At 48.6% G+C, this 70,211-nt stretch overlaps 3 protein-coding genes across 5 annotated transcripts; all 3 read right to left on the bottom strand.

Moving 5' to 3' along the window:
* Positions 1-29,056: 29,056 nt before the first annotated feature.
* On the bottom strand, positions 29,057-31,830 carry Cd7 (CD7 molecule). The gene is made up of 4 exons (XM_075942123.1): positions 31,681-31,830; positions 30,358-30,666; positions 30,013-30,146; positions 29,057-29,455 (listed from the first exon to the last, which is right to left on the bottom strand). Exons 1-4 carry the CDS (start codon positions 31,784-31,786, stop codon positions 29,351-29,353), a joined length of 654 nt encoding a protein of 217 aa, XP_075798238.1. The 5' UTR covers positions 31,787-31,830; the 3' UTR covers positions 29,057-29,350.
* A 5,749-nt stretch (positions 31,831-37,579) lies between these two features.
* LOC142859586 (secreted and transmembrane protein 1b-like) lies at positions 37,580-50,149 on the bottom strand. Its single transcript, XM_075989756.1, has 5 exons — positions 50,042-50,149; positions 42,448-42,603; positions 41,875-42,186; positions 41,011-41,282; positions 37,580-38,076 (listed from the first exon to the last, which is right to left on the bottom strand). Exons 2-5 carry the CDS (start codon positions 42,539-42,541, stop codon positions 37,996-37,998), a joined length of 759 nt encoding a protein of 252 aa, XP_075845871.1. The 5' UTR covers positions 42,542-42,603; positions 50,042-50,149; the 3' UTR covers positions 37,580-37,995.
* Positions 50,150-54,539: 4,390 nt separating this feature from the next.
* On the bottom strand, positions 54,540-68,824 carry LOC142831742 (secreted and transmembrane protein 1A-like). Of its 3 annotated transcripts, none has more exons than XM_075942119.1 (6): positions 68,747-68,824; positions 59,903-60,058; positions 58,971-59,267; positions 56,878-56,931; positions 56,460-56,633; positions 54,540-55,936 (listed from the first exon to the last, which is right to left on the bottom strand). In XM_075942119.1, the coding sequence occupies exons 2-5, from the start codon at positions 59,991-59,993 to the stop codon at positions 56,470-56,472; spliced, it is 606 nt and encodes a 201-aa protein (XP_075798234.1). In that variant the 5' UTR covers positions 59,994-60,058; positions 68,747-68,824; the 3' UTR covers positions 54,540-55,936; positions 56,460-56,469. The 3 variants fall into 3 exon arrangements, with proteins under 3 accessions (XP_075798234.1, XP_075798237.1, XP_075798236.1); XM_075942122.1 differs by having other exon boundaries at positions 58,971-59,156; XM_075942121.1 differs by lacking the exon at positions 56,878-56,931.
* Between the last annotated feature and the right edge of the window lie 1,387 nt (positions 68,825-70,211).

Raw genomic sequence — 70,211 nt, 5'->3', positions numbered from 1 at the left:
CGCCTGTCATCCTCGGAGGGACAACGTCAGCAGGCAGCGCTTGCCAACAGCACCTGAACCGTCCCTGCTAACTGACAAGACCTAACCAATCTTCTTTCATCTTTCATGACGTCTGTGCTTCCAAAATTACCGCACGCAAATGCCGAGGCATTTTCTATGTTCAAATTTTCATCCAAATCCCTAATAAACGTTTTCACCGTGCTTCTGTTTTTACTATTGTAAAATATCCATAGTCTTGTCTTAGAACAGAAAACAAAACAAAACGAAAACCTAACAATACAAAACAGGGCACTGTTAACTATCTCCTGGCTTACTGAATGAGGACAGCTCCCAGAAACCAGGGTGGAGCTGACATAGGTTTGTCTAGGTCTCTCCAGCTCCCTCTCCAGAAGCCCTTAACTGTTAGTGAGTAGAGACAGGGAAGATGGGAACAGCTTAGAAAGTAACCGAGGTCCTGCAGGGCCGGGCAGCTCAGTCTCACCCAGGCAAATTAGTGCTCAGTGGGACAAGGTCATCTACTAGGGAGCACATTCTTCAGCGCACAGACATTCCACTCGGTGCTAGGTTGTCCTTGCCTCCTCCTCCTTCCTTTGCTCTTTATTTTTGTTTTATCAGACAGAAGTCTCAGAGAATGCAGGCTGACCTTAAACTACTGGGTAGCTGAGGATGACCTTGCAATCCTTATCTTTCTGCTTCTACCTCCCAAGTGCTGGGGTTGTAGGCATGAAGCACCAAGGACAGATTCCATTAAACACTTATGATCCACTCTGGTGGACAGAGGCAGCAGGGAGCTGGAAAGCCCAGCGCTGCTGTGGGCAGCCCAAGGGGATCCCCTCTGACTGTGAGGCAGCAGGGATACTGCTGCGGTCAGCCGGAGGAGGTCCCCACTGGTGACCTCCACTTGGGTAAGACCAGATCCTTAACTACATCATAGGAAAGACTTTGGGACAAGCTATGAAGGAAAACCTAACAGACGGTAAATGTTTATATTTAAGGATGAACATTGGTGAGAAAGAACCTTGAAAGGACAGAACAACATCCCTACCAAGACGTAGGTGTTAGATGTCTTTAGAGAGAGTTATACTTAGGTGTCTTTGCAATGGACGAACACAATTTTGTGTCTTGTTTTTGTTGTTGTTGTTGTTTTGAGGCAGGATCTCACCATGTAGCCAGGCTATCTTGGAACTCACTCTGTATAGCCTAGACTCACCACAGACTTATCTGCCTGCCTCTGCCTTCCAAGTGCTAGACTTACAATTGTACTCTCATATTATCTAGTTGATTCTGTAGCTTTCTTAATTACATTGTTCGAAGGCTATAATCTCTATAGCACAGCACCTGAGACAGGATGGTTACATATCTATAGGACAGCACCTGTGACAATGGCTACATATCTATAGCACAGCACCTGAGACGGGATGACTGCATCTCTATAGCACGGCACCTGTGACAATGGCTACATATCTATAACACAGCACCTGTGACAATGGCTACATATCTATAACACAGCACCTGTGACAATGGCTACATATCTATAGCACAGCACCTGTGACAATGGCTACATCTCTATAGCACGGCACCTGTGACAATGGCTACATATCTATAGCACAGCACCTGTGACCATGGCTACATCTCTATAGCACGGCACCTGTGACAATGGCTACATATCTATAGCACAGCACCTGTGACAATGGCTACATATCTATAGCACAGCACCTGAGACGGGATGACTGCATCTCTATAGCACAGCACCTGTGACAATGGCTACATCTCTATAGCACAGCACCTGTGACAATGGCTACATCTCTATAACACAGCACCTGAGATGGGATGGCTACATCTCTATAGCACAGCCCCTGTGACAATGGCTACATCTGTATAGCACAGCACCTGTGACAATGGCTACATCTCTATAGCACAGCACCTGTGACAATGGCTGTATCTCTATAGCACAGCACCTGAGATGGGATGACTACGTCTCTATAGCACAGCACCTGTGACAATGGCTACATCTCTATAGCACAGCACCTGTGACAATGGCTACATCTCTATAGCACAGCACCTGAGACAGGATGGCTACATCTCTATAGCACAGCACCTGAGACAGGATGACTGCATCTCTATAGCACAGCACCTGAGACAATGGCTACATCTCTATAGCACGGCACCTATGACAATGGCTACATCTCTATAGCACGGCACCTGTGACAATGGCTACATCTCTATAGCACGGCACCTGTGACAATGGCTACATCTCTATAGCACAGCACCTGTGACAATGGCTACATTTCTATAGCACAGCACCTGAGACAGGATGGCTACATCTCTATAGCACGGCACCTGAGACGGGATGGTTACATCTCTATAGCACAGCACCTGTGACAATGGCTACATCTCTATAGCACAGCACCTGTGACAATGGCTACATCTCTATAGCACGGCACCTGTGACAATGGCTACATCTCTATAGCACAGCACCTGTGACAATGGCTACATTTCTATAGCACAGCACCTGAGACGGGATGGTTACATCTCTATAGCACGGCACCTGTGACAATGGCTACATCTCTATAGCACAGCACCTGTGACAATGGCTACATCTCTATAGCACAGCACCTGTGACAATGGCTACATCTCTATAGCACAGCACCTGTGACAATGGCTACATCTCTATAGCACGGCACCTGTGACAATGGCTACATATCTACAGCACAGCACCTGAGACAGGATGGCTACATCTCTATAGCACAGCACCTGTGACAATGGCTACATCTCTATAGCACAGCACCTGTGACAATGGCTACATCTCTATAGCACAGCACCTGAGACAGGATGACTACGTCTCTATAGCACGGCACCTGTGACAATGGCTACATCTCTATAGCACAGCACCTGAGACAATGGCTACATCTCTATAGCACAGCACCTGTGACAATGGCTACATCTCTATAGCACAGCACCTGAGACAGGATGGCTACATCTCTATAACACAGCACCTGTGACAATGGCTACATCTCTATAGCACAGCACCTGAGACAGGATGGCTACATCTCTATAGCACAGCACCTGTGACAATGGCTACATCTCTATAGCACAGCACCTGAGACGGGATGGTGCATCTCTATAGCACAGCACCTGTGACAATGGCTACATCTCTATAGCACAGCACCTGTGACAATGGCTACATCTCTATAGCACAGCACCTGAGACAGGATGGCTACATCTCTATAGCACAGCACCTGAGACAATGGCTACATCTCTATAGCACAGCACCTGTGACAATGGCTACATCTCTATAGCACAGCACCTGAGACGGGATGGTGCATCTCTATAGCACAGCACCTGTGACAATGGCTACATCTCTATAGCACAGCACCTGAGACGGGATGGTGCATCTCTATAGCACAGCACCTGGGACCTTTACAATCAGATTGAGTTCTGTTGACACACAGAATTCAGGGTATGAGCCTAAGGAGGAAGGATTTGTAACAGGCATAAGGATAGATGCTTTGGATGGAGGATATAAAGTACACGAGACTGCTTTCATAAGGATGGATTCTGTTCACTGAGAGACAAAGCTCAGGATGAGGGCCTAAACAATGCCCAGGATTTGGGGGGAGTCAGGTGAAGGCTGGCTCTATAGACTATCAAAAGATCACCAGGTCATAAAATACATCCATTCTAGCCTCCTGACTGAAAAGGCAACATTTTCTTTCCTTGAAGAAACTAGGCTGGCATGTTTAATACTTCTGGTTCCTCCAGTGCTTTCTCTAAGCTGTCTCCTACTTTCTGTCTCTTTAAAAAAGATTTATTTTATTCTTAAACTGTGTGTGTGTGTGTGTGTGTGTGTGTGTGTTCATGTTGTAATGCAGGTGTCCTCATTGGCCAGAAGAGGGAGGGAGCATCAGATCCCCTGGAACCAGAGTTATCCGAAGCTGGGGCTGCCCAATGCCAGTGATCCTCAGGGCTGAGTCACCTCTGTATTCCCACCCCCTAGCTTTTTTCCTGGTACAGAGTTAAACTGGTCTGTGCTGTGGTTAATAGCTCCTGATTTATGGTAACTGCCTCCTCTGTTCTCTTTGTCACGTGTATTATCAAACACCTGATCACACGGTGTAAAACTTGCAGCCAGCCCCCAAAACCTTACAAAAGTCTTCTCTCTCTTCAACATTTTTAAACTTTATTTTTATTTTATGTGTATGGTGTTTTGTCTGTGTGTATGTCTGTGTACCAGTGAACACAGTGCCCTTGGAGGCCAGAAGAGGGGGCGTTCTGAGACGGGAGTTACAGTTAGGAGCTGCTATGTGCATACTGGGAATTGTCCTCTGGAAGGGCAGCCGGTGTTCGTAGTCAGTGAACCACTCTTAGTGAATGTCCTCTCCAGGTCTTAGAGGAATGTCTCTTCTTTCCCCCAGGCCTCTGTTATCCTGGTTTTAGTATATTACTGTTTCTTCTAATGGTCTCTCACCTTAAGGCCCTATCATGGGTTCTTAATAAACCTCATTCATGACGAGGAATTCTGTGTAATCTCCTTTCATGAAGCATCAACCATGATCTTCCTCTTCTTATATTTAATACCTATATCCCCCAAACATCTCCTTTTTTAAATATATTGGCTTTATATTCTTTTTTTTTAAAGATTTATTTATATATTTATTATATATACAACATTCTGCCTCCATGTATGCCCGCACACCAGAAGAGGGCACCAGATCTCATTACAGATGGTTGTGAGCCACCATGTGGTTGCTGGAAATTGAACTCAGAACTTCCTTAAGATCAGTTAGTGCTCTTAACCACCGAGCCATCTCTCCAGCCCCATCTCCTATCTTTTAAAAAATAATTTATTTTTATTTTATGTGCATTGGTGTTTTGCCCTCATGTATGTGTGAGGGCATCAGATCCCCTGGAACTGGAATTGTGAGCTGCCATGCGGGTGCTGGAAATTGAACCTGGGTTCTCTGTAAGAGCAGCCAGGGCTCTTAATCACAGAACCATCTCTCTAGCCCCTTCCCTTTCTATCTTGTCTCAAGATTTCCTTACTTTTTAAAGCCAGGACAGCATCTGCCAGGAAGTCACAGGCAGGGAGCGATGGGAAAAGCTAAGGGAACGTGAACTTGGAAACACCGGCCAATGATAACACAAGACACTAAGGACTGGAACACAGTTCAGGGATGAAGTACTTGTCTAGTCTGTCTAGGCCTTGGGTTCACTGTCTCAGCACTGGGAAAAATCGCTGTGATTCTTTGAAGTACGCGTGATGCCTCAGGCATGTAATCTCAGGAAAGCAGATTAGAAAGCTCCATCTCCCCGTGGGGCAGAAGTGAATCTCCGTGGAAACACTGTTAAAGTTGATGATGACTCCTTACTGTAAGCACACCTTTCACTGCTAATTTAAAAAATAAACTAAGACACTGGGGGTGTGGTCTTCTGATTCCATGATTGACAGCTGTTACACCCAGAATGTTTTGAGACAAGGACGGTCAGACAAACAGGCAGCTAGAATGCCTTTGCTTTAAATAATCCCTGGACTGCTTGACAAAGATCATAGAGCTGCCTCAGGAACCTGTTCCTCTCCCCTCTGACTGCCTGTCCTCAGCCACCAGCCTTTTCTGCTGGCCACTACAGCCCAGAGCGGTCTCCATAATGCCCAGGCCTCACCCTACTTCCTCTGTGTTCCATGCTCACACGTGCATACTCCCATGGCCACAGATACAAGAGTTTCTCACTGTCCCTTCCAATCTCAGACCCGGACTCTGTGCACCTACAACACACGGAGGAGGCTTTCCCGCTGGGTGACCTGCCAGGTCCGCTGACCAGGACCAATCTTCTCTTGACTTCTGTGTCCCATAGTTTCTGCCCCAGCATCTTTTTTTTTAAAGATTTATTTATTTATTTATTATGTATACAGTGTTCTGTCTGCATGTATACCTGCAGGCTGGAAGAGGGTGCCAGGTCTTATTACAGATGGTTGTGAGCCACCATGTGGGTACTTGGAATTGAACTCAGGACTTCTGGAAGAGCAGCCAGTCCTCGTAATCGCTGAACCATTTCTCCAACCCCTCAGCATCTTCTTGGAGCTTTCCAGTGCTATCTCTCACTACTGCACACCCTCACCCCCTCCCCCTCTCGACACTGTGTTGCCAGCTCCGCCTGCACCTGCACTACCAACTGTGAAGATCACGTTTAGCAGAATACCCCTCAAAAGAAACACTGTATTGCAGCACCGGGTGCCTTCCAGTTCCCCCACAAGATCAGTAGAACCACCTGTTTAAACAGATAGACAGGCATCGTCACCACACACCACCCTGTAAATGAAAAACTGTTTACACCAGGCTCTCTGAGTAGAACGTGCTGCAGGGCTATTATCTAAAGTTCAAGGAAACTGGGGATGCCAAAAAGTCCTGCACAAGCTGTTTGAGGCAGTGTTTATCGACTGGAGTGGAACACGGTGACCAGGTCATGGTGGGGTATTTTAAGACTCATGAGAAATGAAACATTGGCTCAAGGACCGACTGAGTAGTCTTGCGGGCTGTTCCCTACGGTGTGGTGCTGGACCTGGAGGCACCAGGCAGTCAGGACACCAGGTGGTAACGGGCAGGAGCAGGTGGGGGCCTGTGGAAGAAGAGGAAGGGTCCATACGTGGCCCAGGAGCACAGAGGCTAAAGACGTCCCTGTCCTCCAGGTCAATCCCAGAGCTTATAAGCGTCCATCAGTGGTGGAGGGCACACACACACACACACACGATGTTCTATAGGCTTACTATAGATACTCAGGTAGCAGACAGGGGCAGATGGGACAAGAGAAGCCCACCTGGTTCCTCCCAGCCATGTTTTCCCTTCTGAAATAATGTTCCTCCCGGGCCTCTTAGAGACAATGCTGCCTGGAGACAAGCATAGATGAGTGTCCTTCCTTCGCGGGACATCTTTATCCATTTTTGCCTCAATGGACCCGGATGATGGCCAGTTCACTCTTGCTTGACACTTACTCAACCACTCAGACCCCTGCTCTTTTCCCCTAATGGGGCAAATCAGATGTGCAGAAGAGGACCACGGGGTCTGTGTTGGTGGGGGTGGGCAGGGCTCATCTCCCCTCTATAAACATGGAAACTTTCAGAGCACAGACAGCCCTGCTCCTCCGCAGATGCATCTGAACGTGCTCTCCCCAGTTCTGCCCTGTCTTGCCACCAGAGGGCAGTCAGCCCTTCTTAGTGCTGCAACAGGCCTGGGACTCTGCCTCTGTGCTTTAGTATCCTCTGCCCTGCCCCTGCCCGGATCCCAGTGTCAGGACCTACCCTGCCTTCAGGACTAAGTTTCTAGATGGTTTCTAGACAGTGCTATCCTGGTATTGAAACGAGATGGCCCCAGTGTCTCCAGGGTGATGGGACCGTTCAATGACCATGTTGGGAAACCATCCAAGAGCTTGTCCAAGGACAGCATGAGGCAGGGCTGACCCTGGATAAGGACAGGTGGTGGCCGATATGGAGGATTCCAGTTCTCTCTCTCTCTCTCTCTCTCTCTCTCTCTCTCTCTCTCTCTCTCTCTCTCTCTCTGTGTGTGTGTGTGTGTGTGTGTGTGTGTGTGAGAGAGAGAGAGAGAGAGAGAGAGAAAGAGAGAGACAGAGACAGAGAGACAGAGAGACAGAGAGACAGAGAGAAGCTGCAGGGATGCTGGAGGAGCCTGGAGCTCTGTGGAAGGAGGGTTCACGGGGAGTAGTGGACCACTCTGCCCTGTGAAGCACTTTTTCCCAATCTCCTAGAACTAGACTTAGCCTCAGACCCAGGCTGAGATGGGTAGCAGCTGGGTACTGAGCAGGGGTGGGATTTAGGCAGACTCCCTAGGGGAGGAAGAAAGCTTTACAATGTAGCTATCAGGAACAGCTGAAACAGACAAGCCCAGGGGACCCCTGATCTGGACCTGGAACGGATACTGGAAGAAACTCCTGGGAAGGTATCCATGTGAGCTGTCCCAGGATACACATGATGTCCTGGGGAGCGGAATGAAGGAGACGACCCAGTCCCCAAGTGCCCATCTTTTTCTGTTGTCTTGGGGGCATGACCTAACTGGGACCATGTCATAGACTTTCCACCCAGTCTCAGTGACCAGGAGGATAGTCGGTATATCCCTGGGGTTCCATGGCCGGTGGTGGCAGCTGCAGGATCACAGGCAGCTTTCAGGCACACTCCTGCTCTTGACGTCCTTTTCCCCAGCCTCCCAGCCCTACAAGTGATGGATTGCCTCTTGGCAGCAGATACAGAGCCAGGGAGTGGAAAGATGGCTGAGAGCCTACCCAGACTTAGCCTGGTCGCTCATGACGCCCTCACCCCAGGTGTGAAAGGCTGAGATGGTCTTTGAGCTTCTGTGCAGCAACCGCCTGAGGTCTGTGGTCTCTGCACAGAGAGAAGGGATGGAGCAAGGAGGTGCAGAGGGTTCTGCAGGCAAAGGTCATTTCAGGCGATGCTAGCTGTGGCCCCTTCTCACTGTTCCTCAGGCCTGGGTGAGAATGTGGGTTACCTAACGTCCTGTACTCTGGTATAGCTCTGTGTTCCCCTGGGGGCCCTCTCTCTGGATATGATGTATACCCCCTGCCAGAGGCAGAGCTGAGGGTGACCAGCCCGGGCCCAGAGTGAGAGAGAGAGAACAGGACTGAGCTTTCTCATGAGTCTTACAGGGCTGCAGTAGGACCTTGGAGGGGTCTTGCCAGGGCCTCTTCTCGGTGCCCCCAGACTCTCGGATCAAATTAACAGGGTTACCTGGGGGTCCCTTTTGTCCCCATCTCTCCCACAGTGGGCAGGGAGTTGCTATCATGTTTTCTGCTTGCTCTACCCGAGAGCTAACTACCTGGTATAGCGTGGGCACAGACATTAGGTTGACTCCACTCCCAGCTGTGGAGCCGACTGGCGTAGAGTGGACGGTGTGGCCTTCTGGCAGGTCTGGTGTATACACTGGTGGACAGAGGGTGAGATATCCTTGTCCTGGGTTTCTGGAATCTTCCTGTGGAATAATGGTGGATGCCTGGGCCTCGCTCTGCTCCCACATCTGACTCAAGCGGCTGGGCAAGGTGCTCAAGACTTGCAGGCACCCCCACCCCTTGAATTCTGTCTAGTTTAGGGCTTGAAGGGGCTGGCTTTCTCTTCATGGTTCAGGTTTAGAGACAAGGACCGTGGCCCTGGAAATGGGGATGGTAACCACCCAGCTCTTGGTGGATCGTTGGCCTGGTCCCTTGCTGTGAGCCTGTGATCTCTGACACACTGATAGGTCCTTGGGCTCAGGGCATTTGAGGCCTCCATGATGAGCCTGGGGGACCCTTGTATGGGGGTCAGCACTTGCCAGCTATGCCCTCCCTCACTAGTGATTTATGAGAGCCAACATGCAGCCCTTCCACCCAGTTTCATCTTGTGTTTTTCTCGGGGGTCTCTGGAGGACTTTGTGCTTTTTTTTTTTTTTTTGGTTTTTTTTTTTGGTTTTTCGAGACAGGGTTTCTCTGTGGTCTTGGAGCCTGTCCTGGAACTAGCTCTTGTAGACCAGGCTGGTATCGAACTCACAGAGATCCGCCTGCCTCTGTCTCCCGAGTGCTGGGATTAAAGGCGTGCGCCACCACCGCCCGGCGAGGACTTTGTGCTTTAACTTGGGAGCTATCACAGGCTCATAGAGGTGCAAAATGGACCTAGTTTCCGGGGTCCCTCATCCCTTTTAAGAGAGATGAAGTTGGTCACCGTGAGATGGCAGATCCATTTTATACCTGGGGGCATAAACAAAGGCTCTGCTAGGGGAATGTGGTACCTGTGGCAAGTGGAGTCCCAGGCCTTGTTGGGTCACGTGAGGTGTGGTCAGGCTGGCAGGAGGTGGCTAGACCAAATCCTCTGCAAAGTCTCACAGACCAGAGGAGGAAGGAAACAAGAGACCCAAGTCCCCTTGCACACGCCATTGCATTGCCTCCTTTCTCAGGGGATTCAGGAACTACTGTGTCCTTGTTTCAGCCTGGATCTTATCTTTTATTGTTGTGTGTTGCTATATCTTCCTCCTGTGGCCTTAGACTGACTTCCTTCTCCCCAAGCGAGTTTGGTGACCTCTGAGGAAGGGAGAAGATAAAGGGTGCCCACTTCCCACCAGGCAAATTTACCTCTGTGGACTTGAGTCCCTCAGTCCCCAGAGGAAACCCTGCCTTTAGGTCATTCCTGGGAGAGATCAGGGTGATCTCTGGGCCTGGAAGACGCAGGAAGGATGGCTGGGCCCAAAGTTCAGCAGAGAAGAAAGTCCCACCCCCATGATGGTGGTGGGGTTGTTAGGACAGGTGAGCAGATCGAGGGTCTTATGGTACTTAGTGTTCTGTAGGGAGTGGAGGGTATCCCAGATAGCCCAGGCTCCTGGTATAGACATCAGACCTGGAGGGGAGGTATAACAGCTTGGGCTGCAAGAGAGAGAGCACATACCCCCAAAAGAGGCAGGATGAAGTGAGGTGCACTTTCAAGAACCAGAAGCTCAGCCTCACAGTACAGGATCCTATACCTTGGACTTGGCCTTAGAGAGAAACTGAGGTTTTAGGTCTTGGTAGGTTTCTCATGAGTTTCCTTCCATAGGGCCATAACTAGCCTGGTACCCTAGCTTCTGGGAGCTGTTCCCCAAATGTCACAGCAGTCCACTCTCCTTATTGGGGTAGTGATCTGATGGACTTACTGCTTATAATGTGGCTACTGTGGTCCTATAGCTTGTGACAGGTCCTTCCTGGGCTCAAGACACCTGAGACCTGGGACATGGGGTCTGGGGGACTACTGTACTGAGCCAGCCTCTTAATACACACACACACACACACACACACACACACACACACACACACGACTGGAGAGATGGCTCAGAGGTTAAGAGCACTTACTGCTCTTCCAGAGGTTCTGAGTTCAATTCCCAGCAACCACATGGCGGCTCACAACCATCTGTAATGAGATCTGGTGCCTCATCTGGCCAGCAAGCATACAGACAGAATACTGCATACATAATAAATAAATAAATCTTTAAAAAATATATACACACACAGGTACTCATTAACCACCACGAGATATATAAACTTTAAATATATATTTTAACTCTACATAGTTTTATGTACATAATTATATATAAACTTTAAAAATTAGGTTTATTCATCTTATTTTTTGGGTGAATGTTTTGCCTGCATGTGTGCCTGTACATCACATGCCTGCCTGGAACCTGTGGAGGTCAGAAGGGGGCATCAGCTCCCAGAGAACTGGAGTCATGAATAGCTTAGGACCACCACACGGGTGCTGGGAGTTGAGCTGAGATCCTCTGCAAGAGCAGAAGTACCCTTAATCACTGAACCATCTCCGCAGCCCTGTGAGCATCCTCTTATCAGAGCAGCTACCTCTCACAAACAACCTTTGAGAGCCGCGATGTGGCTCTCCCCACTGGTGTTTCCCTCAGTCATCCGTGGAGGGCGTGAATCTTTTTTGTTTGTTTGTTTGTTTGTTTTTTGAGACAGGGTTTCTCCGTGTAACAGCCCTGGCTGTCCTGAAACTCTCTCTGTAGACCAGACTGGCCTCGAACTCACTGAGATCTGCCTACCTCTACTTCCCACGTGGTGGGATTAAAGGCCTGCACCACCACTGCCTGACTTGAGGGCCTTGCATCTTAACTGGAGAACTTCCCATGCAATCTGAAGGGCTGCAAACATAGAGAGGGTGCAGGCTACAGCTCCCAGGAGCTGCAAGGGGTTGGTATTGGGGTAGGGGTGGGCTATGGATCTGAGGCACACAGGCTTAGTGTAGGGACATTTGATGTATGCCCTGGTTGTTGGGGGAGGGGAACACCAAGGATCCCCTAGATCAGGAGTCACGGGTTCTTGTAAACGGACCCAAATGAATGTTGGGGATTCATTTTGGGAACAGTACATTCCCTTAACTGCTGAGCCAGCATCTATTCAGATGCAACAAGTCTGGCTTTGTTAGCAGAGAGGCAGCCTGTGGCCCTTTCGTGGAGGTAACTCTGTGGTTCTTCTGAGGAGTGAACGCTTTAAACAACTTGATGACGCTCAGGACTTGAGTCTGAGAGTATGATAGGGAGGAACCCGAGAAAACACGGATCCTCGGATTCAGGAGTGTCATAGGGTCTGTGGGACACCCGCCCACAGGCTGTGAATCTCAGGAGTCCCGGGATGCTGCCCATAAGACCCATGGTAGTGCAAGAGTGTGCAAGGGAACAGCTTCAACTTGTCCAACCGCCATTTGCTGTCTTTGAACCCTAAGAATGTGTGAAAAGACCCAGAAGAGCAGAGAACTGGGGATTGGATGAAGGTCTCGTGCTGTGAAGAGTGGGATGTGGGGTGGGGCTAACATGGTTGTCGTGGTGATCATGCCACACTCCATGCTGCCTTGGATGCTGCAGAGCTCTGGGCCCTTGTTTCTTGAGCACTGAAGACTTTGGGCTCACCTACTAGCCAATGGACCGGGGACAGGAGGGTTTCCGGCAATATGTACTTGCTGATTTCAGGGATACCAGGGTTCATCTTCTTTCCCCCCCCCCCGCCTTCTCTTTCAGCTTCCTCCCACCTCTCCTTTCCTCCCTCCAGTGTCCCTCCCATGCCCAGGTCACAATGCAATTGTCTTTACTGTTCTCTGGGGCATCACTCTACTGGGCTTGTCCTTGTAGATGAGACTGAGACCAGAGGTCACGGTATAAGTAAAGGACTGTGCCATGTTCCCCAGATTGGTCATGACTCCCCCTAGCAGGAAGAGCAGAGAGGGACCAGCAGCAGTGTGCATGGTTGATGGTCCCACTGGTAATGCTATTGGAGGGGTCAGGCACGGTCAGGGACTTGCCACACAGGGGTGCCCACTTGGTATAGAGCCCCTTGACCCTCAGGTTCATATGAGGGTTCTTTGCCAAAGTGGGTGCATTTTGTGGACCCACCCTTGACCTGGTATAGGGGTGTGAACTGTTCAGTGCCTAAGTTGAGGACCCTAGCTGGTGTTGAGCAGTGGGGGCTGGTGTTAAACAGCAGGAGCCCCGAGAACTTGTTGGGCTTCTGCAGACCCAGCAGGTTCTTCCTGCGTCAACCATAGTAAACCAAAGCCATAGCCACAGCTAGAGCCACAGCTCAGGCAGACAGGTGCCCACAGGCAGCTTGTCCTCTTTAGGTTGCTCTGCATTCTGGGGAAGGGCAGCAGGGGAGGGGCGCCAGCTAAGTCTTTCTGGGAGCAATGAGTGGTAGGGGGACTTCATCACAACCTTAACCCCTTGGCCAGTTGATGGGGCCATGTGGGGCTGGGAACTAGGTGCAGCATAATCAATTGCTAGGAAAAAGTCCAGGAGCTGAGTATATGGGGCAAAAATTACAAATCCTCACACCCACTAGGCTAAATTAGGAGGAACTCTAATGAGTTCAGGGTAAACGCAGGCAACATTGTAGCTTCTAGACCAGCTCAGGCTGCAGAGTGAGACTGTCTCCAAAACAGACTGCAAGAGGTTGGAGAGAGGGCTCAGCGGTAAAGAGCACTAGCTGCTCTTGCAGAGGACCCAAGCACCCAGGCAGTTCACAACTGTCTGTAGCTCCAGCCTCAGTCTGTAAGTGACAACCTCTTCTGGTTTTCATGGGCACCAGGTACACAAATGATGCAAAGGCACAAGCAGCAAAACACCCGCACATATAAAAAAATAAATGATTATAATCTTGGGCTTTATGATGTAGAAGCGGGAGACCCGAGAATTCAAGGCTGGCCTGAGCTATATGAATCCTAGTCTCAAAAACACAAGCAAAAATCAACAACAATAAAACCAGCCAAAAAGTAGCTGAGAGATGGCTCGTCAGTAAAGCGCTTGCTGGGGCATAAACGTGAAGGTCTGGGTATCTCTTTGCCAGAAAGACAGAGACAGGAGAATCCCTGGGGTTTGCTGGCCAGTTGGTCTAGCTGAATCTGTGAGTTCCTGGCTTAATAAGAGATCCTGTCTCAAAGAATAAAGTGGAGAGTGTCAGTCCTCTGATCTGTGCATACAGTAATATATACAAATAAATCAATAAATGAACAAAACCTAATTTTGTGAGCCATGGTTTTGGACTGAGTTCCTTCACTAGGTCCTAGAATCAGTCAGGACCCAGGCTGATCTCAGACTTACTACTCGCCTGAGATTGGCCTTGAACTCCTGACGCTCCTACCTCTACCTCCTAAGTGAGGAGATTACAGGTGTGTGCTACCTTGCCCACCTTTGTTAGGAAAAGCTTGCTTGCTTTCTTCCTTTCCTGACTTCCTTTCTTTCAGTTCTGGGGATTGAACGTGGGGCTTCATGTATGTAAAGCAAGCACTCTATCACTGACACTACTGAGTGACAGCCCACTTGTTTTTTCCTTGAAAAAGTTTTAATATAGATTCAAATACAAGTATGGAAAGAGAAGTGTGGGGAAGGTTTGGCCATATTCTAGTGTGAGCATAAAATTCTTAATGAAGAGTACAATTTGTTTTTTGTTTTTTTCAAGACAGGGTTTCTCTGTACCTTTGGAGCATGTCCTGGAACTAGCTCTTGTAGATCAGGCTGGCCCCAAGCTCACAAAGATTCGCCTGCCTCTGCCTCCCGGGTGCTGGTATTAAAGGTGTGTGCCAACACCACCTTGCTACCCTTAAACATTTTTATTGGTTATGTGGATGCTGAGAATTAAACCTGGATTCTCTGGGAGAGTAGCAGTCCTTTAATGAAGAACCATCTCTCTAGCACTGAAATGAAAACAAATAAATCTTTTTTTTTTTGAGCCATAGCCAGGTGGTGGTAGTGCACGCCTTTAATCCCAGCACTCAGGAGGCAGGGGCAGGTCGATCTCTGTGAGTTTGAGACCAGCAGTTTGGTCTACAAAGCAAGTTCCAGGACAGCTAGGGCTACACAGAGAAACCTTGTCTTGAAGAAATGAAAAAAGAAAAAAAAGAAAAGAAAAAAGGAAAGAAAGAAAAGAACCACATTTCACTGTTCTCACAATGGCTTTATGTATGAGTTTGAAGTTGCACTAGCCAAAGTGTTTACAATTAAGAACATTTCCACTGACTTTTATCTAAGAAAGTTCACCAAGTGAGATCTTCAGTGTGTGTGAGACGCATCTTACAGGTGATACTGGGAGATAAGATTGAAAACAGCTCGGGAAAGCACAAAGGGAAAAACCTTCAAGACTTCTTTTGATAGCAAACGTGTTCAAACTCTCACACGTGAGATTCTCAGAAAGGTACCAGTTGGTAGATGAGAAAGGAGTCTCTTAAACTCAGAGATCACAGACATTCCGACCTTTAGCACAAGTCATTGCCCTTTTAACGTTTTTCAAAAAACGGTTTATTTATTTTATGTGTATGAGTGGTTTGCCTGCCTGTATGTTCGTGTGCCACGTGAGTGCCTGGTACCTTCGGAGGTCAGAAGGGGGTGTCCGATCCCTGGAACTGGGGTTACAGACGGAGGGTCAGCGCCACCATATGGGTGCCAGGAACTGAACCCGAGGTCTGCGAGAGCAAATAGTTCTCTTAACCATCTAGTCATCTTCCTAGCCATTAATTTAACATTTTTATTTGAAACATCTTTCAAGAAAAGAGTACAGTCCCTGTGGGTAGTCATCACTGTGATTTTTGTTAGCTGTGTTAACATTTTTGACTCTTAGGCAGTGGCGGCACACGCCTTTGGTCCCCGCACTCGAGAGGCAGAGGCAGAGGCGGGCTGATCTACAGAGCGAGTTCCAGGACAGCCAGGGAAACCCTGTCTCGAAAAAACAAAACAAACAATTCTTGACTCTCAGTGCGTGGGACGCCTAACCCTGGTCAAGAGCTCCCTTCCTTTCTCCTTGTTCTCTGAGGTTTCTGTCACTCCAGCTCCACTGGGCTGGCTCAGGGTTGATGGGAGGCTGAGCTGAGGCTCACCAGTGTCCCTTGGAGGTAAATGAAGGTGACTAGAATGGTTGGCTGTGTGTAATCCACCAAAGTTGTAACAGTCTTGGGAAAGGCTTAGTATGCATCCACACCTTTTACACACACACACACACACACACACACACACACACACACACACACACACACGCTTTCACTTACCCATGATGCAGCTGCCTGTCAGATCTGTAACCACGTTGTTCTATTTTACTATTTTGAGAGACTCTCCGGAATCATTTTCCAGAATCCCTGTGTGTGTGTTGTGAACAACACCCACGTCTGGAAATCCCCAGTAGGTTGCTCTTATCTGGGTACCCTAGACACATCTCTGTCGAATCAGCATGTAGACTCCATAACTTTCCTCTAGAAAAGGACTCTGTGGAAATGTGGGTTACCTGAAGAGGCAGAGAGAAGGCTGTGACGTCATCCAGCAAACAATAGTTATGAGCAGTCAGGCGTGGTGATGCATGTCTCTAATCCTAGCACTCAAGAGGCAAAGTAGGCAGGAGAATCTCTGAGTTTAAGGCCACAGCTGATCTACATAGCAGGTTCTAGGACAATTAGAATTATATAGAGAAACCCTGTTTCAAAAAAGAAAAGTTATAAGTAGATACTTTGTTTTAGAGAATTGCTAGTTCCTGGATATTTTCCTCCTGGCAATTTTTTTTTAGAGTAATTATTTTTGCTGCTAGCTGAGGTTAAAGGATAGCTGGGCTATGGTGGTGCATGCTTTTAATCCCGGGACTGGTGAGTCAGAGGCAGGTGGATCTCTGTGAGTTCAAAGCCAGCCTGATCTATAGAGCGAGTCCTGGCATAGCCAGGGCCACACAAAGAAGCCCTGTCTCAAAAAACAAACAAATGAAAGGACTGCATTATGATTAATTTCCTACCATGTAAAAGTTTAAATTCCGTATCAAGAATATATGAAAATGGGGGCTGGAGAGATGGCTCAGCAGTTAAGAGCATTGCCTGCTCTTCCGAAGGTCCTGAGTTCAATTCCCAGCAACCACATGGTGGCTCACAACCATCTGTAATGAGGTCTGGTGCCCTCTCCTGGCCTGCAGGGATACAGACAGAACATTGTATACATAATAAATAAATAAATATTTAAAAAAAATAAAAAGAATATATGAAAATGAACTTGCTGTGAGTCCTTATCCAGTCTGAGTGGCGATACATACACCATCAACAACAGCTATGTTTCTCTTTACAGCCATAGCTTCACTAGGAGATGCGGATGTGCAGAGGTAACAAAATTATTTTTTTTCGTAGTCTAGGTTTTAGTTTTTAAAGTTTATAAATTAAAAATTATTCACACAAATTTAAAATTCTTCCTTGTTCTTTTCTCTAAAATTTCACAATTTATCTTTCCTTTAAATTATGAGAAATACACCTAAGGTCCTGAATTGCTTATATATTCTTTTTTTTTTTTTTTTGGTTTTTCGAGACAGGGTTTCTCTGTGGCTTTGGAGCCTGTCCTGGAACTAGCTCTGTAGACCAGGCTGGTCTCGAACTCGCAGAGATCCGCCTGCCTCTGCCTCCCGAGTGCTGGGATTAAAGGCGTGCGCCACCATCGCCCGGCTTATATATTCTTTAAAACATTAACCTTTTAGGACTTTTTTTGTATTGAAAAATTTAGAATGGGAAGATGGCCCAGTGGTTAAGATCAAATACGGCTCTTGCAAAGGACCCGAGTTTGATTTCCAGCACGCATGTCAGACAGCGCACAACCACCTATAACTCCAGATCTAGTTACGCTGGGGGCTTTAACGAGCATGGACATTCATGTGTCTTTCCCCACACACATATGTAATCCTAAAAACTAATAAACTTTTTCTAAAAAAACTGCGCTGGGATTGGGTCTGACATGCTGGCACATGCCCTCAATCCCTGTACTCAGGAGGTAGAGGCAGGAGGATCTCTGTGAGTTCAAGTCTATCTTGGTCTACACAGCAAGTTCCAGGACAGCTAGGCTACGCAGAGAGAGCCTCTCTCAAAACCAAAAAAACAACAACATAGGACTGGGGAGATAGTTCAGTCGGCAAAGTATTTGAATCGCAAGCATGAGGACTTGAGTTTTGTCCCCAGAACTCACATCAAAATCCAGGCATGGGGGCAGATGTCTAGAGTTCACTGGGCAGCTAGCCTAGCCTAACCAGCAAGACTCAGGCTACTGAGAGACCTTGCTTCAAAAACTAAGGGAGCCAGTGCCTAGGAGCAATACTTGGTGCTCACCTCTGATCTCCATATATACAGGCACACACATGACTCTGCGTACATACAAACATTCACACTAACATACACATTATAATTTCCTTTCCAATCTAAACAAGTAGCCCAGGCTAATCTTAAGCTCATGATATAGATGCCGATGACTTTGAACTCCCCGATTCCCCTGCCTCTACCTCACCGAGATGGCGCAGTTTTACATCTGTGGTTTGGTGTTTATTTTCTGGGTGTACCTTCTCTCAACCTCCATCAATTGAGTCACTCCAGATCCAGGAAGCCCTTTGGGTTGTTCTTGTTACCATTAGCCTGAAGGTGAGCCTCTCCAGAGCTGGCCAACCCAGCATGAGCCTGGTGTCTAGACCTTGGGCATTTGCTGAGTGGGAGACTAAATACGAGCATGGTAAGATGTGGTTATCTCTGGTTGTAGGATTAAGAATAATTTTCACCAGGTTTTGGTGGTGCGTGCTTGCAATCTCAACACTTGAGAGACAAACAAGAAGATTGATGTGAGTTCAAGGGCAGCCTGGACTACATCATGAGATCCTGGCTCAAAATACTTGCACGAACAAAATATTTTTATTCTCTCCTTTATATGTTACAATGAATGTGCAGCTAATATTACTCCCCAAAGCAAAAAACGCTTTTAAAAATGTTTTATATTTTATATATTTTAAGGATTTACTTTAGTGTACTTTAATGGGTCTGTGTATTGCCCCTCCCTCCTCCCCATACACCCCAGTCCAGAAGAGGCCATCAGATCCTCTGGAAATGGAGTTTCAGGCAGTTGTGCGCTGCCCAGCATGGGTCCTGGGAGCCAACTCAGGTTCTCTAGAAGAGCAGCCAGTGTTCTTAGCTGCTAGGCCTTCTCGCTCCCTTTTAATGACCTTGCATTTACTGAGTATACTTGCGAGTGTGTGTGTGTAGGCATGCTTATGTCACAGTGTATGTATGGAGGTTCAGAGGAGAGCTTATGAAGTCTGTTCCCTCCTTCCACCATTCAGGCTATCAGGCTTGGTGACAAGTGTTTTTACCCACTGAGCCAGCTCTCGCCAGCCCTACCCACATCCTCCATTGTCTGTCTTTCCTTCCTTCCTTCCTTCCTTCCTTCCTTCCTTCCTTCCTTCCTTCCTTCCTTCCCTCCCTCCCTCCCTCCCTCCCTCCCTCCCTCTCTCCCTTCCTCCCCGTCTCTCTCTTTCTTTCGTTGTACTATGGGTTGAGCCAAGGGCCTTGGGCACACATCCTAGGCAAGTTCTATCACTAAGCTACATTCTCAGCCCCCAGTCTCACAGAGTTGCCAGACTGGCCTGTAGGCCAAGTTAGTCTTGAACTTCTGATTCTCCTGCCTCAGCCTTCTGGATATCTGGAAGGACAGGTCTGGTTCACCCATTATGGCTTGCCCTCCTTTTTAAATGCCATGATGGTCTTCTCTCTGACTTTCTGGGGTTTCTGCACAGATCTCTGGGCCGTCCATAGCAGCTACCCCTTTAAGACCATGGACTGCTGGGAAAGCTGTGAAAGGAACAAGAGATGGGCTCACACAGAGAGGCACACTCTAGGGTCCTCTATCCTGAGCTGGGCACGAACCTGCAGCCCAGGTGGGAGAATGGGTGGTCAAGGGTTTGAGTCCTTTCCTGGGGAAAGGGGCAGATCTAGGTTTTGGCACAGGGTCCTCAGGTTGGGTCCAGACAGCGGCCAGGCTGAACTTCAAAGATAATGTACCGGCCTGGGGCCCCCTCAGATGTGAGGACCAGGGTTATCACCTACCTGCCTTATCGCAACCACTCTCCTGTTTTGTGGTATCTTGTTTTTTCCCTTGCAAGAAAACCAAGATACTCATTCTTGACTCTGAGTTGAAATACTCTTTCCTTTTGTCTGCTTACAGCAAAACACGCGCTGACATTTTCTGCAAGTTCATGAGCTGCATAGAGGGCCCTGGGCTCATAGACCTCATCCTGTTTCTCGCTGAGCAGGGCCTGTTGACACAAGCTAGAATTAAATATGGTTAGCCGGGCGGTGGTGGCGCACGCCTTTAATCCCAGCACTTGGGAGGCAGAGGCAGGATCTCTGTGAGTTTGAGACCAGCCTGGTCTACAAGAGCTAGTTCCAGGACAGGCTCCAAAAACCACAGAGAAACACTGTCTCGAAAAAAAAACCATATATATATGGTTTCACACACTCTGGTGGTAGCGTCTGAATGAGTGTGAAATCCCTGTTGACTGGGTCTGTGAACTGGATCTGCAGGGGGCTCAGAATCTCCCCCAAACACAAGCATGGTGGTATACACTTGTGGCCCTAACACTTGGGAGGCTGAGGTCAGGAGTTCAAGGTCATCCTTGGTTGTCTACTGAAGGAAGTCTGGGCTGTGAGGGACTCTCCCTGTCTTCTCCTCCTCACCCTACCCTGTGAAATCTCTGCTTAAACTATTGATTTATCTATTTACGTCTGTAGTTACAACATCCTCAGCTGCACAAATTTTATGTCTTCAGAACATATGTTTTCTTTTTTTTAATTGTTTTTATTGAGCTATGTATATTTTCTATGCTTCCCTCCCTTCCTCTCCCCTCCCCTCCTCTTCAACCCTCTCCCATGGTCCTCATGCTCCCAATTTACTCAGGAGATCTTGTCTTTTTCTACTTCCCATGTAGATTAGATCCATGTATGTCTCTCTTAGGGTCCTCTTTGTTGTCTAGGTTCTCTGGGATTGTGATTTGTAGGCTGGTTTTTCTTTGCTTTATATCTAAAAGCCACTTATGAGTGAGTAATATGATATTTGTCTTTCTGGGTCTGGGTTACCTCATTCAATGTGATGTTTTCTAGATCCATCCATTTGCCCACAAATTTCAAGATGTCATTAATTTTTTTCTGCTATGTAGTACTCCATTGTGTAAATGTACCACATTTTCCTTATCTATTCTTCGGTTGAGGGGCATTTAGGTTGTTTCCAGGTTCTGGCTATGACAAACAATGCTGCTTTGAACATAGTTGAGCACATGTCCTTGTGGTATGATTGAGCATTCTTTGGACATATACCTAAAAGTGGTATTGCTGGGTCTTGAGGAAAATTGTTTCCTAATTTTCTGAGAAAATTATCCAGTTATGTCAGCACCGTTTGTTAAATATGCTTTCTTTTTCCATTTTATATTTTTTCCTTCTTTGTCAAAAATCAGGTGTTTGTAGGTGTGTGTATTGGTATCCGGGTCTTTGATTCAGTTCCACTGGTCCTCCTGTCTGTTCTTATGCCAATACCAGGCTGTTTTTAGTACTGTAGCTCTGTAGTAGAGTTTGAAGTCAGGGATTGTGATGCCTCCAGAAGTTTCTTTATTGTAAAGGATTGTTTTGGCTATCTTGGGGTTTTTTTGGTTTTTTTTTGCTTTTCTATATGAAGTTGAGTACTGTTCTTTTGAGTTCTGTGAAGGATTTTGGTGGGATCTTGATGGGCATTGCATTGAATCTGTAGATTGCTTTGGGTAAGATTGCCATTTTTACCATGTTAATTCTATCTATCCAAATGCATGGGAGATCTTTCCACTTTCTGGTGTCTTCTTCAATTTCTTTCTTCAAGATTTACAGTTCTTGTCAAAGGTCTTCCACTTGTTTGGTTAGAGTTACTCTAAGATATTTTATGTTATTTGTGACTATTGTGAAAGGTGATGTTTCTCTGATTTCTTTCTCAGCCCGTTTATCATCTGTGTACAGGAGGGCTACTGATTTTATTGAGTTAATTTTGTATCCTGCTACATTACTGAAAGTGTTTTTTTTAAAGATTTATTTATTCATTAAGTTTTCAGGGGTCTGCCTGCATGTTTGCCTGCAGGCCAGAAGAGAGCACCAGATCTCATTACAGACGGTTGTGAGCCATCATGTGGTTGCTGGGATTGAACTCAGGAACTTTGGAAGAGCAGGCAGTGCTCTTAACCACTGAGCCATCTCTCCAGCCCATTACTGAAAGTGTGTATGAGTTGTAGAAGTTCCTTGGTAGAATTTTTAGGGTCGTTTATGTAAACTATCTTATCACCTGCAAATAGTGAGTTTGACTTCTGCTTTTCCAATTTGTATCCCTTTTGATCTCCTCTTGTTGTCTTATTGCTCTAGCTAGGACCTCAAGAATTATATTGAATAGATATGAAGAGAGTGGACAATCTGTCTTGTTCTTGATTTCAGTGTGATTGCTTTGAGTTTCTCTCCATTTAGTTTGATGTTGGCTTGCTGTATATTGCCTTTATGTTTAGGTATGTTCCTTGTACCCCTGCTCTCTCCAAAACTTTTGTCATGAAGGGATGCTGTGTTTTGTTGAAGGCGTTTTGAGCTTCCAATGAGATGATCATGTGCTTTTTAAAATTTTGTTTGTATGGTGGATTACATTGACATATGTTTGTATGTTAAACCATCCCTGCATCTCTGGAATGAAGCAGACTTGGTCATGGTGAATGATTTTTCTGATGTGTTCTTGGATTTGGTTTGCCAGTATTTTATTGAGTATTTTTGCATCAATGTTCATGAGGGAGATTGGACTGTAAATCTATTTTTTAGTAATGTTTTTGTGTAAATGTGGTTTGGATATCAGGGTAATTGTAGCTTCATAAAAAGAGTTTGACAATGTCCCTTCTGTTTCTATTGTGTGGAACAATTTGAGGAGTATTGGTTATTAGTTCTTCAATGAAAATCTTGTAGAATTCTGAGCTGAAACCATCTGGCCCTGGGCTCTGTTTTTGCTTAGGAGATTTTTGATGACTCGTTCTATTTCTTTAGCAGTTATAGGTCTATTTAATTTGCTTTTCTGGTCTTAATTTAATTTTGGGAAGTGAGATTTATCCAGAAAATTGTTTGTTTTCTTTAAGTTTTCCAATTTTATGGAGTACAGGTTTTTGAAATATGACCTAATGATTCTCTGGATTTCCTTCATGTCTGTTGTTATGGCTCCCCTTTTCATTTCTGTTTTTGTCAATTTGGATATTCTTTCTCTGCCTTTTGGTTAGTTTGGATAAATATTTATTTATTTTGTTGATTTTCTCAAAGAACCAACTCTCTGTCTCATTGATTCTTTGTATTGTATTCTTTGTTTCTATTTTGTTGAATTCGGATCTCAATTTGATTATTTCCTACCATTTAGTTCTCCTGAGTGAGTTTGCTTCTTTTTGTTCTAAAGTTTTTAAATATTCTGTTAACTCACTAGTGTGGGATTTTTCCAGCTTGTTTATGTAGGCATTTAATGCTATGAACTTTCCTCTTAATACTGCTTTCATCGTGTCCCATAAATTTGGGTATGCTGTGTGGTCATTTTCATTGAATTTTAGGAAGTCTTTAATTTCTTCCTTGACCCATTGATGATTCAGGTGAGCATTGTTTAATTTCCATGTGTTTGTGGGCTTTCTGAAATTAGTATTGCTGTTAAATTCTAATTTTAATCCATGATGATCCGATAAGATACATGGGGTTATTCCATTTTTTTTTTGTATCTGTTGAGGTTTGCTTTGTTATTGAGTATGTGGTCAGTTTTTGAGAAGATTCCATGAGGTGCTGAGAAAAAGGTATATTCTTTTATGTTTGGATGGAATAGTCTATAGATGTCTGTTAAGTCCATTTGATTCATAACGTCTGTTAGTTCCCTTTTTTCTCTGTTAATTTTCTGTCTGACAGACCTGTCCAGTGGTGAGAGGGGAGTGTTGAAGTCTCCCACTATTAGTGTGTGGGGTTTAATGCATGATTTAAGCTTTAGAAGTGTTTCTTTTTCATAGGAGGGTGCCCTTGTATTTGGGGCATAGACTTCAGTATTGAGATTTCCTCTTGATGGATTTTCTCTGTGACTAATATGAAATGTCCTTCTTTGTCTCTTTTGATTCATTTTAGTTTGAAGTCTATTTTGTTAGATATTAAGATAGCTATACCAGCTTGTTTCTTAGGTCCATTTGATTGGAATATTTTTTCCCAACCCTTTACACTGAGGTGATGTCTGTCTTTGATGTTGAGGGATGAATTCTGTTTTTGTATCCAATTTGTTAGCCTGTGTGTCTTTTTATAGATGAGTTGAGTCCATTTATATTAAGGGATATTAATGACAAGTGATTGCTAGTTCTTTATATTAGTTTTTGTTGTTGGTGATGTTATTGTGTGTGTTCTTCCTTTCTTTGGAATTTGCTGCTGTGAGATTATCGATTGTCTGTGTTTTTGTGAATGTAACTAACTTCCTTGGGTTGGAATTTTCCTTTCAATATTTTGTGTAGGGCTGGGTTTGTGGCAGGCTATTAGTTAAATCTGGTTCTATCATGGAATATCTTGTTTTGTCCGTGTATGGCAATTGAAAGTTTTGCTGGGTATAGTAGTCTGAGCTGGCATCTGTGGTCTCTTAGTATCTGCATAATTCTTGACCAGGACCTTCTGGCTTTCATTGTCTCCAATGAGAAGTCCCATGTAATTCTGATAGATCTGCCTTTATATGTTACTTGGTCTTTTTCCTTTGCAGCTCTTAATATTCTTTCCTTATTCTCTATATTTAGTGTTTTGATTATTATATGGTGAGGGGAATTTTTTTGATCCAGTCTGTTTGGTGTTCTGTAAGCTTGTATCTTCATATTTATATCTTTCTTTAGGTTGGGAAAGATTTCTTCTATAATTTTGCTGAATATATTTCTGTGCTTTTGAGTTGGACTTCTTTTCCTTCTTCTATTCCTATTATTCTTAAATTTGGTCTTTTCATAATGTCCTATATTTCATGGATATTTTGTGTTAAGCTTTTTTAGATTTAATATTTTCTTTGACCAATGAGTCTATTTCCTCTATTGTATCTTCAGTGCTTGAGATTCTCTTTTCCATCTCTTGTATTCTTCTGTTTATGCTTTTGTTTGTGGTTCCTGATCGTTTTCTCATGATTTCTGTGTCCAGAATTGTTTACACCAGCTCTGTTAGAAAATATTCTTAACACCAGAGCCCAGAAGACATTGGGTCTGTTGGGACTGGAGTTACAGATGGTTGGGAACCTCCATGTGGCTGCTAGGAATTGAACCTTGGTCCCTGGAAGAGCAGCCAGTGCTCTTCACCTCTGACCTCTACAGACCCAGTCTCCGATTTCTTATATTTTTGGTAATGACTCCTACACTTGTTTGTACCCTGGCTTGAGTACTGCCCCTAAGAGTGACTGCAAAGTTGACTTTTGATCGTGTGTTTTAATAGCTTAGATGTCTGGGTATCTATTCTGTCCTGAAGTTATATAATTTTTTGAATATGATTGTCCAGGGATCAAGTTCTTGACCCCCAGTATTTAATTACTCAGTTGTCCTCATCATGAGGAGCTTGGCACCATCTGGGTCTGGAATCTCCTCGCCATTTGGCTGTTCTCATAGGCTGAACCCAAGCAACGCTCACCCTCCCCTTTCACCTGGCGCCCCACAGGATCTCTCTGCTTGCTTCTGACCCTTCCCTTCCCTTCCTCCCCATTGGCTGCTACTTCTTGGCCAGGTTCTTGTATCAAAGTATAACATTAACAAAGAGGCTTGGAGGAAGGGAGGAAGAGGAGGGGAAGGTGTGTGGTGGTGTGTGGTTGGTGGCTTCCCTTCATCCTGGGATGCCTTAGGCTGAGGTTGACGTCTGTTTCAGGATGCTGATCTTGTGAAATTCTCAAAAGGAAGGGGTTGTGGGGGGAAAGTCCTCCCCTGTGGTTGAGGCTTCCCCTGAGGATTTTTTCCCCATGTAATCTATTCCCTTGTCTGTCCAAACCTGGGTGGCTGAGGGCGTATTGCTCTATGGTGGTGTTGCATGCAGCATCTTGGTTAATCTTTATGGCATCCAATCACTGCATTGTCCCATGTTACATATGAAGGACTCACATCCCTGAGAGACGCCTCCCCAAAGCCCCAAGAGCCAAAAATAAGGCTTATGTGTGGAGTAGCCAAGATCTAGAACCAGAAGTCAGCAAGCCCCTGGTGGCACTGCCCTTGGCTGAGTCCCAAGCCATAGATGTCTCCACTTCCTGCAGGCAAGTGGGAGGCACAGAATTTAACACAGTGGGGCCGGAACTCAGACCAAGCACACGCTATTGTCACTGGAGTCACCAGAATATTACCCAACATGCAAAGCTCATAGTGGTGCTCACTAAGTGGGTGCTTCTGAGCCTGGGTGGGGACGGGGACGTAATTGAAAGACTCATTCCCATGTACCACACCATCCAGGCCTCAATGAAGACAAAGAGGAGGATTGTGGGGAGCTCAGCACATGAGACCAGGGTCACGGGAAGGATCATGGGGTCCTGAACATGGAGGGGTCAGGAGGACGACCATGAAGTAAAAGCCCTGAGCAAACATGGCTAGGAGGAGGGAGAGGAGCCTGGGGGTTCAGTTCTGTGGACACATGGCCTGTTGTTGCCGGGTGGAGTCTGGCAAGCCATGTTTCATATCACAAGGCCTCTGAGGTGGGCTTGTGGGCAGTCTGCTTATCTTTCAGGAAGTTGCTTCTGAATTGAGGGGAGGAACCAGAGTAGAGTAGCTTCTCTGACAGCTTAGCTGATGTCAGCGAGCCTTGGCAACCAAACCAGTACTTGAAGAGAAGCAGACCCCCACCTCTCTAAGTCACTAATTCACAATAATCAGGCCCCTTTGTCGAATCAGCAAGACCCTGGTGGCATCCGCTGTATATGTGGATGTGCCCTTGGCTGAGCCCCAAGCCATAGATGTCTCAACTTCCTTTAGGGAGGTGGAGAGCACGGAAATCAGCCTCCTGGGCTCTGCCCCCTTGTTGATCCTTTGCTCTCTGTGTGGAAGGCTGTGCCAGAAGGAGACTTCTGTTACTGCACAGGGCACAGCTGCCAACATGGTCGCTTTGCAATGCGAGAGGAGCATTTGTATATACGACATCTTGACAGTGAAGGGTGTTGACCAGGCTTGAGGATCTCAGGATGTCAGCTGTGCCCAGCCTGTTCCCCAGGACCCCACACCTGTTTTCTTTTGCCTTTCCTGGTCACTGCTGGCTGGTGGGGCTAATTGAAAAGGGCTCAGCTACAGCCGTCCAGGCCCACAGCTGCTGCCTGGGGTCAAGCTCTTCTAGATGTAGACTATACATTATTGCCCAGATCTGCAGAGGGTTGGTGGCCTCCAGATGCTGAGGAGCAGACCTGATGCAGAGAGAGCACTAAATAATGGCAGACATCACTGTGAAAAATGGGATATTTGGGTATTGCTGGCTACCTGCTCGTTTTTGGTATGTTCTTTTATCCAAATGTTGTCTTCTTATTCACGGACAAGTCAACTTATAACTTAAATAAATATATTGACTTCTGACCTGTATTTTGTTTAGTAAACATTTCCCTGCAGTTCATAGTTCTCTATCATTTACTTTTGAGATGTCTTAAAGCATGCAGCTGACGGCACTTGCTTTGTCTCTACGACTTACGCTGGTGGGCGGACGTAGACAGCCTCGGGGCTCACTGTAGGCCTCTGGACTTGCGGCTGTCTTAACCAGGTTCTCTTCATGCTGATGGAGGACTCTCTGTGGATGACCCCAGCTGAGCAAAGCCCTCTCCATGAAGGCCTGCTGCGAGGGCCAACCAACACAGGAGCGATGTGTCTCTTCTGAGATGTTAGGGGTAGATCAGGCCTTGGAGCTGGGTCAGTCCAGCCAGGCCTGGATGGAGGACAGAGGGCCCGAGTTTAGGTGTAGAGGGAGGTTTCATGTCCTAGAGGCCTCATTCAAGGTTGAAAATGCACATTTCACCAGTGAGGTTGATGACACTGTCTAGGAGGCCACCTAGACCCAGGACAGTGGCCCAGACAGATGGGACTTGGGGCAGCAAGTGAGAGGTACCTACAGAGGGACAAAGGTTGCTGGGGCTTATTAACAGGGGCTTTAGTTGCCCCAGGGGTTTTAACCTTATATGATCCGGTCCCTGTGACCCTTGACCCGGGTTCTGTCTACACAGCACGTTGGGCACTGACAATCCCAGGGACATACACGGCTCTTCAGTCTCTGGTGCTCCTGGGACTCATTCGGGCTTTGCTGTCACTAGTGTTGCAGTGCACAGCCTCCATGGGGGCCATGGTGGTAGCTTGGGGAGCAGAGGTCAGCCTGGGTAGGGAAGGCTGAATTGGGGATGAGCTGGCAAGACAGGAGGCTCTGTGGGGAGGTGGATGGAGCCGTGGCCTGGGTCCGAGGGTGCCACTCACTGGGGGATTCTCTGACCCCCTGTTTTCCAGGTGCACAGAGCAGAGCTATTAAACCCCCACGGTACAGCTGCTGCTAGTTACTTGTCCTGTGCACCTACCTTATTCTGTTGGCAGCGGGGAGGGGTCAGAAGGGCAGGAGACAAGGGTGGCAGGCGAGAGCGTGGAGCAGCTGTGGGGCCAGCACAAATGTGTCTATTTTGTTCTTGACCTTTCTGTTGCTTCCAGTTATCCCAGGAGTCAGCGATGGGAGGAAGACGAGGGACTGAGCAGCTCACCATGGATCAGCTGACCGCTCTGGCCTCAGTTTCGGGTTCCTGTCCCCAAGAGTAACACTGGGAACTGGGCTGGCCCCCAGGTTTCGGTACAGTGCTGCTGTGGCCTCATGTGTCAGTCCCTAATAGTGGCCTCTGGACAAGGGAGGAGTCTGGGAAAGCCAACACTCACGCTCTTCTCACTGAGGCTGCACCAACAGGGACCTAGCAGGGCTGGGCCCTTAGGAACATGGCCTTTTAGAATGGGTGAGGCTGTTGCCACTGGTTCTTCCCCTGTGCAGGTGAGCTGCTCCTTATGGAGGTGTCTGGAGTGCTGAGCCTCCTGGGGACTGGGGCAGGGGAGTGTCCCCTCTCCCCACTTTTGCCCTCTGCTGCTCTCACAGACTCTGGCCACAAAGCCCTGGAGGAGCGACAGTCTGAGTCCCTGCCCTCTTCAAGTGGGAGCTGGAAAATAGAAGCCAGGGTTGGAGATGGAAAAAAGCAAGCTCTTATTTACTTGTTTGTTTATTTATTTACTTACTTATTTCCGGCCAGGCTACTCAAAGGCAGGTACCACATTCCCCCCCCCCCAAGTTTTTTTTTCCTCTGATGGCAGCCTGGTCAGGGCTACTTGGCTAGGGTAGGGATAGATTGCAGAGCCCTGTGGACAAGCTTACAGAGGAGGAGTCCCACTCACCCAGAAGCACCAAGGGGGCACTTGAGTGTCATGGTCAGGGTGCTGGGGGAGCTGGGCTGGGTGGGTCAGCAGGACCACTATGAACTCTGCTGAAACAAGGCATGGGGCGGGGGACCGTGGGTAGAGGGGCTCACTGGTACGGGTTGGGGGTGCATGGAGTCTTGTGCTTGTAGGACATGTCTTCATACACTACACACGGTGAGTCCTTCTTCTTTGAGGCACACAGTTCCTTGATCTGAAAAGACAGTGGCAGTGGTCAGCATGGTGACGTGGGTAAAGTGTGCCTGTCTCGAAGCCACCCCTATCCTCAACAAGCAGTTTCCCCAGACTTGGGGGAGCAGAGCATACGTCCATCTGCACCTGGCAGGATGAACTGCAGGCAGGACCCAGGGCCAATGCTGAGCGATCAGGAAGAGCTGATCGCTGTCGGGACCCTTGCCCTCTGTCTCACAGCACACGGGACTCGAACACATTAACACGTATCTCAGGGACGCCACATATCCCACGTTCATACATGTCCACGCACACTCAAGCATCGCACACAGTGCATACACACGCATGCTCACACATGTGCTGTCTCACTTTGCTGTGCACAGGGGCCTGGCCAGAAGCCCCACACTCTGCCTCTCAGCTTCCCTCTGCCATTTTGCGTCCCTGCAAGACGCCTCATTTACGCCCCTCTGCGTCTTCAGTGCCTTTGACCAGATCTTTGGCCTGAAGCCTTCTGTCTTTCCTTCTTTCAACCCGTGAGGAGGGCCAGCTCGTTGGTAACAGCCATAGGCTCACACTGACCTGTGTCTTCCTCAGCATGCACAGCATCCCGAGGACCAGCCCAATGAGGAAGAAGCCTACAGCCATGACAGCCAGGAGGGAAATGGATGTCCCCTGAGGTTCCTGGGATCTGTATGTCTCCTGGGACACTTTTTCTGGGAAGACGAACAAAAAGAACCATTGGTAGGAGATCCTACTTGAGGCCTTAAGGTCGAACCAGGAAGGAGCTACAGCAGCAGAGGGGGAGCAACTGGAGGCTCCCAGGAGCAAGCAGGCTCTGAGCAGACAGTTCCAGAAAGTGAAGAGAAGCTCCTGGGAGCCAACGGGCTCCTGGCCTAGCCAGCAGTAGATGGGGGCATTCCCTACCTGTCACCACAACCATGGTGGATGGGCCATCTTTTATGGTTTTTGTGTTAGCGTGGCAGGTGTAGATGCCAGAGTCTTCCCGCCGGAGGAGGCGCATGGTGATGGTCAGGTTGCTCTGGGAACCGGAGAAATCAATTCTGCCTGTGAAGGTCTCGTTTACTGTGGGGTTTTCCCCATCTTCAAAGTAAATCACATTCTCATTCTTGGGACAGGTCTTGGGCCAGGTCTTCTTCAGGAAGATCCCCTGCAAGGCCTCACTTGTAGAGCAGGTGATGTTGATGGAATTCCCCTCAGAGGCAATCTTGATCTCTGTGAAGGACCAGCCACCATTACCACTGGGCTGGCGGAGAGATCTTCCCCCTTCCCGCACAGCACACGGGGACTCAAACACAGTAACACATATCTCACGGACTCCACGTTCATACATGTCCACGCGCAATCAAGCATCTCACACGGTGCATACACATGCATGCTCACAGACGTGCTGTCTCACTTTGCTGTGCACAGGGGCCTGGTCAGAAGCCCTGCACCCTTCCTCTAGGCTTCCCTCTCCCGTTTTGCATCCTTGCAAGATGCCTCTCTCAGACCCCTCTCTGCAGGACTGGTGTAGGGACTTGGTCAATCCTGTGCTAACATGGCACCTCAGCGAAGGTGCTGAGGGAACCCTGGAGCTGCGCTAGGTGCTGATATCCCTGTGCTCAAGTTCTGAGCGGTCCATGGCCTCAGGGTGGGCTGTCGGCAACTCTGTTGTGTCCCAGCACTAGGACTTCTTCCTTTTTGACCCTCCCCTCCCCAAGGCTCTACCCTTTCTCTCTCTTCTAAGTCAGTCCCCTCTCCTCTTTGCCTGCTTTTTCCGGTGTTGGCTGCGTCATCAGCCTTCCTCCCCTGTCATGTCCAGGCATCCAGAGCCTATGGCTCTGTAGGAGGTGCACATGTTGGTCATGGGATCCCCACTCTTTCAGAGCCCAGCCTAGTTTGCTCTGCCCAGAGCCTGCACCACCAGCCCGATGGCAAACCTCAGGACCTCACAGACTGAATGCCGTGCCTTGGGAGCCGCGGCCTCCTGTGCTCTCATTGCAGAACCTTTGAACCCTACCACAGGACTTCCCACAGACAGCTGCTCTGAATGGGAACTAGACAAAAACATCCTCACTAGCAACAAAGGCCATTGCTAATCATGTAAACAAAGCTTTCAAGTCTCAGCTCTTCCTCAGACCTGAGGCGGCTCCAGGAGACTCAGGGAAGTCAAGATCAGTGCCAACCCTTCCCAGGCAGGTGTGTGAGGCTCCCCGTGGGAGCCCTACAGTGTGGAGAAATGCTTACCTTGGGCATCCAGGGGGCCAGGCAGGACCATGGCCAATGTAAGAAGCAAGGCCGGCAGTACATCCTTAGACATGCTGCCCAGATCAGCCGACCAGAACCACATCATCGGCCACTCTGGCGGAAACACATTAGTGAGCAAGATGACAGAGGCTCCCCCAAAAGCCCCAGGAGAGGAAGAAACAGGGGCGTGGTTTTTCAATTTGGTTGGTGGTAAGTACAGAGGGAGGGCTTCCTGGAGGTGAAGGCGGAGTCTTGGAGGTGGAGCCGCACGGCAAACCAGGTGGGGGAACACTTTAATTACATGGCTACCAAACCCCAACTGTCCTCTTTGGCTGGTTGTCTGGTCCACCTCTTCATCGCCCCAACCTAGAGTCTCCACCAGAGACATCGAGAGAGGAGAGATAAGGGCTGGAGCTGTGTCAGAAAGAGAAGGGGGTCTTAGAGTGTTAGAGGCCAGGAGGCAGCTGGGATCTCCTCTGGTTTTTGGTATCATTTTCTGCTGGGACATGCTGAGGTCTACGGTGTCACCTGGCATCATCACAGAGCTTACCTGATTATAGCCCCAGAGGAGAAGTCACATATAGGTTAGGCTGTGATTGCTTCTTCCTTAGAAGCAGTGTTGAGTCAGTCCTGCTGGGTCAAAGGGTGGTCAGGAGCCCCGTCAACAGCAGCCCACCTTCTGGGGTGAGAGTGAAGACCCTGTGTCCGGCTCCTAAGTCAAGGGACATCTAGGACTCTTGCCCACCATGAAGCTTTATTTGGTGGTACCAGAGCCAGTGTGTGCCATAGTGAGGGTTAAAGGTCAGTGTGTGTACACTGTCACGTAAGGACCTAAATCCAGTTCTTCCATGGGGTCCCACTTGGAATTGCTGGAAGATGTGGGTAGGCTGGGAGTGTTCCAGGGCACATGGAAGAGGAACTTGGGTAGAGAAAGGTCAAATCTGGAAGGTTTTAGGAACAAAGGATTGGGGAGGAGGCAGGTCACGTGTGCCCAACAGAGGGTCAACAGGTACAGAACCCTGTAACTGGAGAAAATGGGAGAGAAACATGAGGGGAGCTGGGGAAGGCGAGCAGTCGGGGAAATCATCACTCAAGCCCCAGAGGAGACTACCATGGTTACAGGAAAGCAAGAATATCCAAAGGCCTTAACCTAGTCTTCCTCGTAGGATTCCTGTGGCCATACAGGGGGCACATGGACTGGACTCCTGCCACCCCCAGGGCTGGCCTTGATGGAGCCTTCATGTATGAACACTTTTGACTGTTTGAGGTAGCATGTGGCATGTTTCAGAGGTTACAGACACACACGGCCCCGTGGACGGTGCCCGAATGTAACCCAATACTACAGGGGAGATGAAGGCCCAAACATAACGTACTTTATTGATTAAAGAGACACAGACTCTTTTTTTTCCCCCCGGTTTTTCAAGACAGGGTTTCTCTGTAGCTTTTTGGCCTGTCCTGGAACTAGCTCTTGTAGACCGGGCTGGCTCGAACTCACAGAGGTCCACCTGCCTCTGCCTCCTGAGTGCTGGGATTAAAGGCTTGCATCACCACCGTCCTGTAAGAGACACAGACTCTTGTGCCCCTGGGCGTAGGGCCATAGCCTCAGGGGCACTATGGTAGTGGCTTTGGAGGTCATAGTCACCAGGCAGTGTCTTTAGCTCAGGGCTTCATGGTTAGGTCTCAGCATATGGTGTTCAGCAAGTGTTATGCGTTCTTTTTTTTATGTTTCTTTCAACCGTATTTCCCAGAAGATGATGATTTCTTCCATCCAGTGATTTACCATACTCATTTTTTTAAAGACCGGAATCACAGAGGGTTACCCACAGACTGGGTCACGGCATACGTAGGGGGAAAAATCACCCAAGTTGAGATTACCATGAGAAGAAAAATGAGCCCAAGAGGAACAGAAGGTGAACATGGGGTGAGAGGGCAGTCAGGGTGGGGATCAGGGAGATTAAGGTCTCCAGAAGCTTTGGTCCCTAGGGCTCCCTGCAGGCAGGCACACTCTGCCCCCTTGTGGTGGTAGCCGGATGGCCTTGCTTGGACGGCTAATACCAAGTGCCTCTGGAACCTGACAGCTGGGCCAGCAGCAATTGTTATCACTGTGAGTCAGAACAAAGCAGTGTGACCTTGATCTCCTGAAGCTAGCTGACTGGTCGCTGGCCTTGGAGACTACTAGAGAGGAGAGCGAGATGGTGGGTTCTGCTGAAGTCGTGTGCGCTCTCTCTCTCTCTCTCTCTCTCTCTCTCTCTCTCTCTCGCTCTCGCTCGCTCTCTCTCCTCTCCCCTTCCCTCTTTCTTTCTTTCTCCCTCCCTTTCTCCCTCTCTCCACCCTTCCCTCTCTTCCTTGGTCACTCTCTCCCTCTCTCGCTGTTTCCAGAGTCTCACTACGTCACTCTGGCTGGTATGGAATTCCCTATGTTGGTAAGGCTGCCTTGGACTTACAGCGATGGCCCGGCCTCTGCCTTCCAGGTGCTGAGTTTTAAAGACAGAAACCACCACTTATAAAAGGCAGAGGCTGTAGAATCTGAAGGTCAAGGGAAGCGAGAAGCAAACCCCCAGGGTTTTCAAGGGTTGTGCTTTCTGAGGTCATTCACAATTTATTTAGCAGCAGCTGAATTTCTAGACGCTGGGTGAATGCATCTCTTGTTTCCTGTGGCTTCATTCTAATGTGTGGCTTCGCTCTGTGGGTTCCTTTTCTCTGAATTTTGTTGGGGTTGTGCCTGTGAATGCATGGCCACACAGAGGATCAACCAGAGATGTGTCTAGCGTCCTGGAACAAAGCATGGTATAGCTAGCTGTTTCCTCAGAACTGAAACTTTTCCCTCCTCGAGGGAGGTGGGAGGTTCATCAGATTCTGGAAGCTAAGCAAGAAGCTCAGGAAGCTGTAAGATTCTGGCAGGCGGTGGTGGCGCACTCCTTTAATCCTAGCACTCGGGAGGCAGAGGCAGGAAAATCTCTGTGAGTTTGAGGCCAGCCTGATCTACAGAATGAGATCCAGGACTGGCTCCATAGCAACTGAGAAACCCTGTATCGAAAAACCAAAAAATAAAATATAAAATAAAATGAAAAAAAAAAGATAACTGTAAGATTCAGGAGACTTCTCTCCAAATTGTAAAACGAGCAAAAAATTTCTATGGAAAGAGACTGTACTGGGCTGGAGAAAATGCTCAGACCTGAGTTCAATCCCCAGTACCCATGTCAGGTGGCTCACAACTTCCTGTAACTCACCTCTGGCCTTGTGAGCACTTGCCCACACACGGACAAAACACATAAAATAATAAAAGTAAATCTAAAAAAAAACAGAAAAAGAGAGAGAGAACAAGAGAGAGAGTGTGTGTGTCTAGGAGATTCTAGCCTGGCGATGGTGGTGCATTCCTTTAATCCCAGCACTCTGGAGGCAGAGGCAGGAGGATCTCTGTGAGTTGGAGGCCAGCCTGGTCTACAGAGTGAGTTCCGGGACAGCCAGGGCTACACAGAGAAACCCTGCCTTGAGAAAGAGAGAAAGACAGACAGATAGACAAAAAGATAGACAGACTATGGTGGTGCTAACTGCAAGTTGGGCAGAGACCCAGGGGCTGATAGAACCAAAGATAAGGTCAGGGAGAACACTTGAACGGGCCCTGTGAGTAGTAAGACATACAAACTGAGGCCAACCTGTCAGGAAATGGAACATTCTCATGGCTACCTTTTCCTGTGTGGTATAGGATGGTCTGCTTCTTTGTGGCGGTGGTTGCAGGCTTACGGAGAACAGTCAAGTAATAGAAATCTCAGCTCCGGCACAACATTCTAGCACCCACAGATCCCTTTACGTGTGTTGGAGGCAGCGGCAAACCGGAGGACGTGTGCTCCGGATTTTGGTTTAACCATTTTCAAAGAAACCGGGGACCAATGGCTCTCTGAGGTGCCATTAACATAGCATTTCTCATCCCGCCCACTACCCTAAACCTCTCCAGCCACTGAACTTCCCGTCCCCTAGTTTCTCTTTTCTTATAAGACCCAGTCTTTTGGCTTTGTGCTGTCTTGGCCTCTTGGGTCGTCTCTTGGCTCCATTCCTGGACCTCCTCCTCTTCCATCCCTCTTCTTTTCCTCTCTTGCTTCCCCCACCCCTCCCGTGCCCTGTCACACCTGGTCCCATCTGCTCTCCTGGCCCAGTTCAGTCTAGACCCTTCCAGATGCCTCCGACTCTTCTCTCTCATATCCACAATAAAAACCTTCTCAACTACAGCTAGGGGCAGTCATGTCCCCATTTCCACTCAGCACCTTATTAGGAAAATAAAATGGTCTCAGACCACAATACCAAATCCCAAAATTTCATCCTCTCCTTAAATGGTCTTAACTTATAGATATTTTTTTCATGTCTTAGCTTCTACCTTTGTTAAAATCCCTGGGCTGGAAAGATAGCTCAGTGGTTAAGAGGGTTTCCTTCTCTAGCAGGTGACTTGGTTTTGGTTCCCAGCATGTGTTTGGTGTTTCTCACAACCCAGTGCTACCAGCCCAGAAGTAGCACCACCCACTGTGAGTCTCTTTCTCTCTCCAACAGAGAAAACACACCACAGCCTTGCCCATTGGCCGATCTTGTGGAGTCATTGTCTCAACTGAGATTCTCTCTTCTAAAATAACTCTAGTTTGTAGCAAGTTGACATAAAACTAGCCAGCACATCCTTCTTGTGCACCTCAGCACTAATTCAGGAATGGAAAGCAGAACGTGGGCAATCAGATTCTCCTCCTCCTCCTTCTTTTTCCTCTTCCTCCTCCTTCCCCGTTCTTCTTCTAAGACAGCCCTGGCTGTCCTGGAACTCGCTCTGTAGACCAGACTGACCTGGAACTCAGAGGTCCACCTGCTCTGCCTCCCGAGTGCTGGGATTACAGGTGTGCGCCACCACTGCCCGGCCCAGACTGGCTTCTTATGTCTATCCTAACATGTCAGTGAACTCAGCTATGGGATTAGCACGTGCCAGCAGCTCACGAGGTCTTCCAGGACCAGCTTGATCCTCTGCCTTCAGTCTTTCTCCAGAACTGCCAAGCCTGGCCCTGGGGGGGATGCGGAGTCTATGCCCATCCATGAGGGACAGTGCCAGCTGGGAAATGGTACCCTGGAGAGGCACTGCGTCTGGCTCTCTTGGTTACTAATTCTCCTGGGTCCAATCACCTGCTTAACTCTCCCGTTTTGCTTTTACTTACTTAATGCTCTTGTGCAATTGTTGCAGATTACGAATCCTTAAAGCCCCAGCTAGTGCTGTCTCGAGAATATCAGTTTTCACCATCAACAGCAGTGCCTGTCTACGGCTCTCAAGGACTTCTCAATCTCCAAGAGGTGTCACTCTCCAGCCTCAACCTCTTCCGATAACTACGCATCCCTCCAAAATGCTGCTCAAGCCTTTTATGATTTATGGTTCTATGACCCTGTATCGGTTAAGCAAAACCAGCCAGAGTACCCCCAAAGCCTCTCTCCACTGTGTAGCTGTCCGGAAGAACAGAGTTTCATCTCTGTCATTGATTTGACATTGCTGACCTGGGGAGAGACAGGTCTAGAAACCAAAAAGCAAAAAAATAAAAACAAAAGGCCCGAATCTAGCAGTTAGATACTGACTCTCGGAGTTTTCCGAGCGACTTGCGATGCCTTAAGTAACAGCTCCCAATGACCCCTGACCCTCGCCCCTAGTGACCTTGGTTGGTACAAAAGTTACTACTTAAGAGGCAGTGAGAAAGCTGGATTTGCTCTTGCAGAGGACCTGGCTCCAGGCATGCTGGTTATGACATGCAGCCGCTTGTAATTCCAACTTCAGGGGATCAGACGCCCTCTTCTGGCTTCTGCAGGCAGGGCACTCACGTACACAACTCCCACCCCGCACCCCACACATAGACACATAATTAAAAATAAAATCTTTAGCCAGTCATGGTGGTACACACTTTTAATACCAGTACTCAGCAGGCAGAGCAGGTGGACATCTGTGAGTTTGAGGTCAGCCTGTTCTACATAGTGAATTCCAGGCCAGCCAGGATTACTTACTCTGACCTTTTCTAAAATAAAACAGAATAAAAATCTACAAAAAATAAAAAAATAAAAAGATAAATGGGGCGTGGTGGTGCATGACTTTAATCCCAGTACCCAGGAGGCAGAGCCAGGTGGATCTCTGTGAGTTCGAGGCCAGCCTGGTCTACAGAGTGAGTTCCAGGACAGCCAGAGATACACAGAGAAACCCTCTCTCAAAAAACAAAACAAAACAACAACAAGAATCATGGACTAGGCAGTAAGAGCACTTGTTTCTCTCGCAAAGGACTTGGTTTCAGTTCCTGGCACGTGTGTGGTGGTTCAAACCATTTGTAGCTCCGGTTTCAGGGGATCCAACACTCTCTTCTCACCTCCGCGAGCACCAGGCAGCCAAATTATCTTCTAGAAAGAGGAGGAAAGAGATTTCCACTTTTTACTCATCCAAATGAGACTCTACACAAGCAGCACGAGATGAAACCAAACAATTTCTCTTAACTATTATAAAAGGAACACTTCTTCCAGGGAGTGACTTTATAATAATTCACCCTTTTGGCTCTCTAGCTCTATCTATCCTACAGAATATATTATTAAAATTTTTATATCCAGCTCTGGAGAGATGGCTCACTGGGTAAGGGTGCTTGCCACCAAGTCTGATAACTGGAGTTTGCTTCTTCCACACGGTTGACAGAACTGGCTCCTAGAAGCTGTCATCTGACTTCCACATACACACCCCCAAGCAGAAAATAATAAACTGATTTTAAAACTCTAAAAAAAATTATTTATTATATATACAGCATTCTGCCTGATTGTCCGCCTGCAGGCCAGAAGGGGGCACCAGATCTCATTATAGATGGTTGTGAGCCACCATGTGGGTGCTGGGAATTGAACTCAGGATATCTGGGAGATCAACCAGTGCTCTTAACCACTGAACCATCTCTCCATCCCTTAAAAAGAACTTTTATATACATTTTGGATATACTCTTCATTCTTTGAGAAAAGAGATGGGTATCTAGCCGTGATCCCACAGGCACAGGCACATGGGGGAAGGGCCTGTTGGAGGAAGGCCAAAAGCCACGGAGAAGAGAAAGGAGATCACGGGACTAGAGAGGGGCGGGTCACGTGGTCATCAGGTCACGTGGTCACAGCATGAGGACAGTAGGTATGGAGCCCTGTGGCTGGAGTGAGGGGCAAAGACACAGAAGGGAGCCAGGGTGAGTAGGCACGGCAGGACCAGCATTCTGTCTCAAGTAGAGAAAACCTGGACAGACAGAAGCCATGAGGGAGCAAAGAAAAGCCAAGGGCTCCTATCCAGTTTCCCTCCTAGGCTTCTCGTGGCTGTTGAACGGGGGTGCCTGGGTTCTCAGTTCCTCTCCTCTGAACTACGGTTTAGAGCTGGCATCTGCTATGACTTCCTTTAAAGCAGTAGCACTCTGGATTGGTTAGGTTTTGGGATCCCCAGATGTATGGGTCCCGTGCCTGTGCCCAATGTGACCCAGGGCACCAGAGGAGCTGGTGGGCTGGCTTGGCTTGAATTGGCCCAAACCCAGCATCATAATGACATGGATCTTAATTTAGACTATTAGGTACACATCCCTGTGCATCTGGGTTCAGGGCCAACAACTCACAGCTGCTATGGGCCTGCTCTGGGCCAGGTCAAGGACATCAGGGAATGTCCTCCACCTCAGCCTTCATCTTTAGGACTCAGTGTATAGCACTAAACAAGTGTTATGTGTTTTTTAAAAAATATTTATTGTGTGTGTGTGCGCACGTGCACCCAAGGGCATGCTTGTGTACCATGTGCATGCAGGAACTGTGGAGGCCAGAGAAGGCATTGCACCCCTGGAACTGGAGTTGCAGATGGGTGTGAGCTGCCACCTGGGTGCTGGGAACCAAACTGAGGTCTTCTCCAAGAAGGGAACGTGCCCTTAACCCCTGACCCATCTTTCCAGACCTGTTTTGTGGGTTTTCATGTTTCTCACTATCAAGTGTATTTCCTAGAAGGCCTACAGCTTTATATAATCATTGATTTACCATATTTCCTTAACAGTTTGTATCATGAAGGCTTTTCTGAAGCATGAGTTATATAAATGATAAAATTATTCAAGTAGGCATTGCAATAAAGATAAATGGGCCCAGAGGAACAGCAGGCAAGGGTGGGGATAAGCAGGGAGGTTCGTGGGGGAATTTAGGGGCCTGGCTGTCCTCCCCAGAAGAGCAATGTCCACCAGCAGGTATTTCCCCCTTTATCAGCTCATTGTCCCTGAGGGCTTCCTGCAGACAGGCCCACTCCACCCCCTTGTGGTAGGAGTATAGTAATGCACCATTCTGGACCTCTAATCCTCTGCGAAGACCCTGGAACCTGACAGCAGGGTCCTGGGAACTTGCTGTTGTGTGAGTTAGCAGACAGATCTATGTGCCCGGAGCAAAGCTGGCTCAGCATCCGCACCCCTCAGCTGGCACTGGAGGCCATAGGGAAGTGATGGGGGGGGGTGTTCAGCAGAAGGGAAGGAACCCAGGCCCCTTTTTAAAAGGCAGAGGGGATGAATCCTGAGAGCCAAGGGCTATGCAGCTTGGAATTCCCCCACCATTGGAAAAGTTGAGGCGCAGAGTTAGGCACTAATGACCACAGGAAAGTCTGTTACTGTGAGTTCCAGAGAGAGACCTGGACCACTGCTTAGCAGGCCCTTCCCTAGTGAGCCAGTGTTGCTCTTTCTACAGAGGACATGGATGGGATCCTGTGTACAGAAGGGAGGGGGAAAGAGAGGGAGGGAGGGAGGGAGAGAGGGAGGGGGAAAGAGGGAGAGAGAGGGAGGGAGGGAGAGAGGGAGGGGGAAAGAGGGAGAGAGGGGGAAAGAGAGAGAGGGAGGGAGGGAGAGAGGGAGGGAGGGAAAGAGGTGCCTGAGAGCCTGGCTTGGGCCTGTATGAGGTACAGAGGCACTGGCACAACCATGTACATGTACAACAGCTTACACAAATAAGCAGATAGACCACACACACTTGAGATACTCTGAAACACTTTGATGTCTCCCAAATTCCAACAGAGTTATGTTTTGAGTACAGGAGGGGCTCAGTCAACTTCTAGGGCATCCTGAATCAAAAAAAAAATCACAACTCTGTTCTCATTAAAAAATTTCCCTGGAGTCCTGGGAGGAACCTGAAGAGCACAGACCCCGTTCTGTTCTCAGGGTGTTCCAGGGTCGAGGTGAGAGCCTGGAGACAGAAGATTTCCTGTGAGCCTGTCCAATTATGTGAGGAGTGTCCAAATAGAGATTGTCAGCCCTAGCCAGTAGAGGTCCTGTAGTCTGCTGTCTGGAACTAATAAGGCCCCTTGAGTACCTTTTGCTGCAGGACGTGGAAGACCTTGGGCAGTGTCCGGTAGGGACCGTGGGGACCGCCAGGAAACCCATGACTCAGACCAGGCCCTGGCCCTTCATATCTGTGATACTTCAGGGAACGGGAGCGCTTGCAGCAGACACACACACTGACTCCTATTATGCTGATAATGATGATGATGATGACAATGATGACAATGACCAAGTTGCTTCCTGAAGGTGGGGGCTCAGCATTGACTTGCAAGCTCTCTGGCTCCTGGTTGGTGGTGTCTAGGTCTGGAGCAGGGAAGTCAATGAGAATTGGCTGGCGTAATTCACCCCCTCCAGCCCTACTCAGTTCCCCCTTGTTCCCCTCCCACCCTCAACACTCCCATCATGAACTCCTATATGGGTAGGAAACGGTTGTGGAGGAGACTAGAAGGGGCCTCTGGGTTGGGCTCCAGAAATAACGGCTATGTGGCCTAAGGGGCAAAAGTGTGAAGGATCTTGTGCCTTTGGAATTGGAGAATGTGAAGAGTTTCCCGCCTTTAGAGCCTTCCTGGTCTTGGGGTTCTGCCAGAGACAAATGATCAGGTTTGGGGACTGCAGCCCTGGTCCTCCATGTCAGAGAGAGGGAATTCTGCGGTCACCCCCAATCTCCTATGGGCTCAAGGGACTATGGTGGATTGAACTGGTTTGAAGGACTAGAGGGAGCGGAGCCCGGAGGGACTAGGTAGGGAGTTAGGGGTGAGGAGGGCGGTAGGTTTAGACACATAGAGTCCTCGTTTGTGTGTGGAAGCAGATGAAATTCAGAGCTCAATTGTGAGGGGCTCCTCCCTGCTCCTTCCCTCCCCCTCCCCCCCAACTCACTTCCTAGCCTAAAGCTCACCAGTAACATTCAGGGTAAAGATTTCATCTTTTCTCTGGAGTCCATGCAGCTTCCACAGGTACTCCCCTGCGTGGGTGTCCTGGGCATTCGTGATCACCAGCTGGGCATGACCTCCTTGAATATGGAGGTGCCATGAATCTTCAACGTAGCGTCCTGGAGGCTTTTGGTCAAAGATGGTCGTTTTATTTCCATCGGCAGTCAGCTCAATGGTGACATCTCTGAAGGTGTTGGAGATGCTACAAGCCATCTCCACGCTGCTGCCTCTGGGAGCAGACACTTCCAGTGGTTCTGTGCATACTGGGTTGTCCCACTCTGTGGAGAGAGCACAGTCTTTACTTTGCAGCCCAGGCATGGTCTTTGATACCAATGCCCCTGCAGTGATCCCAGGACTATTGGTGCTTCAGGATCAGCTATTCTCAGGGATACATGGCTCACCCTTCTATAGTAGCCCAGCTTCCACCATATTGGGACTACAAAGCCAAGGTCACTATCTGGTCCTGACCTTGGTCTGACCCTCCTACTATGTCTGGCCCTGAGGCCCTGCACTTGGGAGGAAGTAAAACCCAGACTTACTTTGATTATAGGCATTCAGAGAGGCAGCCAGGAGAAGGAGGGTCCAGAGAATTCTGGGAAATGAGCCAGTGGATGTTACAGGGTAGGCCGCCATGGCTCATTCATAGGATGGGCCTCAGGAGACAACTCTTCTGGTCAGTGGTTTTTGGACAGTACCTAGAAGAAGGAAAAAGAAGGGGTCAGAAGTCCCCAAAGGTGATCCAGAAAACAGCACCAGCCTCAGAAGGGCTATACAGCCCAGGGTCCTTGAGCTCTCCCTGTCTACTCCTCCCCAGATTCCTGAACCTGGGCAGGGGTCCCAGCCACCAGCGCTGTTCTTACATTTGGTAAAGAGTGCGGGACTGACCGAGGTAGAGCAATGGGCAGATAGATGAAGCCAGGAATGAGGCACATTGAGCTGGCTGTTCGGCACACTTCCTGCTTAGAGCTGCAAAGTTAACCAGGCAAACAGCTTGGGTTGTACTTTGTACAGAAACAGTTTTGTCGTTGACTTGACCTGTGCACTGCCTACAGTGTACTAAGTGGCCTCTGTTCAGAGCCTAGTGCCTGCGATTCTCACGTCCCGCCTGCCTGTCCCTTCTTTCACTTGGTCAATCACCCTCACTGAGCACCAGGTATAGGATGTGGTCCGTGTAGTCCAGCAATGGCTGCCTCGTGCCACAGAGGCCAAGAATCTGGTAATTGTTCAGCCCGCTAGGCTGCATGTTTCCTCTGTCCCAGTCTGGTGCTGAAGTCCTAAAGAAGGAGGTCCTAACACTGGTGAAGGAATTCTTCAGGGGAGATGCAGCCTCTAGTGAGGGTGAGGGCAAGCAGGCCGAGGTCCAAGCTTCTTTCTTCCATTCCTCTTATCTGGGCTGCCATCAGAAGATGCGGCCCACATTTAGGGTGGGTCTTCTGGCTTCAAATAATCTGATGAAGAAAATCCCACACAGAAGTTCCCAGAAGCTTGCGTTTTAGTTGATCACTGATGTAGTCAAGTTGACAACCAAGATTAGCCACCACAGTAGCCCATGCCAGAATAGGGGAGACCTTGGCCGTCTTTCAATCAAGCAGCCTGCCCAGTGCCTTTTCTTGCTTTAACCCTGGACTCTGCCTACCTGCCCTCATATTAACTTTGTACTATACACTTCTAAAGCACAGGTGAGCTTTATATTTCTTCTGTTTACCATAGGACAGGCTGATTGCTGCTTTTAGTAGGTGGGCAAATCTCCTAGACCTCAAAGTCAACCCAACCGACCCTGTCTTATGGTAGAGGCAGCTCCAGATCCCTGGACAAGCAAGCTGCATCTCGCACCATCCTTTAGTCTCAATGCTTAGTTTCCAGCGCGGGATAGAGACCCCTCGTACACACCCTCCTCACCAGTGCAGCCACCGTGGGATGTGTAGATCCTGTTCTGAGGGTTCCTGGGATGCTGACTGGCAGTAAAGGAAGGAGAAAGTTCCACAGAACATTGACAGTTCCTGTTAGGGAACTTGCCCTCCAGAGAGCTTCCGAGACACAGCATGACCTGACTCCTACTTATAGTTTACTGCTTCCGTTGCAGAATATGTAACACCCTGTTTCCTGACTGCTTCGACCACCACAAACATGTACACGTGTATAGAAATACATGTATATACATGCACGCATTTACATGTATACAAATATTATGTTGGAGGAGGATGAGACAGCAGAGATGAATCTCTAACGACCCTGATGATATCATCTGTTTCCCACAGGCTTGGTACATGTTATGTACACAGTAATAGTCCAACAAATGCATCTGGACCCACTGAGGTGTAGGAGGGGTAAGGATCCTGCCCAACCTTCCCTGACAGACACAGAGGGCAGCTTTACTCTTTGTGACATCAGCCAGCAGCCCTTCAGAAAAGTTTGGTCAGTGCCCCATGGGAAGCCTGGTCCATATTCCTGGGCTGGAGCTAGGCTGGTCAAAGGTCAGTCTTGGTCCACATCTGGACCCAGGTGATATGGAAAGCTAGGAACCTCAGTCAACAGTGTCGAATGGCTACTGAGTCACAGCTGTAGGACAGGGACACCCACAGAAAGTGAAAGCCAGAAGCTGGACTCTTGCCTCGAGGCTATGGGAGCTTAGTTCTGGGAGGCTGTGCTCTTTAGCTTTGGAGACTCAGCTCTCTGGGGAGGCACCAGGTGTGATAGGAACTTTCAGTTTCCCTGTTGGCTCTTCCTAAGAGCTAGTCTACAATACCTCACACCCCATGTGCTAATCACCCCACAGGCACTTCCTCACTGTTAGAGCCTACCTTGCTGTCACCCCTCCCTTCAGAATCAGACATCTATGAAGTCCCCTCCAGCATGTCACTGTGTATGAAATGCCACAAGACATTCATACCAGAAGGCATCTTGGCTCTGAGGATACCAAGGCATCTTGGCTCTGAGGATACCACCATCCTCATGGTGGCCTCCATAGGAAGCTGGAATCTTTGGTACACAAGAATGGCACCCAGGTTCTAGGCTTCTCCCATTGCCCGGAGCCAAGGGCATCCTCCAGCCTCAGGGCCCTGATCATTCCAAACTTCTTTTCATGCCCACCGTGAGGTTGTCACAGTAGGAGCCCCAGATGGCTCTGTAATCCAGCTTGGGGATTCTATGGTCACACCTCTGTTTTACTCTCAGGTACCTGTGTTTGGGGAGGTGCTGTGGCTTTTGCTATGGTCCCTGTGGCACTGGTCAGGCACCATAGACAGGTGACTAACGAAAACCACAGTGTAATGACAGACCTCACAGTAAACCAAGATCCCTCTGCAGAAGGACTGAAGGCCTAGGGGCCAACTTCTTGTTTCTGGCCTAGCTGAAGCTGGGCAGGCTGCCCTGGTCTTGAGAAGATCTTTGGTTTGCACTATGATGAACACAGTGCCGTGTGGTCTGAGGTTGGCCATCAGAGAAAAGGGCAAGCCTAGATCTGCACTTCAAGATACCTCTCAGTTCCCAAGCGAGAATCTTCTATTGTTCCTGGAACTGGAAGCCAATCCTCTCCTTTATTCTGGGAGTCTCACTTTGCCTCTCCTAGGTAGGCAGTTAGAAATGGACTCAAAGAGCCGGGCGTTGGTGGCGCACGCCTTTAATCCCAGCACTCGGGAGGCAGAGGCAGGCAGATGTCTGTGAGTTCGAGGCCAGCCTGGTCTAGAGGAGCTAGTTCCAGGACAGGAACCAAAAAGCTACAGAGAAACCCTGTCTCGAAAATCCAAAAAAGAAAAAAAAGAAAAAAAAAGAAAAAAAAAGAAATGGACTCAAAAATCAATGCTTTGGGATGATGCTCCTGTACACTGTAAAGTTTGTCACTCTTATTGGTTTTATAAATCACTGATTGGCCAGTAGCAAGGCAGGAAATATAGGCGGGGTGACCAGAGTAAGAGAATTCTGGGATGAGGTAAGGCAGAGGGACAGCCATCTTCTGGACACAGAAGAAGTAAGAAGAGAATGCCTCACTGAGAAAAAGTACCAAGCCATGTAGCTAAACATTGATAAGAATTATGAGTTAACTGGAGTTGTAAGAGCTGGTTAATAATAAGCCTGAGCTAATAGGCCAAACAGTTTATAATTAATATAAGCCTCTGAGTTTCTTTGGGACTGAATGGCTGTGGGATCAGGTGGGACAGAAACTTCTGTCTACAGTCAAGAGGGTAGGAAAAACATTCCAGATATATTTTCAAATAAAAATGTTAAAATAATTAGCTGTGGCAGCACACACTTTTAATTCCAGTAACCTGGACAAAGAGGCAGGCAGAAGCACACAGAACTTTGTGAGTTCAAAGCCAGTTTCATTTACATAATAAGGTCGGGGCCAGCCAGGGTTATACAGGGAGACCCTGCCTTGAAAAAAAAAATAGAGACTGGAGAGATGGCATTGGCTGCTCTTCCAGAGGTCCTGAGTTCAATTCCCAGCACCCACATGGTGACTCACAATGTCTGAAACTCCAGCTCCAGGGGATTTGACAACCTCGTACCAACACACATAAAATCAAATAAGTTATTTTTTAAAAAAATAAGCAATGAACATGCTTAAGGTCTGAGCATATATGAGCTAAAGTATGTCCTTATTCAATCTCCCTGACATTTTCTGGCACTCAAACAAACAAGGCTATTGTCTTCCACTTACAATCACGGTACCCTACCTCCTTGAACCTGTGGCTCGAGGCTTATTTTATCGATTACAGCCTGGCTAGCATCCTCAGACACACCGTTGCACTGTCACTTGAGTGTTTAAAAAGATTTGTTTATTTATTTGCTTTTTGGTATATGAGTGTTTTTGCCAGCAGGTATGTGCACCACACACTTGCCTGGTGCCCTCAGAGGTCAGAAGAGGGCATCAGATCCCCTGGACAGTTGTGAGCAGCCATGTGGGTACTGGGAACTGAAGCGGGGTCCTCTGAAAAGGCAGCCAGTACTCTTAACCGCTGACCTATTGCTCCAGCCTCATCATTTAAATGTCTTAGTAACCCTTTGAAGGCAATAACTTCAAAACGCACCAAAAAAAATTCCTATATATGATTTTTAAAAAGTTTTTAAATTTATTTATTTATTTTTTTCGAGACAGGGTTTCTCTGTGTAGCTTTGGAGCCTGTCCTGGAACTTGCTCTGTACACTGGGCTGGCCGTCAACAACATGACTATTTCAAATACAAAGAAGAGACTCACACCCACACTCTTTGTTGTAAGTCTTACTCTTTCCCTGAGTTCCTTTCATTCTCTTAATCCTAGTCCTCAAATCAGTCTAAGTTAAATAACATACTGTAAGGCCTGGTGAGCTGGCTCAGCAGGTAAAGGCAGTTTCCCTAAAACTATGGCCACTGGGGGATCTAACCCCGGAAGCCTTGTAAAGGCACAAGGAAGAAACAGACTCCACAGAGTTGTTCTCTGACTTCTGCCTTTGTGCACACAAACATAGCCACATCCACACTCACACACACCCCTACACTCACACACACCCCTACACACACACCCCTACACACCCCCTACACTCACACACACCCCTACACACACACACACCTACACTCACACACACCCCTACACACACACACACCTACACTCACACACACCCCTACACCCCTACACACCCCTACACTCACACACACCCCTACACACACACACCCCTACACACACACCCCTACACACACACACTCCTAAACACACACCCCTACACACACACACCCCTACACTCACACACACCCCTACACACACACACACCCCTACACACACACACACCCCTACACTCACACACACCCCTACACCCCTACACACCCCTACACTCACACACACCCCTACACACACACACCCCTACACACACACCCCTACACACACACACCCCTACACACACACACCCCTACACTCACACACACCCCTACACACACACACACCCCTACACACACACACACACACCCCTACACTCACACACACCCCTACACACAGACACCCCTACACACACACCCCTACACTCACACACACCCCCACACACACACACACCCCTACACTCACACCCCTACACACACACCCCTACACACCCCCTACACTCACACACACACCCCTACACTCACACACACCCCTACACTCACACACACCCCTACACCCCTACACTCACACACACCCCTACACTCACACACACCCCTATGCACACAATATTTCTAAAGGTTAAGCACTGTTTTTTGTTTTTTTGTTTTTTTTAAAAGATCTATTTATCTCTTACACAGTGTTCTGCCTGCATCTCATTACTGATGGCTGTGAGCCACCATGTGGTAGCTGGGAATTGAACCCAGGACTTTTGGAAGAACAGGCAGTGCTCTTAACCACTGAGCCATCACTCCAGACCGCCCCTCCCCCCACACACAAATTTTTAATGTCTTTTCCCAGGTGTGGTTGCATCTGCCTTTAATCTCAGCACTCTGGAAGCAGAGGTCCCAGAAACAAGGAAAAGAAAGGGCTACCTGCTCAACAGGTACAGCCAGGCACTTGCTGCCAAGTCTGATTGAATTTGAGCTTTGCGACCCACGTAGTGGAAGGAGAGAAACTAAAAGTTTGACTCTCCACAGCCAATATGGCTCCTATTTTCCTCCAGAGTCCTAACTGCTCCAAGCCGCCACCTCCTGCCATGAGGGTTCTCAGCCTCCTTCCAGCCACCCTGGTGAGGGTGAGAGCAGCCAGAGAGAGAAGCAGGTATTGTGCCCCTCTCTGGCCTCTGTCTTGTCTGTGGTCCCAGTGCCCAGCCACCTCCTTACCTAGGACAGCAAAACAACCAGAAGCAGGATGAGCCTGGCACCGCCTCCTTTGTAGCTGTCTCCTTTACACTCCGGTTCCTGCTCATCTCTGTGCGTAGACACAGCAGCTACACATGGGGCATCCCTAAATCTAAACTCCTCATGGCTGGAGAAACGAAGATGGAAGTCACTGACCAGCCATTGCTTTTAATGCACTGTGGCCCAGGGTTTCAGAATAACGCTCACTTCTTGGGAATCCCATTATTCCTCAAGCAACAAAGACTTCTGTGCAACACCCTACACAATCAGAACAGAGACAGCGACCAAGCAGGCCACACTGTGACCAGGACTTTTTAATTATGTAGACCCTTCCTCTTTCTCTCTCTAAGCCTGAAGCTCATGTTAGTTCCTTAAAGATGGGCTGACAGGCTTCAATGCTCTTCTTGCCCAAGGACTGTATTGGTTAAGTTCCTCTCCTGTGTTTTTATCTGCTTTCTAAGGAAGGAGCAGCAGAAACCGCACGTTGGAACCCCTAGAATCTGTTTCAGGACTCAGGTTACACAGACAATACCCAGTGTCACTTTTATGACACCCTCCTCCCAATGCCTTTGTAATTACTGCCTCACTGAGTTCCCTGATGGTCTGTCACCCTGACCCTTGTCTGGTGGATGTGAGTGCTGAGCCGCAGAGCGGTCAGGAGCAGATTGTCGTGGCATTTCACCGGCGGACCCCGGACCCCACCCACAGATTTGACCCCCTCTGCAGCCCATCTCATACAGCACAATGGCTTCCAGCTCAGAGTCGGGCTGGGAGTTACATGCACGGAGCTTCAAGAATTCCGGAGTCGAAGGAAAGTCACAAGAAGAACCTTCAAGCCCACAACCAGAAGTCGGCTTCTACTTACATTACGATGGGAACAAAAAAATCAGGATTCACAGTGTCCCTGACCAAACGTGGCATAGATTGCCAGTTCTGAGTGGCCAGCCTTAGAAGCCCACAAGTACCAACCACCGCGGCCCCTTGTGCACCAAGCCCCTCTTCTGGAGACCTGGGCAACTGCACGCCCCTGGCTTCCCATATACATAGTCAGATGACAAGGAAGAGTGAGGTCGCCATTCTCCTCTTCCCATTCAGTACCGAAGAACCCAGCTGCTGCCTATGCCCTTCCTGGAGCTCAGAGTGAGACACTGCTCCGGGCAGCGTCCAAAGCCCAGGTCTACTCTGCTCCCGGCGGCGGCTGCAGCATCCAAGGCACCTGGGCAGTAAGCACCTCAGCCCCGCCTTTACTCTGGACAGATCCTCGAGGCAAGAGGCAGCCTCAGGGACACCCTGCCTGATGTAGAGCCCCAAACCCTCTGAGCGCCAGGGTTCCCTCTAGTCCTCACCTGCATACTTGGCTCTTGTCTGAACTCTGCAACTGCCACTGGTGAAGTCATCCAGCTCAGACGTCGCTGAGGCCCAGATAAGGCAGGCAAAGTACCGCCCATGGGACTGGCCTTAGCGCGGAAGAAAACAAGTTCGGGAAAGCAGTGTGACTTTCAGGAAGTACCAAGTCAACACAGCAATCAAGTCCTGCATTTAATTAGCCACTGCAGCAGGAAAGCGGGAGGAGGGCCCAGGTTCTTTCTAGAAGGGTCCCGACTGGGCCAAAGTTTGATTCAAGGCTCTGGGGCTGCTCCTTTAGGAAAACTGGGTGTATTTGTTTCCTTGCATGGGACAATACGGGCATGACCACCCTGGGCAAGCACACAGGGAAAGGCAGTAACTTCAGGATTGAGCTAAGGAAGGCAGGAGCCTAGTGCCCCACACTGGACACAATCCATGGATTCCATACTCACGGTACCCCTAGTGCCTACCTATGCTGTAGAGACGGTCAAATAGCCGCGATCTTATTATCCCTCCTGGCAGGGCTTTGGGTGACAGATTAGACGTAGGGGTTCTTGGTCTGGTGGGACTAGAACCCCTGTGGTAAGGGAGAGTCTGGAAGGGCACCTGAGGTTTCCACTGTCTCACCCCATTAAAATGCCTTTCTGCGAAAGTGAAACTAGTCCATGTGTTTTGAAACTACACGGCCAGGTCAAGACATTCCAAGTCTTCCCCGGTGACTTAGTGTCAATGTCCACAGACGATGTGTGTCTGGCCTTCTGGAGATCATGCGTGCAGAAAACCATCTTGATCGGGCACGTCTCCTCAGGGGTGCATATGCGTCTCACAGGTAGACACAGCTGCTTGTGTTCCGCCTAGCTCCACTAGGAGACGCTCTCTGCATGTTCCCTGGTCACAGCCTCCTCTGCCAAGGGCTCTGTCATCTGCTGACTCGCATCCATGGGGTTTCCAGACACTTAAGTTCCGAGGTCAAGCTCCATTTCTTCGGCAGGATCTGCTAAGAATTCAGGAGTAGTAGGTGTTTCTCTCCTGTGGCTAGATTCTATTTTAAATTAAGTGTGCGCACGCCTCGCACATGTGTGTGTGCGCGCGCACGCGTGTGCGACAGAGGACAACTTCAAGTATCCTACCGTAGGCACCCTCTGCATTTTTGAAATGGGGTCTCTCACTGGCCTGGGTTTCACCGTTAGACTGGCTGGCCAGTGGCTCCAGGGATCCTCCTGTCTATACCTCCTCAGTGCTGGGATCACAACTGTGCACGTCATAATCAGCTTTTAAATTTTTTACATGGGTTCTGGGGATCACTGGGTCCTCATGTTTGTAAAGCAATCCCTTCAGCAACCGAGACATCTCTCCAGTCCTTGCCTTTGTCTTTCATGTTTCTTGGGGTTGCGTGTGTGACCCCATGGTCACACTCAGGATCTTCTGTAGATATGGCTCATGTTTCTGTGTGTTCTCTTCTTGGGACACTGAGTTCTACAGGTGTCTCCGTATCCAGGTGGTCAATGGCGTGGGTTACTCACAAACCTATTTGGACTGGCTTGAGCCATCAGTGATGGGGTAGGGGAAGCAGAGTGAGGGGATCGTTAGCAGAGTCTTAGGGGCTGGAGCAGGAGGAAAGATGGGGACACAGGATAGAGGGAGGGATCTGAATGCAGCTGAGGTCTCTGCTATGCGGAGTTTGGTCTTTGAGGTCTGACTATGTCCTTACATCTGTACCATCATCTGAACTAAAAGACTAAGCCTGGCTGAAGAAGACCTGGTTCTGGCCCTGAAGAAGCGACCCCAGGCTGTGACTGCCCCAGGAGCAGAGCAGAGGCAATTGGTCAGGACCAATGGGTAGCCAGGAGACACAAGAGTGGCCCTTCTCCTAGGAAGAGAGTGACAGGCTTGTGTTCAGACCCAAGGTCAAAGACCCTGCTGGCTCTGACCTCCCAGAACAGTAGAAGCATGAACTATCCCCGAATCTCATGTAATGCTAATGACAGAGTCAGTGTGTGTCACTGTGCATGGAGATCTCGTGCACATGCATAGTCAATGCGTGTGCATCATCATACGGAGATGCCTGGCCCAGAGCACATTCCTGCCTGAGTGACAGACTTACTCCCTGTGCTGGCAGTGAGTTTGAGGTCCCGTGACATGGACAGCAGGACAGTGTAGGTACAGATGAGTTTCTTGGGACTAGCTTCCTACTCTACGAGGACAAACCTGCTTGGACCAGGCAGCATCTGTCGAGGTGGCCTTTGAAGGACCCTATAGGAATTCTGTGTCCTGAAGGACTTTTCTCTTGGCTTTGAAGACAGAGAGAACCAGAGCAGAAGAGCACCGTGGCACTGGCTCCCACTCAGTGCCCAGAAGAGAAAACCGGGGGAGACAGAAGCCACAGCAAAGTGAGCACAATTGAAGCTCCCGACTAGGTTTTCTTCTGGGGTTCCTGTCGCTGCGGGGGGAAGAGGAACTTCATGGACTTTGAAGTTTCCCTCCTCTGCAGAGGCTCAGAACTGACTTTTGATGAATCTTGCTACATCAGCATACTTCACTGGGTTAGAAAACACGTGACAGCTCTTGCTTCAGAAGCCAGGGCACACAGGGCCTCACGCTGTCGCCCAGTGTAAGAAGGGAACAGGGGAGCTTGATTGCATTTAGGATCACCATGGAATCACACCTCTCTGGATGCGTCAGGCAGTGTTTCCAGAAAAGTTTAACTGAGGAAGATGTGGGTGGCTCCACCCCATGGGCTGGGATTGGAATTCCAGGTTGGCCAGAAAAGAGAGAGCAAGCCGGGTACCAGCATTCGGTTTTTCTGCTTCCTGTCTGTGAACACAATACTTCGAGCTGCTTCATACATTGGCCACCAGGTCTTCCCTGCTGTGATGTTCACACCTCTGCCACCAGGCCTTCCCCAGTGTGACATTCACATTTCTGCCACCAGGCCTTCCCCAGTGTGATGTTCACACCTCTGCCACCAGGCCTTCCCCAGTGTGATGTTCACACTTCTGCCACCAGGCCTTCCCCAGTGTGATGTTCACACTTCTGCCACCAGGCCTTCCCCGCTGTGATGTTCACACTTCTGCCACCAGGCCTTCCCCGCTGTGATGTTCACACTTCTGCCACCAGGCCTTCCCCAGTGTGATGTTCACACTTCTGCCACCAGGCCTTCTACACTGTGACGTTCACACCTTTGCCAACAGGCCTTCCCCACTGTGATGTTCACACCTCTGTCACCAGGCCTTCTATGCTTTGACATTCACACCCCTGCTACCAGACTTTCCCCGCTGTGATGTTCACACTTCTGCCACCAGGCCTTCCCCGCTGTGATGTTCACACCTCTGCCACCAGGCCTTCCCCAGTGTGATGTTCACACTTCTGCCACCAGGCCTTCCCCGCTGTGATGTTCACACCTCTGCCACCAGGCCTTCCCCAGTGTGATGTTCACACCTCTGCCACCAGACCTTCCCCGCTGTGATGTTCACACTTCTGCCACCAGGCCTTCCCCAGTGTGATGTTCACACCTCTGCCACCAGGCCTTCCCCAGTGTGATGTTCACACTTCTGCCACCAGACCTTCCCCGCTGTGACGTTCACACCTCTACCACCAGGTCTTCTACGCTGTGATGTTCACACCTCTACCACCAGGCCTTCCCCAGTGTGATGTTCACACCTCTGTCACCAGGCCTTCCCCGCTGTGATGTTCACACCTCTGTCACCAGGCCTTCCCCGCTACAATGTTCACATTCTGCCACCAGGTCTCCCCCACTATGATGTTCACACTCCTGCCATAAGGCCTTCCCTGCTACCACAGACGGTATCCTCAAACTGAGCCCACATCAACCTTTCTTTCCCAAGCTGCTTGTGTTGGGTATTTTGGTCCAACAACAAGAGAAGTAACTAACACATGGCCCCAAACAAAGAACAGCATTGAAGTGCTGTATTTCACCTTAGTTTGATCTGGGAAGCTCAGGTCCTCCTGCAGCCACAGAGATGGCTTTGGAGGCCACAAGCAGCAGGCAGCATCTCTGGCCTCTGCTTTCATTCGGGCCCCAGCGTGTGAGGTTTCTTGTAGACTTTTATGCTTTTGATAGCTGTATTTCCCAGCTGACCGGCTGGTCTCTTTATTAGTTTATTATCTATCTGAAGATTACATCCAGGTGATTGTCTAAAGGGTGGCATATCTTGTGGTCAATGAAGGGGTTCAGCAAGTAAAAGCATTTGCCCAGTGACCTGAGTTCAATCCTAGAACCTATGAAGAAACCGGATGTGGTGGCGTGTAATCCCAGCACTCTCAGGGTAGGGTAGGCGGTAGAGGTCGGAGACTTGTCTGGATGTTTGTGGGCAAGTTAGGCTAGAAAATACAGCCCAGCAGAAGTATCAAGAGAAATACTGCCTCAGAACGAGGTGAAAGGCAGGAGCTGACGCCCTTCACACACACGTCCTGGCATGCCCATACCCACGTTCATACGCAACAACAATGATAATAAAATAATAATAAAGTATGGAGTTTCTATAAAAAATTCCCTTTTTAATGTATGTTTAAGGAAAACCAGGATTGTAGCCGAGACAAATGCCAGAAAAGGACAGTGGGGCATGGATACGAATCAGGGAGTTGGGTTGGGGCTGGGGAGTTCCAGGGTTGGCCACCTTCCCTAGGAGAGCGATACCTGCCAGAAAGAACCTACACCCTTCTTCCATAGACCCCTATTCCTGAGGGCACCCTACCTTCCAGGGGCAGGAGTGGGGGATAGTTTATCTCAGACTTCTAATCTTCCTATTTCGGATATTTGAGATTCCCAGATCGGTTACTATTGTGAGTCAGAAAGCAGGTGTGTGGCCCCCTCCTACTTGAAGCAAATCTTGGTGCAGCCTAGGCTTGCACTATAGATCTTTGGGTAGTGGACAGACATTGACCTCAGGGGCCCAGCAAAAGAAAAGGAGCCCAGGCCTTTGTAAGAGGAAGAGAGTGCGGACACTGAGGGTCAAGAGCTGTGCAGCTCGGAAATTCTCACTTTTGCAAAGAGTTGAGGAGCTGATCAGATGACTGAAGACCATAGTCCAGAGGCTGAATGTAGTGATATTTTGTTTGTGTTTTAACAAATAAAGCTTGCCTGAAGATCAGAGTGCAGAGCTAAGCCACTAGAGGCCAGGGAGTGGTGGCACACACCGTTAATCCCATGACTTGGGAGACAGAGGCCTACAGATCTCTGTTAGTTCAAGGCCACTGTGGGCTTCACCAAACTGATCCAGTCTCAAAAAGAAACGAAGCCAGGTGGTGGTGGCTCACACCTTTAATCCCAGCACCAGGGAGGTGGAGACGGGAAGGGATATGGCTGGGCAGAGAGAGGGGAATATAGGTGGGAGGAGACAGGAGCTCAGATGCCGTCTGTGGGTTAATTCTGAGAATGCAGTCTAAGGCTTCATAGAGACAGATGCAGTCCGAGGTTTTGATTACTCCTTTGGTCTGGGCATTGGTAAAGGTAAGAACTCCCTAGTGGCTGGCTGCTCTGCTTCTCTGATCTTTCAGATTTAACCCAGGATCTGAGTCCAGGTTTTTATTGTTAATACTAATTAGAATTTGTGCCACAGCTGTCTTCTTGTTCATGTGAATGAGAGATGCCCAGATGTTCTCCAGCTTCCAAGGCCCTTCCTCAGTGAGTCACTCTCCCCTCCTCTACATAGAACCAAGGGTTCCACCCTTGGGAAAGTTCTGTGCCCAGCAAACATAAACAGTCTTCTGCTCTGCCAAGCATGTGATAATGGCTTCGTGGTGTTTGGGTTCCAGAGAGTCGTAGCAGCTGCCAAGGGCTAAGAACATGACATGCCCATCCTGGTGGCCTCTCTCTGGAATCAGCTCCGCCGGCAGCTCCTTCAGCTTCCGCTGGCCCACAGACTTAGAACCTCCTTGTATAGACAGGGAGAGATGAAAGGAGAGGGGGAGGGTGAGCCCCTGAGCTCAGACCTGGGTCCAGGGAAGCACAGGCGTGCACAGGTGGTCCATCGTCTCAGACACGGTGATACCATCTAAGCTGGGAACACCCACCTTGTTCTCACACTTCTCCTCCCAGCAGAACCTGGGTCTAAGCCCACAGTGAACTTACTTCCAGGGTGCCAAAAGTCTGAAACACCCTGGATCAGAAACCACAGGTTCCCTAGAGTCCTGAGAGGATCCTGAGGATTATAGACTGCTTGCTGCTCCCCAGGCTGTCCAAGGGTCAGACTAGAGCCCCGAGAACAAATGATCCTTGCAAACCCAATTTAGGACTTATGTTCTTTGCTATTAGAAGACAGAAAAAGTCCTTGCAGTGGGACCTGGGGTCTTGGCCCTGTGTGACCTCCATGATCCCTCTGAACCCCTGTTGAAGCAGAATTCAAGGGACACCCCAAGGAAGTACGAAGTAAGGACCCGGAAAGACCCCACCCGTACCTCAGGTCAGTCACTGAAGTACATATCCACGGGGACTTCTTGAACGGTAGCGCCTGTAGCAGATTAGTGCGCCGATTCCTGTGAGTCCCAAGATCAGGATGACAGCGACCAGGACTCCCGCGAGGGTCTCAGGCCCGTCCTCTAGTGGAGCTCTCTTGGGCTGGATCAGTGCGTCTGAAGCGGGCAGGAGTAGTCAGGGGTGATGTTTGCCACACTGGTCCTTTACTATATCCTCCCTGGTTCACAGTCCTACGATGTCCATTGTTCACCACCCGCTGACCCCACACCCTCCTGGGCAGTGACATCTGGTGAGCAAGTTCAGGAGGGGTGAAAGGTCCCAGGTGGCCAGCACTTGGCTCCATGGCATCAGGAGCAGCTGGGATGCTAAGAAGCCTGGGGACAGGGTTAGGACACCTACCTGAGGGGGGTGTGGATAGCCTCTTGTCTGTGGGCTCATCCTTGTTTGAAGGCTCTGCCAGAGACATACCATCAGGTTGGATGTTATGTGTTTGCACCCCCAATTCCAGCTGCAGTCCTGCAGGGCTGGCTGGTCCCAGGAGGGACCAAGCATCAGGCTCACCTTCAGGGGCTCAGGGATTATGACAGATCCAATTGGTGTGGGCAGGGTAAGAGGGACATGGAGACTTCACAGAGAAGATGGAGTGGGCAGTGGGTTCCAGGTTGGGAGGAACTCATTTCTAGGTGCAGTAAGGATGGGCATCACGGGGTATACCAGTCTCTAGAGAGATACAGGGGTGACCAGAGGGATGTAGGTAGGACAGGGTTCCTCTGCAGTTACTTCCACCATGTGAATGAATCATGAAAGTTGCTAGGGTAGTATTATAGCTAGCCTAACTGCCAACTTGACACAGCCTAGAGCCTCCTGAGAAGGAAGTCTCAGCTGAGGAACTGCACGGATCAGATTGACCTGTGAGCATGTCTGTGGGGGATTATCTTGATTGTTAACTGATGTAGGAGGGTCCAGTCTACTTTGGGCAGCATCATTCCCTGGGCAAGTGGTCTTGATGTATCTAAGAAAGCTAGCTAAGTGGCACACACCTTTAATTCCAGCACTTAGGAGGCAGAGGTAGGCAGACCAGCCGGGGCTACACAGTGAGACCTGTTCAGAGAGAGAGAGAGAGATAGAGAGAGAGCGAGAGAGTGAGAGAGAATCAGAAAGGCAGAGATATAGAGAGACAGACAGAATGGAGGGAAGAAAGAAGGAAAGGAGAAGGAAGAGGAAGGAAGGGTTAGACAGAAGCCCCGTGAATAGCATCTTTCTTTTCTTTTCTTTTCTTTTCTTTTCTTTTCTTTTCTTTTCTTTTCTTTCCTTTCCTTTCCTTTCCTTTCCTTTCCTTTCCTTTCCTTTCCTTTCCTTTCCTTTCCTTTCCTTTCCTTTCCTTTCCTTCCTTCCTTCCTTCCTTCCTTCCTTCCTTCCTTCCTTCCTTCCCTGTCTCTCTTGAAGTTTAAACACTTACATTTTTATTATTGATACAATTGGGCATTGTTCATCAACAATAAAACCACATGCTTCTCTTTTTTAAAAAAAAACAAAAACCCTGCCCAGGTTGCTTAGTAACACTAGGTCCATATTGCTACAGAACATCAGTAGGACGGAATTGAGTAACATTGTTCTTTTGGACCAGTCTCTGCCGTGTCTTTCAGTCTCTAGAACACTCATTGTTATCTTATCACCAGCTTGGATAATTCTCTTGTATTAGTTTTCCCACATCTACTAAAGAAATCGAGACAAAGGCTTTGTCTGTTGCCATTAGGGGGTTATTTGTGGTGGAATTCCCAAATGGTGGCTCCTGGCTGCAGTTCTTCCTTTGACAGTCACACAGTGAACTGAAAAGCTAGAGGGTATTTCTAAGAGGGTGACCCTCACAGTTAGGCTGATTGGCATTTTTATGATGCAATTTCCTCCATGGTTTCTGTCTCAAGTTCTTGCTTGAGTTCCTACCCTGACTTCCCTCAATAACAGACATTGCTCATAAGCTGAAATTAACCCTTTCCTCTCCCAAGTTACTTTTGGTCATGGATTTTTGTCATCGCAACAGAATTAAGCTTGAACAGGAAGTGTGTGTGGGTCTTTGCTCTTTGGTTCTTGTTTTGAGACAAGGTCTGACCCTGAACTCATGATTCTCCTGCCTCACAGCTTCCTGAGTGCTGGGATCATATCATACTTGGCTGAACTTTCTTTTTCTAAGGCTCACAAAGTCCAGGGCAAGCTTCCGTAGTGGAAGACGCTGTGGGGAGGGGGACAGGGTCACTGTAGTGTGGGTACTCCTGGAACTGGGACCTCATTCTGTGGTCACCAAAGCTAAGCACATTCTCAGTCAAGGCTTAGATGGTCTTCTGCCCTGAACAATGGAGCTCCTTTCTACATCTCAGACAGATTAAGCTCTTTGCCTTCCTCTCTGCCCTCCTTCCTGTCCCCCAAATCACCACACTCTACATACTGGAGCCTTTATCCCCTCTTACCCCCTTACTCCACAGACCCCACCTCACCTGAAACATTCAGGGTGATGTTTTTGAAATCTCCCTGGCATCCGCGCAGGTACCACAAGTATACCCCTGTGTGGACATCCTGGGTGCGGTTGATCACGAGCTGTGCCTGGCCCCCTTGAACTTGGAGCTCCCACTCTTTCTGGCGGAAGTATCCTTGGGGCGTCTTATTGAAGATGATGTTGTTGTCTAGCCAGATGGTGACATAAGTGAAGTTATTGGAGATGTTACAGCTCATCTCTGCGCGGCTGTCTCTAGGCACAGACAGTATGCCCTGGGTGCAGTTAGCAAGGTCCCAGCCTGTGTGGAGAAGATGATCACACATGGGCAAAGGCAGAGCTGTGGGACAGTGGCTGGCTGCTCTTGTAGGCCGTGGGCAGTGAACCAGGTACGGAGGCCTCCAAGAGACAGGATGGGATATCTCACACTGATTGAGTCAGAGATTGGCACACGCAGTGGGGAATGAATGCACTGGCAGTGATTCCATGACCTCTCTGGGGATGTCAGATCTGGAGAGCTGTGTTGGGGGAACCCCACGGGCCCCATTTTCTATACTCACTCCAATTGATTAAGGGTCCAGAGGGTGCCCTGGCTGTGGGACAAAGCTGGATGTATCCAGAGGAGGTTAAGCAGGTCTTCAGTTATGTCCTGCCCCCGTTGACTGGCCAGGACACCCTCTTTTCCTTGCAGCCTAGGTATAGTTTTGGGCACCCCCTCGGTGTTCTAACATCAACTCCAAGTGTTGCTGGCTCTTTCTCCGTTGTTAGCCATCCTCACAGCTCACACGTGTGTAACCCAGGGGCATCAACCCTCCTGTGAGTCTTTGATGCTGAGTCTCCTGGGCAGCAGACATCACTTGGCTCTGACCTCGGTCTGTCCTTCCCATTCTGTCTGCACCCTTGCATCCCTCCCTCTAGCAGAAGACCCAGACCTACTTTGATTCTGAGCGTTCAGTGAGGCAGCCAGGAGCAGAAGGCTGAACATACTGGGAGTGTGGACAGCGGACAATGACGGCCAGGTCTTCATGGGCAGGTGGTGGAATGGGAGGTCTCAGGAGACCCTTGTCATTTCCAGCTGTCTGGGAACAACACCTAGGAGGAAGAAAGCACAGAGGTCAGAGGCCCATTGAGGCTGTTGCACAGCACGGTGGGGGGGGGGGCTGTCCTAGCCTGGCTAGGGGTGCACAGCTCAGGGTCCCTGCCTGAATACCCACACTCCTGCAGGATTCTGAGCCACCACCATTCAGTGAGGTGTCATAGGCTGCGGAAAACACATGAAGCTACGAGCAAGAAGCACCAGGCTGAATGATGGGCACTTCTGTAGAGAGTCCCACGGAGCTAGCAACTGCCTGGATCTCACTGCTTGTGGGAATGGAGCCAGGGCAGTGAGAACATTTTTTTTTATCTTATTTATTTATTTATTAAAGATTTCTGCCTCCTCCCCGCCACCGCCTCCCATTTCCCTCCCCCTCCCCTGATCAAGTCCCCCTCCCTCATCAGCTCGAAGAGCAATCAGGGTTCCCTGACGTGTGGGAAGTCCAAGGACCACCCACCTCCATCCAGGTCTAGTAAGGTGAGCATCCAAACTGCCTAGGCTCCCCCAAAGCCAGTATGTGCAGTAGGATCAAAAACCCATTGCCATTGTTCTTGAGTTCTCAGTAGTCCTCATTGTCCACTATGTTCAGCAAGTCCATTTTTATCCCATGCTTTTTCAGACCCAGGCCAGCTGGCCTTAGTGGGTTCCTGATAGAACATCCCCATTGTCTCAGTGTGTGGGTGCACCCCTCGCGGTCCTGAGTTCCTTGTTCGTGCTCTCTCTCCTTCTGCTCCTGATTTGGACCTTGAGATTTTAGTCCGGTGCTCCAATGTGGGTCTCTGTCTCTGTCTCCTTTCATCACCTGATGAAGGTTAATATTCGGGAGGATGCGTATATGTTTGTCTTTGGATTCACCTTCTTATTTAGCTTCTCTAGGATCGCGAATTATAGGCTCAATGTCATTTATTTATGGCTAGAAACCAAATATGAGTGAGTACATCCCATGTTCCTCTTTTTGGGTCTGGCTTACCTCACTCAGGATAGTGTTTTCTATTTCCACCCATTTGTATGCAAAATTCAAGAAGTCCTTGTTTTTTACTGCTGAGTAGTACTCTAATATGTATATATTCCATACTTTCTTCATCCATTCTTCCATTGAAGGGCATCTAGGTTGTTTCCAGGTTCTGGCTATTACAAACAATGCTGCTATGAACATAGTTGAGCATATACTTTTGTTGTATGATAGGGCCTCTCTTGGGTATATTCCCAAGAGTGGTATTGCTGGGTCTAGGGGTAGGTTGATCCCGAATTTCCTGAGAAACCGCCACACTGCTTTCCAGAGTGGTTGCACAAGTTTGCATTCCCACCAGCAATGGGTGAGGGTACCCCTTTCTCCACAACCTCTCCAGCAAAGGCTATCATTGGTGTTTTTTATTTTAGCCATTCTGACAGGTGTAAGATGGTATCTTAAAGTTGTCTTGATTTGCATTTCCCTGACAGCGAGAACATTTTAAGTCTCTCATTTGTTCGTTTATTTAGACAGTATCTTGTTATGCAGCTCAGGGTGACCTTAAGTTTGTATTTCCTCGCCTCAACCTCATAAATGCTGGGATTATAGGCAGGTGCCACCACACCTGAGTGATTTTATAGAGAGAAAGATTGACAGCAAACCATGAAGGATTTCCATACATCCCTGTTTGATCCTGATCTGCATTGTCCGTGTTGCTGACTTCTCTTCTTCTCTTCTCTTTTCTTTTCTTGAGATAGCGTGTCACTATGACACTATGGCTGGTCTGGAACTTGCTTTGTAGCCTACTCTGGCCTCGGATCACAGTATGCCACCCCACGCAGCTCCTTTGTTGTTAATATCTTACACCCAGTCACAGGCTTACAGGACATACCTGTTGAATTATCTCGGGCCGAGAAATACTACAAGACCAATTATATTTTTCTTTATTATAAGGGGCAAACTCACGAAACAGGAAAGAGAAGTCCAAACTCAGATGTGTAGCACAGGAACCACAGAGAGAGTGAACCCTGAGCCTTCCCCGGGTGTTTTTCTCTGGGTTCCCAAAAGGGCACACCCCTAACTTGGTCCCACCTCCTAAAGTTCATTGGCTGACAGAGATTCTCCATCTCCTCCCCCTTTTGTCTAAATAAGAGACTTTTAAACACAACACAAAACTATATACAATAGGAAAAGATATCAAGTATAAAATTAGAACCAGCATAAATAATATTAAATCAAGGGACACATGCTACATGTTTAATAAACATTCTATTCTAAAAAGCCTAAGTCTCACATCGGAAATGGCTTGGCTAAATTGTAAAAGGAAGGTAACTAAGACTATTTAATCTTTAACTCCATCAAAAGCCTGAGAAGGGAGATAATATTACTTGAGTAGATAGGAAGTGCAATCAAGCAGCTTCCAAAGCAAGCAGTATATGACAGAGACAATCAGCTACCTGAGGAATCACCCAAAATCTCATTTGTAATGTTGAAGCAACCAACTTTGGCTAAGGCCATTTTCAGAGGCAGGAAAGGTTTTAGAACTTTCTTATCCTGTCTTGGCAAGGTTTGGCAGTCTTTTTCTTGTGGCCTGCTTATCCAGTCCGGATACCATGTACCTTGTCAGTGGTCGAGGCATGGGCAGTTTTTTGCCCAAAGGCCAATTGTGCCAAGAAGAAAACAAACTCCAAGTGGAGTGTCTTTGGTGCTCAACAATGTCTCAGGAATAGATTGGTTCTTGGAGTAGGAGGTCCTTCTGTCTATATGCTACTTTCATTGGTCAAATAAAGAAACTGCCTTGGCCTTTTGATAGGACAACAGCTTAGATAGGTGGATTAGACAGAACAGAATGCTGGGAGAAAGAAAGCAGAGTTGGGCAGATGCCATGAAGCTCCAGCCCGAGATGGACGTAGGTTAGAATCTTCCCGGTAATCCACCACTTTGTGGTGCTACGCAGATTATTAGAAATGGGTTAATCAAGATGTGAGAATTAGCCAATAAGAGGCTGGAACTAATGGGCCAGACAGTGTTTAAATGAATACAGTTTCCATGTAATTATTTTGGGGATTAGCCAGGCGGCCAGGAATTGGGCAGGACACAGCCTGCTCACCGTTCATCTTTGCAACAGAGTGGCACCCACGCCAGGTGGCAGGAAGCGGCCCGCCTCTCCTTCTACAGGTGCTGTCAGGAGCAATTGTGTCTGAAGTCAACAGAACCCTAAGTTATTTAAATGCCACGTTCCACAGATCCTTGAAGTGGTTGAAGATTACCTATATAGGCAGAATACAATCTCTATGTATCCAAATAACCTAATTAATCTGACTATATGTATAATAAACATGAAAAACTATTGACCTATCATATTTAATACCTATATAACTTAAAGACTAAGGCTTCATATCAGAATATTAAATAATCCATAAACAACTGTGCAGTAAATGAGGAAAATGACTTCAAAATGTAAACAATGTATAAGTATCTTGATCAGAGGTAGGACTATATAATACAATATGAAAATATCCTAAAAATTGTATCTATATACAAAATGTCTTAGACAGAGGTAGAAACATGCATGCATACAATCTGACAAAATAACTTTGCATAGGTGTACAAATATTGTAAACAGAAAAAACAAATATAATTTGAACTTGTATTAATATACAAAAAACTATACCAATGTAAATTGTCTATAAATAATATCTCACAAGTATTTATTCTATTACCCACTACTATTATTATTAGTGTGAGTAAGTTCACACTAAATTATCTATTATCTCATTCAATTTTCTCTCTCTCTCTTTATATATATATCAGTGCCTGGTGTCCACAGTCCACACAAACCCAAACAGAGGCACAGCATTCTGGGCTATGGGAGTGGAACCCTAGACTCTCAAATTCCTGCCCTACCCTGTGTTCAACACCAACTTCCACCTCCACTCCAACTCACACTGCCGCTGCTTCACCTGCAACCTGTTCCCAAGCTCCAGGGGAAGGCAAGGGGGAATCTCCCTCCAATGGCCGCGTTTCAGGCTGTTCCCGGGTGACAGCGTGAAGTTAGGTCTGTATTATGTCCTTCCAGGACTGCAGCTGGAGTGCCTTTGAGTTTATGGCAGCTGGTGTTTCTATCTTATTTTAAAAAGCTTTTCTGCACAAGCATAATATTGCACGCCTGTTATCTTAGCCCGTGGGTGGTAGAGACTTAAAGATCAAGGCCAATTCCCATTGCACAGCAAATTCAAGACCAGTCTGGGATTCCTGAAACCCTGCCTCAGAAAAACAAACCAACAATAACCTTTTCTTTTTTTTTGTTTAGAGACAGATCTTTTTATATAGCCCTGGCTGACCTTGAACTTGAGGTCCTCCTGCCTCAACCTCCTGAATGCGGGGGTGAGAGGTATGGGCCACCACTCTGGGACCTTTTCTTACTTCTAGCTTGTTGTAAGAAGGATGGTTTGCTTAAATCGCTACATTGCTCCCAGGCTATGAGATAAACTGGTCCTGGTGGCTCACACCCTGTTGTTCCAACACTGGAAGGCGAGGCAGGAGGATTTCTACGTGTTGGAGGCCAGCCTGAGTGTGAGACTCTATCTCAGCAGCACCACACTTCTCTCCACCCCTCTCACCTAGAGAAAACTAAGGAAAAGCAGATGCTGGAAACTACCCAATAGACACAAGTCGAGAGAAGCCAGGAGCATGTCAAACCAACCTTTCAAGCATGTCCTGTGTTTGTGCATGCACATCCACACAAATGAGAACATTTTCATGGGAAGCTTAGTTACAATACCTCCCTCTCTCCTCTGCCTCTCCCCGTGGTACCACCTGTCCCTCAAGACTCTTCTCCACGGGACAACTGTGATCTTATTTGGAGTTAAGTCACCACGGTGTAGTCAGTCAGGATGGGTTTGTACTGAATCCAGTGAGTTGTACCCAGCAGGGTTGACATTTGAGAAGGAATTTGGCACATAGGCACAGAGATGAAGGCCATCTGACATTGGCAGAGACGAGATGGCGCAGCCACAAGGCCACAGCCACAATACCCAGTCTCTTGGAGCCTCAGGGCAGAAATAGACCCTCCCTGAGCCTGTGCAATGTGGCTTCTGTTTCTGACACCCAGGACTATGAGGACATAAATTCCTGCAGTTGTGAGTTGTGCAATTAGCCCTTGCTATGTCAGTTTCTCACGCGGTATCTGAATTCTGATTGGTTTGAGAGACACTTGTGTTTAGAGAAGCACATTGTCTTTCTTACACAAGGCCAATTCCTTTCTTGGTCACTCCTCGCTCTCATCTCTTTTCCTTGGAGACTGAAAAACTCTACACCCTAATGCTTTCCTTGCCTGTTTTTTCTTTCAAAGCTTTAAGTTTTAGCTTTGAAATGTTTACCGGAGGCTGAAGAGATAGGTCAACCAGTGACAAGAAACAAGAGGACCTGAGTTTGATACTTAGAACATAGATTAAAAAGTCAGGTATTAGGCCAGGTGGTGGTGGCGCACCCCTTTAATCCCAGCACTCGGGGAGACACAGGCAGGTGGATCTCTGTGAGTTTGAGGCCAGCCTGGTCTACAAGAGCTAGTTCCAGGACAGAGAAACTCTGTCTCAAAAACAAAACAACAGCAACAACAACAACAAAAAAGTCAGGTATGAGGGCTAGAGCAATGGCTCAGCAGCTAAGAATGCACGTTACTCTTCCAGAGGACCCAGGTTTGATTCCCAGTGCCCACATGCTGACCTAACATAGCTTGTAACTCTAGTCCCAAAAGATCTGATGGCCTCTTCTGGCTTACAAGGGCACCAGGCACCCAGGTGCAATATGCATATATATTGCCAGGCAGAAATGTATGCAAAACACCCATGCACATAAAATTAAAATCTTTTAATTTAAAAAGAAAAAGTCAGACATGGTGGCACACACTTATAACCTTGCCACAGGGGAAGTGGAAATAAGAAGATCCCTGGGGCTTGCTGGACAGCCAGCCTAGCCTACTCGATAAGCTCCAAGCCAATGAGAGACCATGTCTCAAAAAGGGAAAGTGGTCAGTGCCTGAGGGGCAACACCCTCCACAGTGTGTACATATGCACCCACCCACCCCCACACAATCTTCCTGAAGTCGTGTTGAAAACCATGACTCTGAGAGTCTGCTGTGGGCAGCATGTCAGGGGACACTGGCTAAGCAGGGCTGACCATCCACTACACCAGGAACCCTGATGCTCAAGCCCTTGTGGCCCTAACTTGGGCATCTGCCTTCTTACTTTGCAGGTTTCAGCAAGCAGCTTTGACACCCAAACTAACAGCTGGCTAAACAATCTCCTTGGTTTTTATCTTCCTCTAGATCTCCCGGCAGACTTAACTCTGCTCCTTATTTCTGTAGAATCGGGAGTTAGCCAGAGCCTATTTTGCATGCTACAAGTGTGCCTCTTTGTGCTTTTTTTCCCACCCCTGCCTATGATCAGGAGAGCACCATAACCAGTTTTCCAGCATTCTGGGTTGCTGGGAACTTGATGGGCGGAAACTAGAAAGGTGTGGCGACTCTCTTGAGGGGGCTTTCCACCTCTGACAAGATCTACCTAACACTTTCCCTGAGACAGCGCTGTGAAACACTTTCCCCCAAGTTCCTGCCAGAAGGAAAACCCCTAAGAGACTTTGCTGAGTGTGCTGTGGGTTTGCTGAGTCCCTGGGCCTCCCTTCTGTTCACAGAACTGCAACTGATCAAGAGTGGGCCCTTTCTGGGGTGCTGTCCAAAGCCAAAAATGGGCTGTGTATTGGGATTATGTCTTTACATACTTCGAGGCAAGAGAGAGCCTGGTCTACCCTCTGCCTGCTATGCCTGGAACTGGGTTGGGGAGCTGGGGTGCATCCCTGTTTCCGAAAGGTCATCTTCAGGCAGCGACTTCAGTAGACTTTTGCTTCCTGGGCCACAGGTTTTTCGCTGCCTGAAGATGACTTTTCAGAGACAGGGATGCACCCCAGCTCCCCAACCCAGTTCCAGGCATAGCAGGCAGAGGGTAGACCAGGGTCTCTCTTGCTTAGAAATATGTAAAGACATAATCCCAAGGGCCAGCCATTGACTGAAGACTTTAGCCCCACAGATCCTACTCTAATCCCTTGGGAGACGTGAAAGCCCAGCAGGGTCAGTATCACAGACCCAGGCGAGAATCACCTCTAGGACACGAGGCCAGAAGCTGGCAGTCAGCTGGCCTTCTTCGGTACAGCTCAGTGAGAAGCACGGTGGGCCCTGGCTCGTTTACCGCCTGAAGGGGGACAGCCAGTACTTCTTTCATGTTAGTGGCTTGTTGTTATGGGTCCACTCAGTGCGAAGTTCCATGAAGTTTATGCTCCTGGCATGTGGCTAGGAAGGGTAGCTGGCACAGGAAGCCGGCACGCCTGCTGGGAGCAGATGGACCCCTCCTTGCAAGGACCCCAACCCTTTTAGAGACTCACTGGCCAGACACAGAACAGCTGCCCTGAGGGAACCAGCTCAGGCTTGGCTTCCTGGCTGGAACTCTTATACTCAAGACAGATATTAACTAGAAGGTGGGAGGTGGTCTGAGAACGTGATGTCCTCAAAGGAAATAATGAGAGGGAGAAGGAGCCACAGAGCACCCTGGTGTCTGGTCTGCATGTGTAAGCGTGCATGTGTATGTGTGCAAGTGTATGTGTAAGTGTGCATGTGTAAGTGTGCATGTGGATGTGTGCATGTGTATGTGTGCATGTGTAAGTGTGCATGTGTACGTGTGCATGTGTACGTGTGCATGTGCAAGTGTGCATGTGTACGTGTGCATGTGCAAGTGTGCAAGTGTATGTGTAAGTGTGCATGTGTAAGTGTGCATGTGTAAGTGTGCATGTGGTGCATGTGTATGTGTGCATGTGCAAGTGTGCAAGTGTAAGTGTGCATGTGTAAGCGTGCATGTGTATGTGTGCATGTGTAAGCGTGCATGTGTATGTGTGCATGTGTACGTGTGCATGTGCAAGTGTGCAAGTGTATGTGTAAGTGTGCATGTGTAAGTCTGCCTGTGTAAGTGTGCATGCATAAATGTGCATGTGTATGTGTGCATGTGCAAGTGTGCAAAAGTGTATGTGTAAGTGTGCATGTGTAAGTCTGCCTGTGTATGTGTGCATGTGTAAGTGTGCATGTGTACGTGTGCATGTGCAAGTGTGCAAGTGTATGTGTAAGTGTGCATGTGTAAGTCTGCCTGTGTAAGTGTGCATGCATAAATGTGCATGTGTATGTGTACATGTGTAAGTGTCCACGCAGGTATGTGTGAGTGTTCAGGATGTGGGTATGAGCAAGGGCAAAGGCTCAGGATCCCACATGAAGGTGTGCACACAAACCTGCAGGTGACGACACTCTGCAGGAATCGGTGCTACTGGGTGAGTTCATCTTTTTCTTATTCACAGGCCTGGAGCGCAATGTCCATCCTCCCATCCTCCAAATCCTCTACCATGCATGTTTAGAGGGCAGAGAGAACTTCTTCCTCCTCGCCCAACTCAGCTGAAGAACCTCGAGCTGCTGCTACTCCTCCAGAGCTGAGCCTGAGGCACTTCAAGACACACAGACAGATCCTGCTTAATGCTGACACAGCCCTGATCCTGCCTCCCGCTGTTTCCCGAATCCTGACACCTTGACCGTGGCTCAACTCTGCTTTCCTTCATCTCTTTTCTGAGGCAGCCATTCCCACCCCACAGAACCCTCAACCCTCAGAGCATCCAGTCGTCCTCAAATCCCTGTTCCCCTCACCTGCTCCTTCCGCAGCAAGTTCTCCAATGTTACCGCCTCAGCTGCCACAGAAGCTCTGGATTTGGCCGACTAATTGGGAAACTGAAAGCCTTGGGGGAGGGACTAGAGGAGGCAGTCTGTTCAGTTCCTTGCCAGGCACTCTGTAGGAAACAGCTCAATTTTCAGGAACTACTCTAAACTCACATAACAGAGCCGTGAGTTTCCCAGTGATGCCGCCATGTTTTAATTAGAAGCCCTGCATTCTCTGCATCCCGGGAACACTGGAGGAAGGTCCGGGATTTTACTAGGAAAACCCTGGCTGGAGCTGGGGTTTGTGTCAGGGTTCAAGGGCTGCTCTTTGGGGAGCTTCCCTGAAGGGGTCAAGGCCAGAGGTACTTTAGGACAGCCCTGGGGTGTGTGGCAGGAACGAAATGCAGGGTTAAGATGGAGATAGCAGCAGCAGAATTCCAGGGCTGACGTCCTTGGTCAGCCACACAGTAAAGCCCCAGGACATATGGAGTCTGCTCTGCTGATCCTCACCAGGGCCCTACATCTTGTAGACAAACCCTAGCTGGTCTCCTGGGCCCCACCTGGAAAAGGTCCCAGATTCAAGGAGATTGCTGGCATTTGACACCTGCTCCTTGCAAAGAGGTTTTGCAGCCTGATCTGCAGACTGCGTCTGAGAAGCCTCATAGTGAGACGCGGAGACTGCTGTCCACTATTGGAGGGAAGGGCTGCTGTGGACCCAGTCTTGAGCCAGCTCCAAGCTCGGCTCCAGCCTCCTTGTGGCTTAGCAGTACTGCAAGGTCAGCCCAGTGTCTAGGCTCATGGACAGTGGAAGGAGGAGTCTGTGGTCATGGATGTAACTGGGGCACTCTGGGGAAGATATTCTTGAGGGGCAGGAGATAGATGGGGTGACCCTGGAGAGGGTGTGTTTACATCCCAAGTGACTTGCGAGCTGCGAGGAGACCTGCACTTAGAAAATCTGTGCCCACATGAATACAGTGGACACTAGGGCAAAGACCTGAGGCTATGCAGCGAGCCAATCCCTTCCCCACACTGGTCCTTCACTTGGCACACTGCACAGGGACAAACAGATATCTCTGGACGTTAAGAAGAGGCCTTGCAGTCTCCAGACATATGGTGATCAAGCCCCAAAGAAGGTGGTGAGATGTGGCGCCTCCGCCCAGTGACTTGGAGGAGAAAAGGAAGCAGATTCAAACTCTGGGAGCCTGCAGCTGTGGGGATGGGCAGGAGGGATGGACTGACTGGTTTGGGGTCCAGCTGTTCCACAGGCATTCAGGAAGTGAGAAGGGACACACTGGCCTGAAAAAGTGGCCAGCAGCCCAGAGTATGGAGCTGACCACAGAGAACCTTGTCCTCTGTGCTCTTTCAAAGCAGTAAGTTACTTCACGTCGGCAGATAGAACCAAGAGCCTGTTCCAGCCTCTAGAAAGACAGTTCCATGCAAGCGTGGAACTCAGATG

This window comes from Microtus pennsylvanicus, chromosome 11 (genome assembly GCF_037038515.1).
Source record: "Microtus pennsylvanicus isolate mMicPen1 chromosome 11, mMicPen1.hap1, whole genome shotgun sequence".
NCBI classification, from domain to species: Eukaryota; Metazoa; Chordata; class Mammalia; order Rodentia; family Cricetidae; genus Microtus; species Microtus pennsylvanicus.
This window is presented reverse-complemented; position numbering and strand designations above follow the sequence as displayed.

Excerpts from the sequence above, each read along its gene's own strand:
- Cd7 (XM_075942123.1), bottom strand. The coding sequence starts at position 31,786 with ATGATGTGGTTCTGGTCGGCTGATCTGGGCAGCATGTCTAAGGATGTA. Across the intron at positions 30,147-30,357 it reads CACCATGGTTGTGGTGACAG|AAAAAGTGTCCCAGGAGACA; the intron begins GTAGGGAATGCC and ends TCGTCTTCCCAG. Across the intron at positions 29,456-30,012 it reads GCATGCTGAGGAAGACACAG|ATCAAGGAACTGTGTGCCTC; the intron begins GTCAGTGTGAGC and ends CTGTCTTTTCAG.
- LOC142859586 (XM_075989756.1), bottom strand. The coding sequence starts at position 42,541 with ATGGCGGCCTACCCTGTAACATCCACTGGCTCATTTCCCAGAATTCTC. Across the intron at positions 42,187-42,447 it reads TCTGAATGCCTATAATCAAA|AGTGGGACAACCCAGTATGC; the intron begins GTAAGTCTGGGT and ends CTCTCTCCACAG. Across the intron at positions 41,283-41,874 it reads CTTTACCCTGAATGTTACTG|ACCTAGACACCACCAACCAG; the intron begins GTGAGCTTTAGG and ends TCCCTGCTCCAG.
- LOC142831742 (XM_075942119.1), bottom strand. The coding sequence starts at position 59,993 with ATGAAGACCTGGCCGTCATTGTCCGCTGTCCACACTCCCAGTATGTTC. Across the intron at positions 59,268-59,902 it reads ACTGAACGCTCAGAATCAAA|GCTGGGACCTTGCTAACTGC; the intron begins GTAGGTCTGGGT and ends TTCTCCACACAG. Across the intron at positions 56,932-58,970 it reads CATCACCCTGAATGTTTCAG|AGCCTTCAAACAAGGATGAG; the intron begins GTGAGGTGGGGT and ends TGTCTCTGGCAG.